We start from the raw sequence: 72089 nt of genomic DNA on the forward strand, positions 1-72089 counted from the left end.
ATCTGTGCACCGGCGGGGTGGGCTACAGCAACCCCCCGGCACAGTTGCATGTGAAAATGATTAAATTTTTTAATCATAATTATCATTCGATAATCATCATATTTGAAAGATGGAAAAAATGCCACGCACACGGGAGAGAACCCAAGACACCAACATGCTATCCCCTACTGAATTCAGCAGAAAATTGGCAAAAATCAATAGCATGCCCACGAGAAACCCATAGCATTTTTTACCATAAAATGCATTAAAAATGCGTTTTATGGTAAAAAATGCTTTTTTTACCATAAAATGCTTTTTTACCATAAAATGCTCAACAATGTCCTAAAAATTAGGAAAATTTTCCTAAATTTATTTGAAATGTAGGGGAACCCTTTTTTAGAAAAACACCCCACATATCATGTGTGGTATTTTTGTTTAAAAAATTTGTAAATGCTTATTTTAACCATAAAAATAAAGAAAAAATAGCATTTTCACTCACGAAATTTCCCCACAACGTCAATACGTCATCCAAGTTGAGAAGAACCGCGTTCCAACCGCCATATTGACGTTCCAATGCATAGACCACCAAAACAAACCAAAAAATTACATTCTTTTTCTCAGTAAATGTTTAAATTTTACTTTAAAAATGCTAAAAATCTTGGAATAATGAGAGACAAATAAGAGGAGAAAAACATCAAAAATTAACTAGAGACTGCTCTAATACCACTGTTAAAACCCTAAATATCTCTCTAGCTAATAACCATGCATAAACATGCATGAACCAGGCATATACTCATCCACCCAACCACCCCTGAGCCCAAGGGTGCACACATAAATAAAATGAAGTATCACATATCTTACCTTAGTGTTCCATACCACCAAGAGATATGACTTCACTCCAGCAGCACTTGGCTTGGCAAGAGAGTAGACACAATGCTCTACACAAGAGAACATCCCTTGAGAATGGCCCATACCCCTATTATATAGGAAAGCCCTCAAGTGACTCTTGACTCTCCATTTCCATGTGTGACCCTTGGTTGCCTGACCCTAACCTCAACCCAAGGTTAGACCTAACCCTTGCCCCACTAGAGCATGTTCCCATGCTCCCATGTTCACATGCCTAGGGTGGGTTAGCCTCCTAGTATATGCACATATAATGTGCACATAACACAAGTCTACATAGGCCATCTCCTAACCATCTAGCCACACTTGGCCACTATCTAGTTGTCAGTTGTCAATCTGATGTGCAAGACAGTTACCACTGGTTAGAAGTAATTCTGTCAATGCTTAAGTCCAATGGGTTGAGAACTCTCAAGTCGTCAGTCCAATGGGTTGAGAACTCTCAAGTCGTCAGCCTAGATAGAGAATGTACACAGAACTACAAAAGCTCACTCACTCGAAAAGTACACAATAAATGATGCTCAAGCACTCTGTATTACTGTTAAACTTGAGACCAGTCATCCCAATACACCAACCTGTCAAAAACCTGTTGGACATGATCCATGTTTCCAACTTCCACCAACATTGAGATGAGATGGTTCCCTAGTGATGTATGAGTTTCAAGCCCTTCCCAACCTTCCAATAAGGACTTGGCATACATCTTGCCCGAGCTGCTGCATGTTTTTGCTCACCACACTGTTGCCTAATTCACCTTATGTCCATGTTATGCTACACTACCAACAATCTGTAGCAGTTGGTTCTACTTATGTTGGTGTTCTTGGCAAGCAGACAGCTTATATCTAGGTAAAATCTGAATTGTCTGGATCACATGTGGTGACAAAGTATTCCTTATTGACTTTTGAGAGTCCTCCTCTATGTTCCACATCATAGGAGTCGGCATTGGTGATGCCTTCAACAAGAAGATTGAATGATTTGGTTATGTTTTATGGCATGACTGGAATGGCCTTACGCCCTTCCATGTTTACTATGTTGTTTAATGACAACTATGTTAACTACACCTCAGCTTCGATGTTTTCTTTACAGGCACGTCTAGTTCTTTGCTACTATGAAGCTATACAGTTCGACCTTCTGCAGCCACTTATGCTGAATCATAGGGTCCAACATGGCATTGCAAGGATCAAACTCCACCTACTTTCTGCTACTAGATATGGTGGATACTGGTTGTTGAAGTTTGCAAGAAGGGGAAAATACAAGTGATGGTGAGACAACGGGAAAAGGCAGGCAAGTAAGTTGCAAATTGATTCAAGTAGAGTGAGGGTAGTGGGGGTTGGCTGTGGTAGGGTTTCTTGATTAGGGCTGCATTTTTGAGGCATTTTTCCCTTCCCATGATGGTTTCCCCAAAAGCAAGGTAGCCACCCAAGAATGTCATGATTCCCACGTGTATGTGCCGTATTTTGAACGTCGTATTTACTGCTCTTTGCTCCATGTTCGCATTACTTTGCTTTTCATCATACATTCTCTCTCCGTTTGATGTCACCTATTGGAGTGTTGTGCACGTGTGTTCATCTGGTTGTTGCACTATATAGATGGGGATCGACACATTCATTCATTGGCCCGATGTGTCTACCTTTGTGTCCTCCTGACTGGTTGGTTGGTCACCTTGATCACTTCTTTCTCTGTAGAGTCTGAGTCTTAATCCGATTATAGGCTTGGGTAGTGTTTCACCACTTAGTGTTTTCAGTCTAAATGTGCCTGAGCTTAATTGTTCTTCTATTTGAGATCTCATCTAGCGTATTTTGAGCTTACAAGGTGTGGTCCAAGCTTTGAATTGAACAATAGTTCTTTGTCATCCTCCTAAAAGATCTTGTTCTTGTTGTTTCTATCCACCCATTTCTTTCTTCTTTTCTGAGTGATGTCTACCACCCATGCACTGTGTAGCCTGCATTCTTCCATCTACATGAGGTGCTATATCCACTGGTTGACTGATTCCTCTAGGCTGAGCCTTTTGGTTAGGGCTATTCTGAGGCTTGGAACAACATACTCCATTGGAACTACTGCCTCTAAGCCATAAACCAAAGAGAATGGGGTGAATCCACCCCAGTGCTTACCTTGTATGCTATGTGGAATGCCCATCATAGTGTAGAGTGTAGCTTTTCATCCCTGTCTATTCTATTTTGATTGATTGTCTTTATGAGGATCTACTTCTTTAGTACACCTGATTTGTAGATTTTGCTTGATGATTTGCCTGTGGATAGTAAACAGTTGATTTTTGTGCAGTATCATGTGCTGCTTGGTCAGTTTTTGAATCACTTCATTGATACAGTATCATCCTTGGTCACTTACCAGGTCCACTAGACATCCAAACCTCGTCATAATGTTCTCGTACAAGAATTTGGCTAATGTTGCTTGTCCTTGAGGGCCTTTGCCTCCACTAAGTGCAGTAGTCAGTTGTATTTGTTACCAATCCTCCTTGTTGAAGGTTTGAATGGTTCCACAAAATCCATTCCCCACTTATGAAAGGGTTCAAGCCGTAGGAGTGGCTTGATGAGGCATCCCATCAGCTAATGGTGGCTATCCACTGATCCGTTGACACACATCACATTGCCTAACATGATCCCATGCATCTTTAAGTACCGTGGGCCGCCACAAGCTATCCACTGATCCGCTGACACACATCACATTGCCTAACATGCATCTTTAAGTACCGTGGGCCGCCACAAGCTTGCTTGCAAGACTTTTTTGCTTGTTATTTCTCCAGAGTCGTGCCCACCTAACACTCTTTGATGTGCTTATGTCAGCACAATTGTTTGTTCATGGTCTAGTACACATCTGTGAACAACCTAGTCAATGCCTTTTTTGTACAAAGCTCCTACAATCTCAAGGTAATGCCTTCTTCGGAGAGCCAATTTCTTTTGTTGGTCTCTGCTCGTGTTAGCGGCACAGGTAATTTCCCTTCTGTGATGAACTGCAGCATGTCGAAGTACCAATTTCTTTGCATGGGTGCAAACTGAACAACAAATAGGTTTGCATCTGGAAACTGATCAGCCACCCCCGTAGGCTGCTCTCCTATGTCTATTCTACTGAGGAAGTCTGCTATACTGCATTTTGATTACTGGGAGTGTGCACGATGGTAAACTAAAACTCTTGCAATAGAAGCATCCACCTTGCTAACTTCCCGATCAGATCTAGCTTATTCACCAAATAGAGTAGTAGGGCTTAATGATACATGAAACATAAAGTGATTTCCCTGTAGATAATGGTGGAATTTATTGACTGAGTAAATCAATCCCAAGGCTTTCCTTTCAGTGGTGCTGTATTTTCTCTCAGCATTCGACTAGCATAATAAATGGGCATGTACCACCCTTCTTTTGTATGCTGCATCAACACACTTCTAATTGTTGTGTCCAATGCATCCACGAATACATAGAAAACCTTGTCTCATTTTGATGGTTGGATTATCGGTGCACTAGAGAGCATTTTCTTCAGACTTTGGAAGGCTCTTTTGTGCTCTTCTAACCACAGGAATTATGCCCCCTTCTTTGTGAGGCTGTACAGTGGCTATGCCACATCAGCAAGGTACCTGAGGAATTAGTTGTGCCATTTGATTTGGCCCAAGAATCTACTGAGATCCTTTAGGTTTTATGGTGGATTCATCTTGCTTATCATCCTAACCTTGGCTGGATTGACAACAATTCCACCTTTGGATACTATGTGTCCAAGGAGTGTTCCACCATAGCAAACGTGCACTTCATTGGGTTCAGCTTCAGCTTAGTTTTCCTGCATCTCTCCAAGCATAGGCATAGCTAGTGTAGATGCTCCACACACTTCCCAAAGACACTAAAGTCATCTACAAACGCACGCACAAATTCAATTAATAATCATAGAAAATTTCTTGTACCATGCGTTGGAATTGCGGGTGCATTTCAATGTTTGAAGGTCATGACGTTTGACGCGAATTCTCCCCACTCCATGATGAATGCAATCTTCTCCATGTCTTTAGGTGCCATTCTAGCCTAGTTATATCTATTGAATCCATCCAGGAAAGAAAACATTTCATGGCCTACAGCATGGTAGCTGCATTTAGCTTCCTGTAATCCACACATACTTTGAGTTTGACATTCTTTTTGGGCACGATCACAATGGGGCTCAGCCAGGTTGCTTTTTCTATTGGTTGGATGAATCCTACTACCAATAGTTTGTCGATTTCCTCCTTGACTTACTTGGCGTAGTTGGGATTGATCTCGTATCATTGTTGCCTGATCGGAAATGCATCTTCCTTCAAGTTTATTTTATGTTGGTAGAAGCTTGGGTCAATGCCGAGCATATTTGTGTAGCTCCAAGAAAAGAAATCTTTATACTGGGTCGACAATTCTTAGAGTTTGTTTTGCATTGCTTCTTCGAGTTTTGTGCTAATTTTTACCATCTATGGGTGCTCCTCTATCCCCAGATTAATTACTTCTGAGTACTTGGACACAATCTTTTCTATGTCTAGCTGGAACAAGGATATGAGATGTGGGTTTTCTCTGAGGATTCTTTCCTCCTCATCTTCTTCAATTCCTTCCATGTTTATTCCTTTTGCATACAATGGCTTATCAGAGGGATTCACTTCCCTCTTGGGATTTGTGGAGATTTTTACCTTCTTTTTTCCTTTCTGATTGTGATTTGCTCCCCTGTGCCAATCGTGTTTGATCTTGCCTTGCCAGAGCCACGATCTTCCCAGTAACACTGGGTATGATCCCTCATTTTTCATTTGGAGAACAAGAAATATGATAGTGAAATCATATCCAACGATCTAAATGTGTTCCCCTTGGACTAATCCTAGGGGCTCTACACTTATCTGCCATCTTCACAGCAAAAGAAGCATGGCCATATTTTGTGAGGCCGAGTTCTTTCACTGTGGATTCTGACTGTATGTTTACTCCTCCTGAGACTCCATCCAATATTTCTCCTTGGATATTCTTCCCTTTTAATATTAATGTTATTTGGGGTACATCATTGTCCATTACTATGATTCTTGTTATTTTGGTTGACTTGCATTCGGCTTCTGACTCACTGCTAAAGGAATCAAATAAGCTGATGTGCTCTTCCTTGGGACCTAGCAGATTGCTCCGCAATTTCCTCTTGTAGTTGGGCACTAAGGATAGAATTTGGTCAAGGGATGTTTTCAGTTTTAAACCTTTCATATCCTCCCATATATCATATTATCTTGCCTTTTCCTGTGGCCTACTCTTTTGTTGAGAAACGTCTAGAGGGTGCTGACCATACGGTGCTCGGGCTCTGTGTCGTCGAAGATACCCACAAGTGCGTCGTGGAAGATATTGGAACAAGGAGTAAGAATTGTTTTCTGAAACCAGGCATGGATCTGGTTGATTGGCCTTGCTGGTCCTCAACTGATGAGTCCATGACTTTTTATATGGATCTGTTGGTTGATCTTGCTGATCTTCAATAGAGATTCCATTTTGATTTTTATAAGTGAATATATTACTGGGTACTATGAGCTAGGAAATATCGAAAAGGCCCCTGAGTGGTCAGGTGGTGAGCGTTCTGGTTGCGAATGATGCCATAGGTACACCGATGAAGGAATGATTGAAAATTAAGATTCAATCGGATATTTTGGAGGATTATGATCCGTGACACTATGGTTTCATTAAATGATTGTTTTAAAGATGGCTGAATTTGTGAAAAAGGCAATTTCATATTGGGTGTGTAAGTGGCATGACTGGCATTAAATTTGCATGAATATCCGGCTAGGGGGCCTAGGAACTCTTTTCCCTGGTACCCGGGACAAAACCTAACCAAATTCTAAATTGGATCCCATCACTACAGTGGTTGGGTGGTTGGCTAACCCATGGGACTGGATGGGGTAGGCTAGACTTATGGATCTGTAAAATGAGACTCAATTGTGTTATAATACGATAGATGAAGTAAAACTCGGATAGTAATTGTTCTATGGATGAGAATCAACGGCTGTGCCTCTCGATGTGGAAAAAAACGTTGATCTCTATGATCCAAGTGTAAGTTTCTTCCTTGATTTGACCAAGTGGCTTACAGGCTCGATCAGATCAGTTTGGTCAGTAACGACCTTGACTACGTTAGAGTAAAATATCCTAGAGGAATTGCTCGTGCTTTTCGGGTGAGGGAAGATTTTTCGGGTTTGGTTTTGGAAGAACCAAGGAATTAGTCTCCTGTCCGGATATCCGTGGTGGGCGAGGCCCCATGTGAAAGGACCCTGCACCACGCTAGGAGTGCTACTTCCACTGCTAGCACCCCCGAATCTGTTGCGCGGAGGGGATAGGGATCTTTCAGCTGGTATCAGAGCGAATTGACAAAAGTGGACCAACTGAGAAACCAAAAATGTCAAAAATTTATGAAGTAACATTAAAAGGTTGTGTGATAAAATTCATACAAATTGTTATTCAGACTAAAACTCATAAGTTAGTAATTGGGTCTTCAGATGAAAGTATCGCAATTGGATGGAATCCTTGACTTGCTTGAGGCCTAAATATGATGGTATTTACCTTTTAGTTCCAAGGACCATGACTACCCGTATATACCGAGGGTATAACGGTAGCTCTTTATTGGTAGTATATACGAGTAAATCTAAGACCTTGAAATTATAAGCAAAAATGCTATCCACATGATGAATTCGAATGTGGTTGATATGATTTTAAAATTCTGGTTGAGAATTGATGAGTTGATTTGGATTCTGATTGAAAAAAGATAATTCCTGAATTTTGGTAAAAAAAGTGTTAAGCTGAGCAAAAACCACAATGAGAATGAATAGGACAAGTCCTTGTGATAATATTCATAACTGGAATGATGATAATGACTTCAGCAAATCACTATGAGATTAGTGGTTGTGCTGTCAGATTGCTACTGTTAACACTTGACCCGGTGGATCAAGTTAATTAGATGACAAATTGAGGACTTGCTTGACTTAAATTCCCGTGGAGGAATGTTTAGAAAGAAATTTTTTGGTCTAATGAACCATTATTGTGTTAAAGATATGAACGATATGTTCTCAATAAATTGTTATCTGATGATGAGTTCTATATAAGGGATCTTTATCCCAGGATTTTGTTGGGTTGACCAGAATATAAGGAACCCAAGAATCAATTAGATCGTAAGGGAAAGAGTTGTCCTCTAGTTTGCGAGATGAGGACATCTCGCATTTTTTTAAGTGGGGTAGGATGTAATATTTATCCCTCCAGCTTTTTGAGGTGTGCAGGTGTAAGAACCTCCCCTTCTGATCTTATAATTATTCCCCTCTCTGAAAGATTTCTCCCTCCAGCTTTTTGAGGTGTGCAGGTGTAAGAACCTCCCGTTCTGATCTTATAATTATTCCCCTCTCTGAAATAAAATAAAGATTTTGTTTTACCCCGTTTGACTTAGAGAGAGAAAATGTCTAGAGGGAGGTAGTCCAAAAATGAGATATTTTTGAATATAAAAATCCTCCTAGTGTCTAAAATGATTTTCCCTGAAATAGAAATTCAAAAAGAACTTTCCAATGTGAAATTGGAATTAATTGGAAATAGGTATAAAGGACCTTAGCCTAAGGGTCTAGATTTTCAGAAATTTTTGGATTATGGTCCAATTAAGGTTCCTATGGGGGCCAATAGGATCAATCCAAGTGTGGGAAGGAGATAAATCCAATTTGTAAAAGAAAAATATCCAAAAATGAGTAAATGCCCACATAAGATGAAGAGTTGACTGAGTACAAGGTTTATTAGTAAAAAACTATGAGTATTACTAAAACAATGAGATATTTTGGGTATAATGATTCATTTTTGACACATGTGTAAGAGGCACCTAATTCACATGTGTGGTGGAGTTTTAAACTCAAAAATATTGTGATATTTTTATCTCTCCTCTCTCTTGGATCAAACCAAATCAAAAGGAAACCAAACTAGGTCCAAATCTTGTCCAAATTCAACCAATCTCAACCTGGAAAATTCCAAAAATTAGTTGGACTTGGTTAGAGCCTCCCTCTCCTATAAATAGATCCTTATCCCTTTGTAAAAAAATATGAGGACTATACTATGCTAGTATTATGCTGATATAATGATAATTTTTACTATCCTCTAAAAATCCTCTCCAAATTGAAGAAATTGGAGCTTCCCTCTCTTTTCAATCTTCCTTGGTGACTCCATCATCATACCAAACCAGTTGATTGGTTGGGGGCCTCTACTGTGATCAAAGAATCAAGCAAATTGGAAGGTAAAGAGTGGATTATGATCTTTTTTCATAATTTCTAAATGTTTCTCTCTTCTCAACCCCTTTCAAGCTTGAGAAGCTTAATTTGACTGGCTTTTGAATACTATTGAAGTTCTTTGATGTATTGTAATAAAGAAACACATAAATTTCCATTTATGCTTAATTTTAATGGTTTTCAAGCATTTCTCTCTCTCCCCCAAAGAAAGGTCATTCCTATGACCTATTCTCAATCCAAATGAAGCTTCTTATGAAACATTTCTCTAATCCAAAAGTAATTTCTATGCTTGTCTAATTGGAGGCCAAAATAATAGCTTTTTAATGCTTTTATGCTATTTATTTCATAGAAATATTATGAATCAATCCATAATTGGATAATGATCCAATTAGTGGCCATTCTAATCATATCAATAGTATTAAACTTTATTCTTTTAAATTATTTGAGAATTATCAGTAATAGAAGTGGAGCTATGGGAAAAATTTACACATAAATCATTTTTATTCATAATATGAAAAGAGGATTTCCTACCATATTCTAGGAATTATCATCCTAGATTAATTGAATGATTCTCATTGTAATCATGGAAAAATTGATTTTTATGCTTATGCATAATTAGTGAATTAGAAAAAAGAGAAATTTCTAGTAACTTATTTTGATGTTAAAAGAGTAATCCCCATGACAATGGAAATCCATGTATTCCAATGAATTAAGAGAAAAAATTGGAATACTAATATTATGTATATTTTATGTAAAAATTAAAGAAAGATTTAAGTTAAATTTATCTATTTCCATAGATAAATTTATATGATGAAAGAGGAATTCCCACCATATTGGAATTCAAATAATTAAATAAGGAAAGTGTAATTCCTAGTGTAAAGGAATTAATGAAGATTTTTATTTACTTTTCAAGAGAAAATTTGGTTAAATTTATCTTTTTGCATAGATATGTTTAAATGATAGAAGAGAAATTCCTATTACATTTGGAATTCCATTAATTGGATGGAAAAAGAGAGATTCCTATAATATTGGAATTATGGGATAATTCATTTAAATTCAAAGATAATTTTTAAAATTTTTTTATTTATCTATGAGAAATAATTAAATGTTAAAAGAGAAATTCCTATTGCATTTGGAATTCCATTAATTGGATTGGAAAAGAGAGATTCTTATCATATTGGAATTATGGGATAATTCATTTAAATTCAAAGATGAATTTTTAGAAAAATTTATTTATCTATGAGAAATAACTAAATGTTAAAAGAGGAATTCCTATTGCATTTGGAATTCCATTAATTGGATGGGAAAAGTGAGATTCTTATCATATTGGAATTATGGGATAATTCATTTAAATTCAAAGATGAATTTTTAGATAAATTTATTTATCTATGAGAAATAATTAATTGTTAAAAGAGGAATTCCTAGTACATTTGGAATTCCATTAATTGGATGGGAAAAGAGAGATTCCTATCATATTGAAATTATGGGATAATTCATTTAAATTCAAAGATGAATTTTTAGATAAATTTATTTATCTATGAGAAACATTTAAATGTCAAAAGAGAAATTCTTATGACATTTGGAATTCCATCATTTAGATGGGCAAAGAGAAATTTCTAGCATATTGAAATAATGGATATTTTAATGAGTTTATTTTAAGAGAAATATTTGATGGGAAAAGAGGAATTCCCATGGTAATTGAGATCTAAGAAATTAAATGGAAAGAAGAGGAAATTTTAGTATAATTCGATTCCTGATTATTTACCAAAAGTGGAATTGAGAAGGAATATGGAAATAGTTGTCAAAAAAAGAATCTTTAATTAGGCTAAGCAATTGGTAAAGATTTAGAAAAAGTCATGTTATCGGTATCAATCTAGAAAAAGCTATTAAATGTGTTTATTAGATGTGATAAGATGTGTATGAGATTTGATAAGATGTGTATGGGATGTGATAAGATGTGTATGGGATGCGATAGGATGTGTATGAATGTGATAAGATGAAAATAGGATATAATGTAATGGAAATAAATATAAATGTGAATAACGAGATGAGAATGAGATGAGAGGATATGTGAAAGGGTGAGATGGAAAGTACGCGGATGTGATGCGGATGTATATGCATGTGTATGTGGATGTATAAATGTGGATGTGTTTGTAAAAGAATGGATGTGAAGGTGTATGTGGATGTATGGATGTGGATGTGAATGTATGGATGTGGATATGAATGTGGATGTATGGATGTGGATGTACGAATGTGAATGTGGATGTGAATGTATGGATGTGGATATGAATGTGGATGTATGGATGTGGATGTGGATGTATGGATGTAGATGTGGATGTGGATGTATGAATGTAGATGTGAATGTGGATGTATGGATGTGGATGTGAATGTATGGATGTGGATGTACGAATGTGGATGTATGGATGTGGATGTGGATGTATGGATGTGGATATGGATGTGGATGTATAGATGTGGATGACTATGTGGAAGTACGAATGTGGATGTGTATGTGGAATAATGAATGAGGATGTGTGGGTGAAAGGATGTGATAGCGATAAGAACAAATGGTTGAGATGTAATGTGATGTGAATCGGGATGTGAATGAATGAGATGTGATGTGAATCGGGATGTGAATGTATGGATGTGGATATGAATGTGGATGTATGGATGTGGATATGGATGTGGATGTGGATGTATGGATGTAGATGTGGATGTGGATGTATGAATGTAGATGTGGATGTGGATGTATGGATGTGGATGTGAATGTATGGATGTGGATGTACGAATGTGGATGTATGGATGTGGATGTGGATGTGGATGTATGGATGTATGGATGTGGATATGGATGTGGATGTATAGATGTGGATGACTATGTGGAAGTACGAATGTGGATGTGTATGTGGAATAATGAATGAGGATGTGTGGGTGAAAGGATGTGATAGCGATAAGAACGAATGGTTGAGATGTAATGTGATGTGAATCGGGATGTGAATGAATGAGATGTGATGTGAATCGGGATGTGAATGAATGAGATGTGATGTCATGTGAATCAGAATGTGAATGAATGAGATGTGATGTCATGTGAATCAGAATAAGAATGAATGATATGAGATGTGAATGAATGAGATGTGATGTCATGTGAATCAGAATGTGAATGAATGATATGAGATGTGATGCCATGCGAATCAAAATGTGAATGAATGATATGGGATGTGAATGGATGATATGTGATGTGAACGAATATGATGTGATGAGATGGAAAATGATGTGACTGGATGAGAATGGATATACATATGAATTGGATGTGGAATAAGTAATTTGGATTGATGTGGGACAATGTGGAAAGACGAGAGTTCATTATAGAAACTGTATTTATGACCTATTTTTAAATGACTGTTTTACGTCAAGAATGCTGGGGAAGCATTTTGACCGTCTTGTGAATGAGGTCGTGGAGATCTATCTGATAAAGTTGCAACAGCTGACGGAGAGTCAACGGAGGACGTCTCGCATAGCAAGGTCGGCCGGGGTCTTGACCAGCCTCGGTTTGATTTAAATGGTGAGCTTCCGGTATGGTGGATGAGGAACCAAGGAAGCGGCCTATGAGTGAAGCGCTAGGTGACCTGCGAAGGATCCTAGAGGGTGCTGACCATACGGTGCTTGGGCTCTGGGTCATCGAAGATACCCACACGTGCGTCGTGGAAGATATTGGAACAAGGAGTAAGAATTGTTTTCTAAAACCAGGCATGGATCTGGTTGATTGACCTTGCTGGTCTTCAACTGATGAGTCCATAACTTTTTATATGGATTTGTTGGTTGATCTTGCTGATCTTCAACGGAGATTCCATTTTGATTTTTATAAGTGAATATATTGCCGGGTACTATGAGCTAGGGACTATCGAAAAGGCCCCTGAGTGGTCAGGTGGTGAGCGTTCTGGTTGCCAATGATGCCATAGGTACACCGATGAAGGAATGATTGGAAATTAAGATTCAACTGAATATTTTGGAGGATTATGATCCGTGACACTATGGTTTCATTAAATGATTGCTTTAAAGATATCTGAATCTGTGAAAAAGGCAATTTCATATTGGGTGTGTAAGTGGCATGACTGGCATTAAATTTGCATGAATATCTGGCTAAGGGGCCTGTGAACTCTTTTCCCTAGTACTCAAGACAAAACCTAACCAAATTCTAAATTGGATCCCATCACTACAGTGGTTGGGCGGTAACCCATGGGACTGGATGGGGTTAGGCTGGATTGATGGATCCGTAAAATGAGACTCAATTGTGTTATAATACGATAGATGAAGTAAATCCCAGATAGTAATTGTTCTATGGATGAGAATCAACGGCTGTGCCTCTCGATGGAAAAAAAAGCGTTGATCTCTATGATCCAAGTGCAAGTTTCTTCCTTGATCTGACCAAGTGGCTTACAGGCTCGGTCGGATCAGTTTGGTCAGTAATGACCTTGACTACCTTAGAGTAAAAATATCCTAGAGGAATCGCCCATGCTCTTCGGGTGAGGGAAGATTTTTCAGGTTCGTTTTGGAAGAACCGAGAAATTAGTCTCCTGTCCGGATATCCGTGGTGGTGGGCGAGGCCCTGAGTGAAAGGACCCTTCACCATGCTAGGAGTGCTACTTCCTCTACTAGCTCCCCCGAATTCGTTGCGCGGAGGGGGTAGGGATCTTTCAGCTGGTATCAGAGCGAATTGACAAAAGTGGACCAACTGAGAAGCCAAAAATGTTAAAAATTTATGAAGTAATAGTAAAAGGTTGGAATTGTGTGATAAAATTCATACAAATTGTTATTCAAACTGAAATTCATAAGTTAGTAATTGGGTCTTCAGATGGAAGTACCTCAATTGCATGGAATCCTTGACTTGCTTGAGGCCTAGATATGATGGTATTTACCTTATATTTCCAAGGACTGTGACTACCCGTATATACCGAGGGTATAACGACAGCTCTTTACTGGCACTATATATGAGTAAATCTAAGACCTTGAAATTATAAGAAAAAATGCTATCTAGATGATAAATCCGAATGTGGTTGATATGATTTTAAAATTCTGGTTGAGAATTGATGAGTTGATTTGCATTCTGATTGGAAAAATACGATTCTTGAATTTTGGTTAAAAAGTGTTAAGCTGAGCAAAAACCACAATGAGGATGAGTAGGACAAGTCTCTGTGATAATATTCGTATAACTGGAATGATGATAATGTCTTCACCAAATCACTATGAGATTAGTGGATTGTGCTGTCAGATTGCTACTGTTAACACTTGACCTGGTGGATCAAGTTAATTGGATGACAAATTGAGGACTTGCTTGACTTAAATTCCCGTGGAGGAATGTTCAAAAAGAAATTTTTCGGTCTAATGAACCATTATTGTGTTAAAGATATGAACAATATGTTCTGAATGAATTGTTATCTGATGTGATGAGTTCTATATAAGGGATCTTTATAAGGATATAAGGATCTTTATAGGAATTTTGTTAAGTTGACCAGAATATAAGGAATGCCAGCATCAATTGGATCTTAAGGGAAAGAGTTGTCCTCTAGTTTGCGAGATGAGGACATCTCGCGTTTTTTTAAGTGGGGTAGGATGTAAGATTCCTCCCTCCAGGTTTTTGAGATGTGCAGGTGTAAGAACCTCCCCTTTTGATCTTATAATTATTCCCCTCTCTGAAATAAAAGAAAGATTCTATTTTACCCTATTTGACCTAGAGAGAGAAAATGTCTAGAGAGAGGTAGTCCAAAAATGAGATATTTTTGGATATAAAAATCCTCCTAGTGTCTAAAATGATTTCCCCTGGAACAGAAGTTCAAAAAGAACTTCCCAATGTGCAATTAGAATTAATTGGAAATAGGTATAAAGGACCTTAGCCTGAGGGTCTAGATTTTCAAAAATTTTTGGACTATGGTCCAATTAAGGTTCCTATGGGCCAATAGGATCAATCCAACTATGGGGAGGAGATAAATCCAATTTGTAAAAGAAAAATACCCAAAAATGAGTAAATGCCCACATAAGATGAAGAGTTGACTGAGTACAAGGTTTATTAGTAAAAAACTATGAGTATTACTAAAACAATGAGATATTTTGAGTATAATGATTCATTTTTGACACATGTGTAAGGAAAAGGGGTCCCCAAGGAGGCGCCTAATTCACGTGTGGTGGATTTTTAAACTCAAAAATATTGTGATATTTTTATCTCTTTTCTCTCTTGGATCAAACCAAATCAAAAGGGAACCAAACTACGTCCAAATCTTGTCCAAATTCAACCAATCTGAACCTCAAAAATTTCAAAAATTAGTTGGACTTGGTTAGAGCCTCCCTCTCCTAAAAAAGGATCCTTATCCCTTTGTAAAAAAATATGAGGACTATACTATGCCACTATTATATGCTGAAATAATGATAATTTTTACTATCCTCTAAAAATCCTCTTCAATCTTCCTTGGTGACTCCATCAACATACCAAACCAATTGATTGGTTGGGGGCCTCTATTGTGATCAAAGAATCAAGCAATTTGGAAGGTAAAGAGTGGATTATGATCTTTTTCTATATTTTTTAAATGTTTCTCTCTTCTCAACCCCTCTCAAGCTTGAGAAGCTTAATTTGAATGGCTTTTGAATACTATTGAAGTTCTTTCATGTATTGTAATAAAGAAACACATAAATTTTCATTTATGCTTAATTTTAATGGTTTTTAAGAATTTCTCTCTCTCCCCCAAAGAAAGGTCATTCCTATGACCTATTCTCAATCCAAATGAAGCTTCTTATGAAGCATTTCTCTAATCCAAAAGTAATTTCTATGCTTGTCTAATTGAAGGTCAAAATAATAGCTTTTTAATGCTTTTATGCTATTTATTTCATAGAAATATTATGAATCAATCCATAATTGGATAATGGTCTAATTAGTGGTCATTCTAATCATATCAATAGTATTAAACTTTATTCTTTTAAATTATTTTAGAATTATCAGTAATAGCAGCGGAGCTATGGAAAAATTAAAAGAGTAATCCCCATGACAATGGAAATCCATGTATTCCAATGAATTAAGAGAAAAAATTGAAATACTAATATTATGTATATTTTATGTAAAAATTAAAGAAAGATTTTAGTTAAATTTATCTTTTTGCATAGATAAATTTATATGATGAAAGAGGAATTCCCACCATATTGGAATTCAAATAATTAAATAAGGAAAGTGTAATTCCTAGTGTAAAGGATTTAATGAAAATTTTTATTTAATTTTTAAAAGAAAATTTAGTTAAATTTATCTTTTTGCATAGATAAGTTTAAATGATAAAAGAGGAATTCCTATTACATTTGGAATTCCATTAATTGGATGGGAAAAGAGAGATTCCATTAATTGGATGGGAAAAGAGAGATTCCTATCATATTGGAATTATGGGATAATTCATCTAAATTCAAAGATGAATTTTTAGATAAATTTATTTATCTATGAGAAATAATTAAAAGTTAAAAGAGGAATTCCTATTGCATTTGGAGTTCCATTAATTGGATGGGAAAAGAGAGATTCTTATCATATTGGAATTATGGGATAATTCATTTAAATTCAAAGATAAATTTAAAAAAAAAATTTATTTATCTATGAGAAATAATTAAATGTTAAAAGAGGAATTCCTATTGCATTTGGAATTCCATTAATTGGATGGGAAAAGAGAGATTTCTATCATATTGAAATTATGGGATAATTCATTAAAATTCAAAGATGAATTTTTAGATAAATTTATTTATCTATGAGAAATAATTAAATGTTAAAAGAGGAATTTCTATTACATTTGGAATTCCATTAATTGGATGGGAAAAGAGAGATTCCTATCATATTGAAATTTTGGGATAATTCATTTAAATTCAAAGATGAATTTTTAGATAAATTTATTTATCTATGAGAAACATTTAAATGTCAAAAGAGGAATTCTTATGACATTTGGAATTCCATCATTTAGATGGGCAAAGAGAAATTTCTAGCATATTGAAATAATGGATATTTTAATTAATTTATTTTAAGAGAAATATTTGATGAAAAAAGAGAAATTTCCATGGTAATTGAGATCCAAGAAATTAAATGGGAAGAAGAGGAAATTTTAGTATAATTCAATTTTACCAAAAGTGAAAATATGGGTAGAATTGATTTCTGCAAATCCCATGAATTCTTTTATTCATAAGAAGAATATTGAATAAAATTCGATTGAGGAATTGAGAAGGAATATGGAAATAGTTGTCAGAAAAAGAATCTTTAATTAGGCCAAGCAATTGGAAAAAATTTAGAAAAAGTCATATTATTGGTATCAATCTAGAAAAAGCTATTAAATGTGATGAAGTGTGTATGAGATGTGATAAGATGTGATAAGAAGTGTATGGGATGTGATAAGACGTGTATGGGATGCGATAGGATGTGTATGGGATGTGATAAGATGTGATAGGATGTGTATGAATGTGATAAGATGAAAATAGGATGTGATAAGATGTGATGTAATGGAAATAAATATGAATGTGAATAACGAGATGAGAATGAGATAAGAGGATATGTGAAAGGGTGAGATGGGAAGTACGCGGAAGTGAATGCAGATGTATATGCATGTGTATGTGGATGTATAAATGTGGATGTGTTTGTAAAAGAATGGATGTGAAGGTTTATGTGGATGTATGGATGTGGATATGGATGTGTATGTGAATGTATGGATGTGGATGTATGGATGTGGATGTATGAATGCGAATGTAGATGTGAATGTACGGATGTGGATGTGGATGTATGGATGTAGATGTGGATGTGGATGTATGGATGTGGATGTGAATGTAGATGTATGGATGTGGATGTGAATGTATGGATGTGGATGTACGAATGTGGATGTATGGATGTGGATGTGGATGTATAGATGTGGATGACTATGTGGAAGTACGAATGTGGATGTGTATGTGGAATAATGAATGAGGATGTGTATGTGAAAGGATGTGATGTCGATATAAGAACGAATGGATGAGATGTAATGTGATGTGAATTGGGATTTGAATGAATGAGATGTGATGTCATGTGAATCAGAATGTGAATGAATGATATGAGATGTGATGTCATGCGAATCAAAATGTGAATGAATGATATGGGATGTGAATGGATGATATGTGATGTGAACGCATCTGATGTGATGAGATAGAAAATGATGTGACTGGATGAGATGGAAAATGATGTGACTGGATGAGAATGGAAATACATATGAATTTGATGTGGAATAAGTAATGTGGAAAGACGAGAGTTCATTATAGAAACTGTATTTATGACTTGTTTTTAAATGACTGTTTTACCTCAAGAATGCTAGGGAATTATTTTGACCGTCTTGTGAATGAGGTCGTGGAGATCTATCTGATAAAATCGGAGAGTCAACGGAGGACGTCTTGCATAGCAAGGTCAGTCGAGGTCTTGACCAGCCTTGGTTCGATTTAAATGGTGAGCTTCCGGTATAATGGATGAGGGACCAAGAAAGCGGCCTATGAGTGCAGCGCTAGTGACCTGCGAAGGATCCTAGAGGGTGATGACCATACGGTGCTCGGGCTCTGTGTCGCCGAGATACCCACATGTGTGTCGTGAAAGATATTGAAACAAGGAGTAAGAATTGTTTTCTGAAACCAGGCATGGATTTGGTTGATGGACCTTGTTGGTCCTCAACTGATGAGTCCATGACTTTTTATATGGATCTGTTGGTTGATCTTGCTAATCTTCAATTTAGATTCTATTTTGATTTTTATAAGTGAATATATTATCGGGTACTATTAGCTAGGAACTATCGAAAAGGCCTCTGAGTGGTCAGGTGGTGAGCGTTCTCGAATGATGAGGCCCCTGAGTGGTCAAGTGGTGAGCGTTCTGGTTGCGAATGATGCCATAGGTACACTGATGAAGGAATGATTGGAAATTAAGTTTCAACCGGATATTTTGGAGGATTATGATCCGTGACACTATGGTTTCATTAAATGATTGTTTTTTAAAGATGGCTGAATCTGTGAAAAAGGCAATTTCATATTGGGTGTGTAAGTGGCATGACAGGCGTTAAATTTGCATGAATATCTAGCTAGGGGGCCTGGGAACTCTTTTCCCTGGTACTCGAGACAAAACCTAACCAAATTCTAAATTGGATCCCATCACTACAGTGGTTGGGCAGTTGGCTAACCCATGGGACTGAGGCTGGACTGATGGATCTGTAAAATGAGACTCAATTGTGTTATAATACAATAGATGAAGTAAATCCCGGATAGTAATTGTTCTATGGATGAGAATCAACGGCTATGCCTCTCGATGAGGAAAAAAGCGTTGATCTCTATGATCCAAGTGCAAGTTTCTTCCTTGATCTGACCAAGTGGCTTACAGGCTCGGTCGGATCAGTTTGGTCCGTAATGACCTTGACTACGTTAGAGTAAAAATATCCTAGAGGAATCGCCCGTGCTTTCCGGGTGAGGGAAGATTTTTCGGGTTTGGTTTTGGAAGAACCGAGGAATTAGTCTCCTGTCCGGATATCCGTGGTGGGGAGTGAAAGGACCCTACATCGCGCTAGGAGGGCTGCTTCCGCTGCTGCTAGCACCCCCGAATCCGCAGAGGGGGTAGGGATCTTTCAGCTGGTGTCAGAGCGAATTGACAAAAGTGGACCAACTGAGAAGCCAAAAATGTCAAAAATTTATGAAGTAATAGTAAAAGGTTGGAATTGTGTGATAAAATTCATGCAAATTGTTATTCAGACTGAAATTCATAAGTTAGTAATTGGGTCTTCAGATGGAAGTACCGCAATTGCATGGAATCCCTGACTTGCTTGAGGCCTAAATATGATGGTATTTACCTTATAGTTCCAAGGACCGTGACTACCCATATATACCGAGGGTATAACGGCAGCTCTTTTGTGGCAGTATATACGAGTAAATCTAAGACCTTGAAATTATAAGCAAAAATGCTATCCAGATGATGAATTTGAATGTGGTTGATATGATTTTAAAATTTTGGTTGAGAATTGATGAGTTGATTTGGATTCTGATTGGAAAAAGATGATTCCTAAATTTTGGTAAAAAAGTGTTAAGCTGAGCAAAAACCACAACGAGGATGAATAGGACAAGTCCCTATGATAATATTCGTAACTGGAATGATGATAATGACTTCAGCAAATCACTATGAGATTAGTGGATTGTGCTGTCAGATTGCTACTGTTAACACTTGACCCAGTGGATCAAGTTAATTGGATGACAAATTGAGGACTTGCTTGACTTGAATTCCCATGGACGAATGTTCAGAAAGAAATTTTTCGGTCTAATGAACCATTATTTTGTTAAAGATATGAACGATGTGTTCTGAATGAATTGTTATATGATGATGAGTTCTATATAAGGGATCTTTATCCCGGATTCTGTTGGGTTGACCAGAATATAAGGAACCCCAGAATCAATTGGATCTTAAGGGAAAGAGTTGTGTGGGGCCTCTACTGTGATCAAAGAATCAAGCAATTTGGAAGGTAAAGAGTGGATTATGATCTTTTTCCATAATTTCTAAATGTTTCTCTCTTCTCAACCCCTCTCAAGCTTGAGAAGCTTAATTTGAATGGCTTTTGAATACTATTGAAGTTCTTTCATGTATTGTAATAAAGAAACACATAAATTTCCATTTATGCTTAATTTTAATGGTTTTTAAGCATTTCTCTCTCTCCCCCAAAGAAAGGTCATTCCTATGACCTATTCTCAATCCAAATGAAGCTTCTTATGAAGCATTTCTCTAATCCAAAAGTAATTTCTATGCTTGTCTAATTGGAGGCCAAAATGATGGCTTTTTAATGCTTTTATGCTATTTATTTCATAGAAATATTATGAATCAATCCATAATTGGATAATGATCCAATTAGTGGTCATTCTAATCATATCAATAGTATCACACTTTATTCTTTTAAATTATTTGAGAATTATCAGTAATAGCAGCGGAGCTATGGAAAAATTTACACATAAATCATTTTTATTCATAATATGAAAAGAGGACTTCCTACCATATTCTAGGAATTATCATCCTTCTAGTAACTTATTTTTATGTTAAAAGAGTAATCCCCATGACAATGGAAATCCATGTATTCCAATGAATTAAGAGAAAAAGATGAAATACTAATATTATGTATATTTTTTATAAAAATTAAAGAAAGATTTAAGTTAAATTTATCTTTTTGCATAGATAAATTTATATGATGAAAGAGGAATTCCCACCATATTGGAATTCAAATAATTAAATAAGGAAAGTGTAATTCCTAGTGTAAAGAAATTAATGAAGATTTTTATTTAATTTTCAAGAGAAAATTTAGTTAAATTTATCTTTTTGCATAGATAAGTTTAAATGATAAAAGAGGAATTCCTATTACATTTGGAATTCCATTAATCTGATGGAAAAAGAGATATTCCTATCATATTGGAATTATGGGATAATTCATTTAAATTCAAAGATGAATTTTTAGATAAATTTATTTATCTATGAGAAATAATTAAATGTTAAAAGAGGAATTCCTATTGCATTTGGAATTCCATTAATTGGATGGGAAAAGAGAGATTCTTATCATATTGGAATTATGGGATAATTCATTTAAATTCAAAGTTGAATTTTTAGATAAATTTATTTATCTATGAGAAATAATTAAATGTTAAAAGAGGAATTCCTATTGCATTTGGAATTCCATTAATTGGATAGGAAAAGAGAGATTCTTATCATATTGGAATTATGGGAACTCAAAGATGAATTTTTAGATAAATTTATTTATCTATGAGAAATAATTAAATGTTAAAAGAGGAATTCCTATTACATTTGGAATTCCATTAATTGGATGGGAAAAGAGAGATTCCTATCATATTGAAATTATGGGATAATTCATTTAAATTCAAAGATGAATTTTTAGATAAATTTATTTATCTATGAGAAACATTTAAATGTCGAAAGAGGAATTCTTATGACATTTGGAATTACATCATTTAGATGGGCAAAGAGAAATTTCTAGCATATTGAAATAATGGATATTTTAATAAATTTATTTGAAGAGAAATATTTGATGGGAAAAGAGGAATTCCCATGGTAATTGAGATCTAAGAAATTAAATGGAAAGAAGAGGAAATTTTAGTATAATTCAATTTCTGATTATTTACCAAAAGCGAAAATATGGGTAGAATTGATTTCTACAAATCTCATGAATTATTTTATTCATAAAAAGAATATTGAATAAAATTCAATTGAGGAATTAAGAAGGAATATGGAAATAGTTGTCAGAAAAAGAATCTTTAATTAGGCCAAGCAATTGGCAAAAATTTAGAAAAAGTTCTTACGTGAAAGATATTGGAACAAGGAGTAAGAATTATTTTCTGAAACCAGGCATGGATCTGGTTGATTGACCTTACTGGTCCTCAACTGATGAGTCCATGACTTTTTATATAGATCTGTTGGTTGATCTTGCTGATCTTCAACGGAGATTCCATTTTGATTTTTATAAGTGAATATATTGCCGGGTACTATGAGCTAGGAACTATCGAAAAGGCCCTTGAGTGGTCAGGTGGTGAGCGTTTTGGTTGCCAATGATACCATAGGTACACCGATGAAGGAATGATTGGAAATTAAGATTCAATCAGATATTTTGGAGGATTATGATCCGTCACACTATGGTTTCATTAAATGATTGTTTTAAAGATGGTTGAATCTGTGAAAAAGGCATTTTCATATTGGGTGTGTAAGTGGCATGACTGGCGTTGAATTTGCATGAATATCCGTCTAGGGAGCCTCGAAAACCCATGGGACTGGATGGGGTTAGGCTGGACTGATGGATCCGTAAAATGAGACTCAACTGTGTTATAATACGATAGATGAAGTAAATCCCGGATAGTAATTGTTCTATGGATGAGAATCAATGGTTGTGCCTCTCGATGGGGAAAAAAGCATTGATCTCTATGATCCAAGTGCAAGTTTCTTGCTTGATCTGACCAAGTGGTTTACAAGCTTGGTCGGATCAGTTTGGTCAGTAATGACCTTGACTACGTTAGAGTAAAAATATCCTGGAGGAATCGCCCGTGCTTTCTGGGTGAGGGAAGATTTTTTGGGTTTGGTTTTGGAAGAACCGAGGAATTAGTCTCCTCTCCGGATATCCGTGGGCGAGGCCCCGAGTGAAAGGACCCTGCACGGCGCTAGGAGTGCTACTTCGGCTGCTAGCACCCCCGAATCCATTGTGTGGAGGGGGTAGGGATCTTTCAGCTAGTATCAGAGCGAATTGACAAAAGTGGACCAGCTCAGAAGCCAAAAATATCAAAAATTTATGAAGTAACAGTAAAAGGTTGGAATTGTGTGATAAAACTCATACCAATTGTTATTTAGAGACTGAAATTCATAAGTTAGTAATTGGGTCTTCAGATGGAAGTACCGCAATTGCATGGAATTCCTGACTTGCTTGAGGCCTAGATATGATGGTATTTACCTTATAGTTTCAAGGACCGTGACTACCTGTATATACCAAGGGTATAACGGCAGCTCTTTACTGGCAGTATATACGAGTAAATCTAAGACCTTGAAATTATAAGAAGCAAAAATGCTATCCAGATGATGAATTCGAATGTGGTTGATATGATTTTAAAATTCTCGTTGAGAATTGATGAGTTGATTTGGATTCTGGTTGGAAAAAGATGATTCCTGAATTTTGGTTAAAAAGTATTAAGCTGAGCAAAAACCACAATGAGGATGAATAGGACAAGTCCCTGTGATAATATTTGTAACTGGAATGATGATAATGACTTCAGCAAATCACTATGAGATTAGTGGATTGTGCTGTCAGATTGCTACTGTTAACACTTGACCCGGTGGATCAAGTTAATTGGATGACAAATTGAGGACTTGCTTGACTTAAATTCCTGTAAAGGAATGCTCAGAAAGAAATTTTTCGGTCTAATGAACCATTATTGTGTTAAAGATATGAACGATACCTTGTGAATGTGTTTCCTAAAAATCTCACTTATACAAGATTGGAATTAAGCTATGTTTTCTTATATAGGCTCTGGGGACCAACTAGAACTTTTCCAAGTAGTTAGGTTTCCGAGACATAACTTTCTCTTTCTAGACTATTTTCTCTCTCTAGCCGTACTGTGGTAAACAAAATATATCCTTGTTCCTGATAATTCCAAAAATTCTTAAGAAATATAGGTAACATATGTGATACATCACACGACCTCAAAAATGACATGCATTGACTAAATGTATAGCTCGAACTTATACATAGGTTCTTGGTACTAGCTTCTCTATAGAATTTTCACCCGTAACTCATGATCTGATATGCAATCTATTTTCTCTTATAGTCCCTGATAAAAAACAGAAGCAGGAGAGAGCACACACAAGAGAAGCAAACCCTAATCCATATCCATCAATCATAAAGAAGGAGAGAAGCCATAGTCATCATCTCTCTCACACACATAAAGAGGAACACAACATAGTGTTATGTCCACACTATAAAGTAAACCTAATGTAATGTCCACACCACACATGACCAGCTGGACGCGGTCATAAACACACCACACGATATCTATCTACCATACTGTCACTCTGTCAGCACCCATGTGCTATCCTCCAGTTGTATACGAGCTTGACATTTCAACACTCCCCCTCAAGCTCGACATGTCCATCTCTAGGACTCCCAATCTAGTACGGAAATACTCGAACTTATCCTTACCAAGTGCTTTGGTAAAGATATCTGCAACCTGCTCATCTGTCTGCACATATGTCAAATCAACATGTCCATCTAGCACTTGCTCTCTGATGAAATGATAGTGGACCTCAATATGTTTGGTCCTGGCATGATAAACTGGGTTGCTAGCAAGCTGAATACTACTCATGTTGTCACAATGAATGACAACTCTCATATCACTCTGTAACCTGACATCATCTAGCAACTTCTTCAACCACATAGCCTCACATGCAGCTAGGGCTGCTCCACGATACTCTGCCTCTGTGGTAGATAAAGCAACTGTAGGTTGCTTTTTATTGCTCCAACTCACAGCTCCACTACCAAGGCTGAAAACATAGCCACTGGTAGACCTCCTGTCATATGCACTACCGGCCCAATCTGCATCTGTATATCCATAGACATGCATGTCTTTTCCTGCCTCATAGAAAAGACCATAATGCACGGTAGTTTTGACGTATCTCAGAATACGTCTCACAGCATCCAAGTGAGGTTTACGAGGACTTTGCATAAACTGACTCACCAAACCAACTGCATAACTGAGATCTGGCCTCGTAATGGTCATGTAGATAAGGCTACCAACCATTTTCCTGTACATGGTGATATCATCAAGCTCATCACCCAAATCAGCCCTAAGCTTCATGTTTTGCTCTAATGGTGTCAACATTGGTTTGCATGCTGTCATACCATACTTTGCCAGCATGTCAAGTGCATATTGCCTTTGCACCAGCCATATACCTTTGCTTGTTCTTATCACCTCAATGCCAAGAAAGAACCTTAAATCACCAAGGTCTTTCATATCAAACTCTTTGCATAAAGAGGCCTTAACCTCATCAATGCCTTTCCCACAATCACCTGTGATAATCAAATCATCAACATAAATGACTATCATCACGATACCATCATGTGTCTTCTTCACATAAAGTGAAGAGTCTGCATTTCCAACCACAAATCCAATACTAACAAGATATCTGCTGATCTTGTCACTCCAAGCACGAGGTGCTTGCTTCAAACCATAGATTGCTTTCTTTAACCTGCAAACAAAAGTCGGATATTTTGGATGTACATATCCTTCTGGCTGTTCCATGTACACCTCTTCTTGTAGTTCACCATTCAAGAAAGCATTTTTTACATCCATTTGATGTAAAGCCCAACCTTTTTGTGCTGCTAGTGCAATGACAGACCTTACTGTAGCCATCTTAGCCACTGGGCTGAAAGTTTCATCATAATCAAGACCATAAGTTTGTGCATATCCTTTAGCGACCAGCCTTGCCTTATGTCTCTCTAGGCTACCATCTGACTTGCACTTTACCTTATACACCCATTTGCAACCAATTGCATTCTTTCCTTGAGGTAACTCAGCCAATTCCCATGTATCATTTTTGTCCAAAGCATCCATCTCTTCATCCATGGCTTTCTCCCATACATGCTCTCTAATAGCCTCTGTATAGCATGTAGGTTCCACATGCTTTACCATAGATGTCATGTATGCATAGTGCATAGCAAAATCTCTATATGTCAATCTTTCAACTGGATATCTGACTCTCTGGGATCTCCGCAATGCATGCGGGTCACTCTGTACACCTGTAACTCTAGCATGTGGTGGCACATATCTGTCCTGCCTAGCACCAGGTGTGCGTAAAACAGGTATGCCGAGCTCCTCATCCAGACTCTCAGAACTAGATGACTCATAACCTGTGATTCCAATTCCTTCGACTTTCTTCTTGCCTTTATCCATAGCACTACTCCCAGTGCTCACACTCTCATGCCTCAAACGTCCTGACCATGGACGTATACTGCTACTCTCAGCTTCTGCCTGCTGGCCCAGACATAGTAGTAGAACTAGAACTTGCTTGTGATGGCAAGTTCACAGGCACATTAGCCTCAAGTGAGTCAATGACTCCCTCATCTTTTGCTTTGTACCAACTAGCAAGCTCATCAAACACTACATCTCGTGAGATGACTACTTGTCTAGTTTGAGGGTTATAACATTTGTAGGCCTTTCGATCCTGTGCATATCCAACAAATACACATTTCTCTGCCTTAGGATCCAACTTCCGTCTTCTTTCATCAGGCACATGGACATAAGCTACGCATCCACCAAAGACTTTGAGATGTCCAATGTTTGGCCTGTAACCTGTAAGCCACATCTCTGGCGTGCTTCCATGAATGGCTACTGTAGGTGTTTTGTTCAGGATATACACTGCAGTAGCACATGCTTCTGCCCAATAGTAATCTGGCATGCTTTTTTCATTGAGCATTGCCCTTGCCACTTCACATATGACTCGATTCTTTCTCTCAGCCACACCATTCTGCTGAGGTGTATACCTGCATGTCAACTGTCTTCTTATCCCATGCTTCCGCAAGAAATGCTCAAAAGCTTTTGAGGTGTATTCACCACCTCCATCTGTTCTCAAACATTTAATCCAACAGCCATATTGCTTTTCTACAAGAGCTTTGAAATCCACGAACTTTTCCAGCACTTCACTCTTCTCTTTCAAAAAGTATATCCATGTCATCCTGCTGAAGTCATCTATAAATGTCACATAGTATAGACTTCCTTTGATAGATGGATTTTGTGCAGGGCCCCATACATCACTGTGTACTATCTCAAGTGGCCTGTTACTCATATTTCCTTCTCTAGGAAACCTTAACCTTGCCTGCTTTCCAAACTGACAGGCTTCACAAACATGCATATGTCCATCATATTTGAATCGAGGCAATCCACTGACAATGCCTCTTGTTTGCATGTTCTTTAATCTCTGTATATTGACATGTCCAATCCTCTTGTGCCACATGTCAATGTCCTGCACAATCCCATTGCTCTTTGAAAACATGGCTGAGCTCAGTTCTGGTATGCCTGCATCCAATTTGAACAACCTTCCTTCCTTCTTGCCCTTGGCAATCAATCTACAGCCATGCTTAAAGTCTTCCACAAAACAGCCATTCTCATTGAATCTTACTTGTAGTCCCTGCTCAACCATTTGGCCTACTGATGCCAAATTCTTTGTGATGGATGGTATATATAACACTTCTGACATATTCTTCACATTTCCATCATGCATCCTCAAAGGCACACTGCCAACATGTGTTATAAGATGCTGAGTATCATCTCCTGTGACTACATAACCATTTGTATCCAATGGTTGCATCTTCTCAAACCACTCACCATGACATGTCATGTGGTTTGAGGCACCTGAATCCATATACCATGACTCATCTCTTGCATTCTGAGAGTCCATTGTCCCCATAATGTGCTTCATTGCAAAAAGATGATTTGAACTCCCATCATTGTTACTGGTAGATGTATAATTTTCATGTTGTGGTCTTCCATTCCTCACATCATTCTGCTTTTTGTAACAGTCTTTTGCCATATGTCCAAGTTTGCCACAATAGTGGCATTTAATCCCATTCAAATTTTGTTGAGGATGCCATCGTCCTCTACCATGAGCACCTGTTCCAAATCTCCCCCTCCACGAGCACCTGTTCCAAATCTCCCCCTATGGGATTGAAATCCACGACCTCCACGTGATCCAAATGATGACTGTGAATTCTGAAAATTCTGATTTGATTGTGGTTGAGTAGACCTATCATTCCAACCACGTCCTCCACGGCCTCGAGGGGTAAATCTCCCCCTGCCTCGAAAGCCTCTAGATGAGTAAAAAGCCTGATTCCTTGCATGCTCATCATTTCTTGACGAGGATGCACCACCTGTAACACTCATACCACCAAGGCCAAGCTTCAATTCTTCCACAATGAGCAATGGCACAAGCTCATTAAAGTCTGGCATTCCTCCCAACCTTACTGAGATGGAAGTGTCAAAAGATTTGTATTCTTTGCCTAAACCACGCAATGTGAGAGCAACCAAATCATCATCATCCATTGGGGCATGGATTGATGACAAGGAATCTGCATAACCCTTGATTTCCTGAACATACTCATGTATACTCCTATTCCTTCGTGTTACACTGTGAATCTGTTGCTTTAGTTGTATCTTCCTTGCACCAGTGTCTGTCTCATACATTCGGCACAATATACCCCATGCTTCTTTCGGTGTATCTGCATCTTGGATGTGAATAAGCAAGGCATCTGTTACACATATTGAAAAATAATGCAACACTTTCGAAGACCGCTCTACCCATTGCTTGTGAGCCAGCAACTGAGCATTATTTGGTTGAGGAGGTAGGAATGGCTCCGGATCTTCATCCGCGGATCTTCATCCGATACAAGGCTCCACAATCCTTTGCCTTTCAAAAAACTCTTCATTCGAAACTTCCACACTTGGAAGTTGGTTCTGTCAAGCTTCTCTCCAACAATTTGTACTGGACCATCTCCCATTTTGAATACCTGTGATGTACCCTGATGTAACACTCTTCCCGATGCTTTCCAAAGCTCCAAATGATTATGAACCAAGCTCAATATGTGCTATACATATGCATTCACACCAAAAATGACTTCATGTTGCATAAGAACTTCATTTGTATCATCAAAATTGAAAAAGGGTAAAGTTGAATTTTCTGGTTTTTTTCTCGCCAGTAATTTCTCGCCAGTAACCAGTCAAAGATTATGCTCTAAATCCTTCAAATCTTGTCCAAATGCAATGATTCAACTTGCATTGGCTTCCCAACACATTTCTCCAACATATCCTAGAAGGGTTTGATCAAATTCTTCAAGGTGAATGAGAACCACCAATTTTTGTAGCTCCCTGGTTTGCCTTTTTTTGCATTTGTCAGGTACCACCTCTCACTAAAAATGCTCTATCTCCTTCAAATCTTATCCAAATTCAAAACTTTTTGAATCAAAAGTTTAGAAACTCATAGGACTCTACTTGTACCAAAGGAATTAGGCCAATTTGATATAGACAAGGATTAATGCCTTGATTAATAATGCTCTGTTTCTGGACAGACTTTCTGTAAACCTGCAAACCTCTGCTAATTGAGTTCAATGAGCTCCAAATACATCAAATGAGCTGCCCCAAATGTTATCTTGCTCTCAATCACACTTTTGCTAAGTACTCCAAGCTTTAAAGCATCCAATTTGGTGTCCAAATGAGGGAATTAGACCATAATCATTGCAAACTATCCAAGGAGCTGCTCCAGAATGCGCCGCCTGCTCCTGGGGGCTGTAGAAGAAGGGCAAATGCTCATTGACATCATCAGAACCTTAGCAATGACCTAAACTAACATTTGCTTGAAGGGTTTGGCTCAATTCTTCCTCTAGCTTCCGCAAATCGATCCTCCACACAGGGGGTATGTTTTCTGTTTTGCAGGAGTTCACAAAACCAGAATTTTTCCTTCACACATCACTTGTAATGCATCAATTTTTTGCATGAATGATTTGCTCCTGAGTTGCCAGTACATGTGCCCTTCCAAATACATGAGACCTTCACTTCTTTGCTTGCATTTCCCAAAATACATGTGCCAAAGTACATTCATTCACAAGCTTTCCATGAAAGCTTCAAAACAGAAATTTTCTGCTTTCTTTTGCACCTTTAATCTTCTCTTACACTTGCTCTTGATACCTGCAATCCGCAGAGGGGGTCTTGCTACACTTACCAATGGTCCTTAGCTGTGGAGCACACATCTGATGCCGATGTGTGCTCCACAGCTTCTCCTTTGCTCCAAGCTCCAATGGCTTCCTTCACAGCTTTTTCTTCTTCTTCCCTCTTCTCTCACTCACTCTCACAACACAGCTAATGAGCTCTAGGCTCTGATACCATGATAAAAAACAGAAGCAGGAGAGAGCACACACAAGAGAAGCAAACCCTAATCCATATCCATCAATCATAAAGGAGAGAAGCCATAGTCATCATCTCTCTCACACACACAAAGAGGAACACAACATAGTGTTATGTCCACACTACAAAGTAAACCTAATGTAATGTCCACACCACACATGACCAGCTGGACGCGGTCATAAACACACCACACGATATCTATCTACCATACTGTCACTCTGTCAGCACCCATGTGCTATCCTCCAGCTGTATACGAGCTTGACATTTCAACAGTCCCCTAGGATGAAAAGAGAAATTTCTTTGTAATTAAATTATTAAAACCAAATTTATCTCATCATTGAATTTTCTCTCTCTAGATTTATATTGAATAAATAAATATAGATTTACATAAGGAGAGGGATCTTACGTGCTTGGTTATAAAGGGTAACAGAAATGGTAGGATGTTTACTTTGGATGTTAACGTGCCTAAGGTGAAGGAATGTTAACATGCCTAAGGTGAAGGCATGCTAGCATGCTTGAGGTAAAGATAGCCATGTTTGTGCATGGGATAGGTTTTATCTCCCAGATATTAACACATGGCACAAGCACAATGGTCATGTGAACATACAGCAGGGCGGAAGTCTATGTAGGCCTAAAATATTATTGCACTTTTGTCAAAGTTTAAGGTTAATAGTATGCACAAAGTATGTGAAGCATTCTAACTTGGTAATCCTACCAAGCATGATTTCTTGCATGAGAAGCATGTCAATGAAAGGCCATTGGTAGATGTTATACATTTTGATATATGGAGACCAACCAAGATTGTAATAATTGTAGGTGTAGGTACTATATTACATTGATTGTGATGATCACACTAGGAAAGTGTGGGTTTACTTCTTGAAAATGAAAAGCGAGGTGTTTGCTCACTTTCAGAGATTTAAAGCCTTGGTTGAGAAGGAAAAAGGTATATAGGTCAAATGCCTAATATCACATGGTGGGGAAGCATATTTCTCCAATGACTTTAGTGATTTCTTGAGAAATAAGGGAATCAAGAGGCACACATGTAGGTACACTCCACAACAAAATAGTGTTGTAGAAAGGACAATTATGCACATTGTAGATGTTTCTTATGCCTTGATGTCTAAAAAGAGTATTCTAGATTATTATACGATGAAGCAAAGGTAATTGTTGATGTTTACATTATGAACAAGACCCCCACTACAGGTTTTCATGCATGACCCCTAAACATTAAGCTTATAAGCATAAAACCATATGTGTCTCACTTGAAAGTGTTTGGACGTATTACATATGTGCACATTCTTGATGAAATGAGAACCAAGGTGGATCCAAAGATAGAGAAATGCATATTTATTGGTTATGCTTTGGAGCATAAATATTATAGATGCTATAACCCTACCACTCATGAGATGCGAGTAAGTAGAGATGTTATCTTTGATGAGATTAGTAGCTAGTATGCACTAATAAAGGAAAATGAAGATACACATGTAAGAAGTAATGATATTGTCCCACATATAGAGGATTAATCGAGTTCTTAGTGGACCTCAAGAGTCCTCTTACAGTGGATCCAATGTTAGTCCATGGTCAAGAAAGAAATAATGATATTCTCCCACATATAGAGTAGCAATCGGGTGCTTAGTGGACTTGGAGAGTCCTCTAGCAGTGGATCCAATGCTAGTACATGGTTAGGAAAGTTGAGGATAGATGTAAGAAATGTAGTTGCATCATCTTGTGGTACTACAAGTGCTGCTCTGTCACAAAGTGAAGGAAAAGATAGATAAACCTTTTATGTCTTATCTATTAAAACAGATCACTCTTATGTGGATGGTGTCTCTAGTGGCCCCGACCAGAGCCTTGATGAGGAGCTTGGAATTTTTTTAGTAGACTTTGAACACTAAGCTTTTCATAGATACAATTGATCTTTTGGAGGAGCCCACTATGTACAAGCACATAGTGGGTAGCTTGATGTACATGACCATTACTAGGCCAGATTTGAGCTATGATATTGGACTTGTGAGTTAGCTTATACAGAGCCCTAAGAAGCCACACTTAGATGTGTCTAGATGGATTCCATGATACATAAAGTCCATTATTCATTTTGGACTTTTTTATGAGGCTGGCAGAGAGATACAACTACATCTACCAATAGCATTATGTTTTCTTTTGGGAGAGTGCTATTGTAAGTTGGAGCAATAAGACAGTTGACAATTACTTATTGAGTATAGAGGTAGAGTACAGGGATGTTGTTAGCTTGTGAGGTGGTTGTACAGGGATGCTATCAGCCTGATAGCGATATGGGTAAGTCACTGGATAGGACCGTAGTCATTTATAGTGATAACATGAATGGCATAGAACTGTCTAGTTGGTAACTTCTAATTTTAGTGCTTAATTTGCCTATTTTTTGAGCAAACTTGGGTAGTTTTGTTATTTTTAATAAATTTTTAGAATAAAAAATAGAGAAAATTAGCTATTTTTAGTTTTAAAAAATTTAGATTATTTTTCATTTTTTCTAATGTTTTCCATTTTGGTCATTTATCCTTATTTTTAGGGTATACTGCTTATTTTAAGCCATTTGATGTATTTTTTTAACCATATTTGCTCAAAAATTAATAAAATAACAGGAAGTAAATTTTTAGGCTAAAATGACTATTTGTTGGGTGCCTGACCATGAAGAGGTGTAAAAGGGTGGTTTTGGACAAGAAGATGGCACCTTCTTCATGTTGGGAGAGGAGCTCATTAGAGAGATTATGCAAAGATTAGTGCTTCATTAAGATGTTGAATGTCTTAGCAGTTATGAGTTAATCCTTTCCTTACCATTCTCTTGCCCTAATTCTCTCTAATTAGTGCACAATCAGTATTTCATATGGGGACCTTGAATGGAGAAGGAGGAGCAAAGGATGATTCACAAGGCTTGACAACACATTTCTAATTCTAAAATTGTAAAAAATCAAGTTTCTTTTGTGAAGGTTAGTGCTCATTATATGCTTAGTTAGATAGTAGTAATTATTGAATATTAAGAGTATAAGTGAATTCTAAATTCTGTGAGTGAAATATACATTATAATCTGGAATGTCCCAAATGCCTGGAACAAGTGTACAAGGACAAGCCATGATGGGTTCTAACCTATTTGGTTATGTTTCATATAATCTTTGTGCTTCAAATGGGTACTTTGCATGTACCATTGAGTGAAGCCAAGGTCACTAAAATAGTGGCAAACTCATTAAGGAAATTTAAAGAAGAAATTCTTGATGTAGAGCACCCGTAGAGAAAGGGGTATATGCTGTAGCACCGCAAAATGAATTGATTGTTAAGGAAAAAACATGCAAAAACTATTCTCTAGAAAGTCCAATCATTGGACTATGAACTTTAATCATTGGCCATCATTAAGTCCACCAATCACTCAGGATTGAAAAGTCAAATCATGGGTAGTTTCTCGTATGTTGTGCAGAGCTATAAATGGTAAGAGAATCAACTAAATGGGAAGTTATGTTAGTTACTTACCAAATCTGATTTAGGATATTGAGGGGATGTGCATGTTGAATGCACAAAAATATAGGAAATCTATGAGATTGCTAACAGTGGTGCAGTCAGACTGCTAATAGTCATGTAGGTGCTGACACACAAAAAGTGCAATCGTTGGACATTCCAATCATCACATCAAGTGCTCATAGCTTCTAATCTCTTCTTTAAAAAGTGCAATTGCTTCTTCAGAAAGTCTAATCACATAAATTGCTAAATCTTATAAAATTATTTGTACAAACTAGTCATCAGTACGGTTGATTGTGTGAAAGCAATTGTGTATGACCTCTCTCACTGCTTGACTAATTGCCAAAAAGCCTAGTCGTCAATTGTTAACGGGACAATCTAGCCCATCACACCAGTCTTCTAAGGTACAATCATCAAATGGTGAAGTTCAATTGTTTATACCAATTTGATCATTAGAAGGTATAATCATCAAGAGTTTAATCACCTAATCAAATTAGTCCAATTGTCTGGATTGGAGATTCTAGGAGGAAAATTTCCAAAAATTCTAGAGTGTGACTTGACCTAAATTCTTAACCTATGTGAGACCCAAGGACCTCTATAAGACCAGTTCATCATTTTTTTTAAAAAAAGGGGACATAATGCTTATACATTTACATTAACGTAGAATCATAGCTACTCACAAATGTGACAATTGAACACGAAACATTATCATGCGCATACACTGGGGAGTGGAACAGGACCAAGAGTCAATATTCTAGCTCAAAAACAGACCAAGAACCCTTCACAATGGAGGAACCTAGACCCAGAGGGTGTGGATTAAGCCCAATAGAGCTTCCAACTATAGGGGCTCAGATCGCTTATAGGAGAGTTATCAAAAGGAGCTGAAAGGCCCCAATTCCTAAGACTAATGGGGGAGAGAAAGGACATAGTAAGAGGGAATAACATAGTAAGGGAAAAAATGGGGACAAGATCTCAATGTAGTGAAGCTCAAGGTGATGCTACACACAAAACTGCTAATGTTCTCATATGGGTGGTTGTGCAATAAGGGTCCTCACTTTGGATCATATTCAAAGTTCTTTTGTAGCAAAAAACAATCATTTTTTCACTAAAATTGGTTAATCTCACCCAGTTTGTAAAGGAATTTGACATTGAGCTCTTCTAATGGAACATCACACTATTAGTCATGCACTTAAAGCCAATCGAAAATAAAAAATTTTAAACACTAAATTTTCTTTGTCAAAATATAGTGTATATGGCATGTCCCAAACTTAGACAGGTAGATAGTACGATCATAAAATGTTAATAACTTCCTTGTTTTAACTCCCATTTCATCCCTACTTTGCACACATGGAAGTCATGTAATGGAGATCTTAACTTGATTTATTGAGTAATTGTTTGTATGTAATTTCTATTTTAAATTAATTAATATATGTTTTAAAAATATATAAAAAGAGTAGTTTCTTTATACATCACATATTTATATAAAACATTATGTATTTTTACTTGATTGAATGACCAAGGATAGAGAATTATGAGGACAATGTGTCCGTATGGTCAAATTTCATTCTTAACGGTTAGAGTTTTCGAGATCTCCATTGGAAACTTACTTCACAGTCTGAGAGCAGCTGAATATAATTAGAAAATTAATTATAAAATCTATTTTTATTTGATTGAATGACCAAGGGTAGAGAATTATGAGGACAATGTGTCCGTATGGTCAAATTTCATTCTTAACGGTTAGAGTTTTGAGATCTCCATTGGAAACTTACTTCACAGTCTGAGAGCAGCTGAATATAATTAGAAAATAAATTATAAAATCTATTTTTATTTGATTATGCAATAATTTTATGTTAAAAAGTAATTCTAATCATGATGAATCTATGAAAAACATTTTGGTTTAATTTGAGTGTAAGAAAGCTCTATTTTCATCCATTTGTTGTGAAAATAGCTTTACTTGAGTAGTTTCTTCCCTTCCAAGCCTAAACCCAAGCCTAACTAGGCTTGGTAAAGTAGGTTAGGTAATGTACCTATCCTAGGTGGAGACCCTAAGGTGGCCATGCACGTGGTCATGTGTTTGACATATTACCTACACATGGCATGCATTCCACCTCAATGTACCATCTCAATGTGTCACCTCACTATGTCACCTCATTATTTGATGGCATATCATGTCACCTCACTATGTCACACCATTATTAATGACATGGCATGCCACCTCATTAGATACCATGTCACATGTATGAACACATCATCAAGGAGGGAGAGCTACCACCTCACTCAAATTACCACATCATTAGTCTATGTCATTAAAACATCCACCATGGATATATCATATCATCATGAGTTGGTGCCCCTTGTCACAGATGTGCTGGCACTCATGCAAAATACAATTTAGACACACCACTCACGCACCTAATATGAAATTTCCTTTTACAGTTTCAGCTATCTTTACAGATTCAGGTATCTTTAAAGAAGACTTGAAATGAAACCATAGTGTTTCGAATCACAATCCTCCAAAATATCTAGTCCATTGTTTTACAATCAAAATATCATTCGGACTCTCCGTTGAAGACCAGTTAGTCAACCAACGAGATCCAAATTCAAGTTCTAATTCACATAGATAATTCCTTGTCATTCCATCCATATCTTCCTCGACATACGCATGGGTGTCCTAGCAACAACTGCGAGCCCGTGCATCGCCTAGTTAGAACCCTCTAGGATCCTCCTTAGGTGTCCTAGCACTTCACTCAGGGACCGCTTCATCGACCCTCACCCATCGTACCGGAAGAGCACCATTTTAACCATACCGAGGCTGGTCAAGACCTTGGCAGGTTTTTCCATGCAAACAATATCCTTTGATGACTCCCTGCCAGCTGTTGTTGTTGCAACAATGAAACTCTCCTTAGTTTAAACCATACGCCAAACGCTTCCTCCAGTATTCTGGCGTAAGATAGTCCTTCTCAGAAAAATAGAGTTTCTATGCAAGTAAGAATTTCCCGTTGAGTTTGATTCCACAAAACCCTTTTTCTAAAAATCTAGATTTTCTTAATGAGAATAACGAATCTTGATCAGGGTAATCCACCCATTAATTTCAATGAATTTCTAACTTATTTCTCGACGGTTTCGATCTTAGGGAAAACTTCTCTAAATCAATCGGAATACATTCTTAGTACTGAAGAGATGGGAATGGTCACAAGGTTTTACTTAGTTTTTGATTCGAGAGATGGGCGAGCATCTTATTGGCCTACCTTTCTCACGTGGTTGTGGTCCCAACTATAAATTATATGGATTTGATCCTAGCTTTGATTCCTAAAGAATTTTCTTCTATTTATCTGATAATTTAACGGTGATTTAAAATCGAAAAGGTTAAAATCTAAAATTATGAAATTTTATTCTTTCCTGGTCATAATAGAATTATAAATAGCTCTATCCGAGAATAATGGATTCTTTTAAGATAACTCTCCTTCCAATAATCCATTTGTGAATATGCATCATCATTTTATTGATTTATTTGTAAAAAAATATCTTAAAATATTCTTTTCTCCATTTTGATCCTCAGCATTAGTATGCGTAGTTTTCTACATGAAATTATGGTGAAACCTTATCTTTTCACACAGAAATTAATTTATGCATTTTCTAATTAAAGAACGATGAAAATTCCTCTTTTAAATAAATAAAAATATCCATATTTGAAATATGCCAAAAATTACTCTTTTAATATTTAAAATATTTATATCTAGAATATCGTGGGAATTCCTCTTTTTGCATCTTAATTTTTATGCATGTAAAAATAAATATAACAAAAATTTCTCTTTTCATTATTTAAATAATTATGCATAGAAACTATAAAAGTATTTTCTATAAATATGACAAAAATCATTCTTCTAGCATTAAAATATCTATGCATAGAATATGATGGGAATTCCTCTTTTTGCTTTATTAAATTTATGCATAAAAATAAGATTCATCTTTTTTCTGGAAACTTTTGCCATAGCTTCGCTGTAACAAGCTTAAAGAATTTCATCATTTTTAACTAGATTAAAATCATAAAAATACTTAATCTTTTTCTCTAGCTTGTCAAGCCTAGAGTTTTGTTTAAGATAATGAGTTTATCATTAAGAAACATCCTTCTAACAAGGTTCTAACCATAAATATGATTAATCTTTCCAAAAAGAGAGATTTACTAATAAAAACACTATAATTAAGCATAAAGATTAGTATTAAAACATTTAAGCATTATGAATCATTAAGAAAACTTGATTTCAAGAAAAAACCATTTAATTGAAAGCTTCCCAAGCATTAGAGGGGTTGGGAAGAAGAAAGTCATTGTTGAGAAAGATAGAAATACCATTGAATTAAGGCTTACCTTTGATTTTAGCTTGATTCTTTTGGAGAGAAGTGAAGCCCACAAAGCAAGGTTTGGCCACCAAGTTGGGGAGGGTAATCCCCAGAAAGGATGGAGAATTGTGAGCTCCAAATCTCCCAAGAGTAGATGCAAAATAGAGGGATAATAGAATTACACTAAAATGAAGAGATGAAAATACAAAGGAATGAGGGTCTATTTATAGGTGAGGGAGGCCACTAACCAAGTCGAACTGAGTTCTAGAGTCTTCCAGCTTCAGTTTGATCCAGTTTGGACAAGATTTGGACCAGTTTGGCTCCCTTTTTTATCCAACTTGCATGAGGAGAGATAAAAATATCTCATTTTTTTAAATTAAGGATGCCAAGTAATGATGAGAAAAAGGTGCCTACTTCATGGGGCCTCTCCCTCCTTACTGAGGTGTCAAAATTGATTTTTTTAGTAATAAACCTTAATTTTTAACTAATAAATCCTGTACTCAGTCAGCTCTTCATCTTATGTGAGAATTTACTCATTTTTGGGGTATTTTCTTTTATTCTTTGCATTTTTGTCATCCCAACACTTAGATTAATCCTATTGTCTCTTTAGAACCTTATTTGGACCTTAATCAAAAATTTCTGAAAATGTTGACCCTTAGGCTAAGGCCTTTAATATGCGTATTCAATTAATTTCTAATGCACATTGGAAAATTCTTTTTGAACTTCTGTTTCAGGGGAATTCATCTTAGATATTAGGAGAAACTTTGTATCTAGAAATATCTCAATTTTGAATTACCTCTCTCTAGAATATTTTCTCTCTCTCAAGGGAAAACAATATTTTCTTGCATTCTGAAATAGGGGATGATTACAAGGGATTGAGGTGAGCACTTATACATCATTTAGGGCTAAGGAGGAATCTTACTCCTCTCCCACTTGAAAAACACAAGATGTCCTCATCTCGCAAAGTGGGGGTAGTCCTTTACCAGCTCTTCTTCTTTCTCCTAAGGGGCATCCTCTAAAGGGTAGAACTTCCACTCGACCAACTGAGGACTCTGCTCCTGAGAACGTTCTCCCAAACATCGAGGATTTCTTCAAGTTGGAGTATAATCTCGCCTTGAGTCAGAGAAATCAACTGTTCATTCATCAAGCATGTGACTCGGTCTGGGTACATACTTTTTAAGTAAACTGACATGGAATACATTATGTACCTTGAGATGGGGAGGCAGAAGAAGTTCTAAAGCTAGATCTCCTATTTTCTTAGTAATGGTGTACGGCGGCCCATAGTATCTTGGAGACAGCATTTTGTACTTCCAAAGATAAAGAACTTCTCTTGGGTCGTACACAAATGAAAACCATATCTGCTTCTTCAAAAACTCTCTCCGATATCTTCTTGTCAGCATACTGCTTTTGTCTATCCTGGCCAGCCTTAATATCTTTGTGGATTGCTTGCATTTGCTGCTCCATATCATCAAGCATCTCTCTGGACATCACAACCCTGATCAATGGGTCAGACCAAGTTAATGGTGTGAGGCAATCTTGTCCGACAGAGCTTTGAATGGGCTCATCCTGATACTTCGATGATAAGAGGCATTGTAAGCAAACTCCACTAGATGTAAGTAGCTTAGCAACTTTTTGGGCTCTCTGCTAGCATGATCGAAAAACATCTTCAATTACTTGGTTTACTCTTTCAGTCTTATCATATGTCTCTGGATGATAAGCTGTACTGAGATCTAAGGAAGTTCCTACTGCTTCGAAGAATGCAATCCAGAACCTTGATGTGAACTTAGAATCTCTGTTGCTCACTATTCTTCTCGGTAAGCCATGCAACTTGAAAATCTCCTTGAGGAAGACTCTGGCAACATCCACTGCAGAGTAGGTTTCTTTTATTGGAATCAGATGGGAAACCTTGGTTAATCTGTCAACTACCACAAAAATGGAGTTATAACCTGATGCACTGATGGTAATGCAGTAGCAAAATCCATACTGATACATTCTCACTTCATCTATGGAATGTCTAAGGGATGCAGCTTACCTGGCATTTTAACCCTTTTTTCCTTGACTCTTTGACATGTTAAGCACTGACATACATGATTGAGTACATCCCTTTTGAGTCCTGGCTAGAAGAAGCTCTTTTAGACATGTAGGTCTTTATGAACCCTGGATGTCCAGCTATCGGGCTATCATGGGCTTCCCTCAGAATTTTTCCCTTTGTTTCCTCATCATTAGGAATGTATAGCCGATTGTTGTAATACATGCATCCTTCGTCCATTTTGTGCCCAAGAACTTGACTCATTTCCTGAGGAGTCTTGCTTTCTTGTATCAGTAGGGTAGCAATGGGGGCAAAGAATCTGTCTTGCATGATTTTCTCTCTTACTTTACTGATCAATGGATTTGACACCAATGTAATTGCAAGCAAGGAGGCTTTCCTACTGAGCGCATCGACTACCACATTTTCTTTCCCTATGCTGGTACTTTATCTCAAAGTCAAATTCCTGCAAGGTCTGCATCCACCTTCTTTGACGCATGTTGAGATCCCTTTGGTTGAAGATCCACTTCAAACTTTGATGATCTGTCCTCATGAAGGTGAATCTCTGTCCCAAGAGATAATGTCTCCATAACTTCAGAGCATAAACCACTGAGAGTAACTCCAAGTCATGGACAATATAATTTCTCTCATGCATTCTGAGCTTTTTGGATTCATAGGCTACTACATGACCTTCCTGCATAAGAGCACCTCCTAGGGTAAAACCGAGGTAAAACCACTGGCATCTGTAACTACCTCAAAGGGTTTAGAAAAATCTAGAAATTTAAGGACAGGGTTGGTTACTAAACCTCTTTTCAGCTTATCAAAAGCACTCTGACACATAGCAGTCCACTGAAATAGGGTACTCTTCTTGAGAAGGTTAGTCAAAGGGGATGCTATCTGAGCATACCTGGGTATAAAGATTCTATACATCCGGTTAGTCCCAAGAATCCTCTGACTTCTTTCATTGTTTTGGACTCTGACCACAATCCACAGCTGCTTGGATTTTAGTGGGGTCATGAGAAATCCCATCTTTAGATACTATGAATCCCAAGTAGTCTACATGGTCAGCAAAGAAAGTACACTTAATCTTCTTTGCAAAGAGTTGGTGCTTCCTTAGGATCTCTTGGACCTTACACACATGATCTTCATGATTTGCTGCATTCTTAGAGTATACCACGATGTCATCAAAGAAGAAAAGAACAAATTCATCCAAGTATTCTTTGAGAATGTCCTGCATGAGGCGATTCAACGTCGCTGGGGCATTAGTTAATCCGAACAGCATGACTGTGAATTCATAATGCCCATAGCGAGTATTGAAGGCTATCTTGTTCCTTGATTCTGATCTGGTAATACTCGGATTTGAGATCTATCTCTGCAAACATTTGGGTTCCACTTAACCAATCCAGAAGTTCATCAATCTTAGGAATAGGATACTTATTTTTAATTGTTAACTGATTTAATCCTCTATAATCAATAAAGAGTCTTAACGTTCCATCTTTCTTTTTCTGAAAGAGAATGGGTGCACCCCAAGGTGAAACATTGGGTCTTACGAATCCTTGCTCTAGCAGTTGCCTTAACTGCTCCATAAGTTCTATGGCTTCAGAAACTTGCATTTTGTATGCACGCTGGGCTACTAGGGCTGAGCTCCGGGGGTTAGCTCTATCTCATGATCTACTTCACGAGTCGGAGGCATCTCAGTCAGCTCTTCTAGGAATACATCAGCATACTCACTTAGCCATTCTGGTTCCGTAGTCTTGCATTTTCTGTCTACCAGGGTTAGCTCTATCTCATGATCTACTTCACGAGTCGGAGGCATCTCAGTCAGCTCTTCTAGGAATAAATCAACGTACTCACTTAGCCATTCTGGTTCCGTAGTCTTTCATTTTAACGACATAGACAGTTTGCCTTTTTCTGAGTCCCTTCAGCAATTTAGAAGCTTTTACTAATTGTAATCCGAAAATTCTAGTTCCTTGGACTCGATTCCCGTGCAGGTCGAGGAAAGAAATGGTTCCATTGTGATAGTGAATGTCAGCCTAATTCTTATGGAGCCAATCCATTGTAAGGATTCCATCGTAGATTCCCAACGCTAAGACTTTGAATTGGTAGTCTGTTATGTTTCCATCTAGATTAAATTGAATACGGTCTGTCTCAAAGTGTGTGAAAAGAATCTTTCCACTGGCCAATTCCACTTGCATAGGTTTCCCTGATTTTTGATTTAGGACTAACTTATGCAGACATCTTGGGGAAATAAAAGAATGTTTACTACCTCCTGAATCAATCAAAACCTTGAAATGCTTACCCTTGTACTCTGCTAGAGTCTAGAGGACTGAGAACTAATGATTCTGCCTTTGATGCTCAATGGTGGCATAAATCTGTCCTCTTTCTTCCTCCACTTCCTCAGCTATTGTGGTGGTTCTAGGTGCTGCAATCTGAGGTGGAACTCTCTCTCTTTGGTTTCCCCAATTCTGGGAAGGATTTATGAGACTACTTTGCATTGAGGCTGCAGGTTGAGCTGGCACTCTTCTGGGGTTGCCCTAATTTTGGTGAGGGGAACCCTGATTGGATTGATACTACAAAGGAGTCGGTCTCTGAAATCTAGGACCTTGGCTTCCTTGGCCCATTGACAGAGAAGGAGTTAGGCAATCCTTGAGATCTGGTGCCCAAAACCTTGACAACTGAAACACATGTTTCTACTTCGAAGCTCTTCCTTCTGCATTCTAGAAAGAGCCGGAGTTCCTAAAAAAGAGCTTCGAGGAAAAGGCCTTCCTTCCATTCTGAAGCTTCCCGTCTCCTGGTTTTGATTAGGACCTTGGTGTCTTTTTGGAGGTGGAAGGTTGGAAGTACTTCCCGGTGTTTGGAACCTTTTGAAGGACGAGGGAGCTGGCTTTGGTGGGACCTTAATAACAAAGGCCTTGGAGAAGTCCTTTGCCATCCGTACGGCTTCAGCCATGGAAATTAGCTTGGCATTCTTTACTAGGGTGTCCAAAGGTTTGTTCATTCCTCGAATGAACCTGGCCCCACGAGTTGCTCTTCGTCTAGCAGCGTGGCAAGTACTTGAGGAGAAGAGTGAACGCCTGGTGATACTCTTCAATAGTATTGCTCCCTTGGGTTAACTCTAAGAATTCATTCATCTTAGTTTCTAAGAAATCGGGAGAACAAAATCTCTTCCTTAGGTATATCTTGAGATCGTTCCATGTCTGGGTGTTCCGATCCAGATGATTTGTCTCATAGTGGTTTCTCCATGCTACTCTGGTTGTTTCTACTATCTTCACCCTTGTAAGAGCCACTTTACTTTTCTCATTGTATCTAGTGATATCGAAGTATTCTTCCATTGCTTCGATCCACTTTTCCACAGCCTCGCCCAAGTTTTCCCCTTCACCCTTGAAGGGACGTGGCTGAGATCTGTGAAGGGCTTTGTAAACATCCGGGGTCAAGCTCTTCCTCATCCGTGAGAGGCTCTGGCTGTCTGCCACGGTTCGTGCGTCTCATGTTTTTGCCAAAACGATACATCATTAAATTTCTGTTTGATTTTATCATCGAGATCCTAAGACTTAAGAAGTTCGGAAATAATTACTTTACATAAGATAATCGATCTTATTAAAGATCTACGACATACGTACGAGGAAACAAATCGTATTTATTTAAACTCGATATTTGATAGTCAAATCACTTAGATAACTGGAAATTTTTCACAAAACATTCTTTATTTACATAAGGTTTGCAATATATACATAGAGCAACATGGCTCCAAAAAATCAAAACCTCCGTGGTATAAGCGTGAGACGGCGATACTGGGCTACTGGCATGCCACGATACAATTGTTCCCTTATCGCTAAAGGTGCTACAATCTTACTAATCGGGATAAAACATCTGAGAAGTCTATAAATATAACAAGAAAGCCTAAAATCTCGAGGTGTGGGGGGTGACACAGGATAACACCGCGAACCACCTTTAGCCTCAACAGGACCATGGCTAAACAGATATTCTTCCTCATCATTAGGCACGCTGGTTGCAAGAGGCATGTACATATTGCCCTGCGTGCCACTTATGCTGCCGTCTCTGGGTCCAAAAAATATAATTCCTCGAAATGATTTGCGAGTCTTGCTCTGCTCATTCGAGTTGTAAGCAGAGGAGAGGATATTCTCAAAAGCGAAAGCAATCATATCCTAGATTGAGTAAGATCGGGAATACCAGATAAACACGGAACGTCCATCTATAAAATCAAATTCATCGACTAAAAGTCTTTATTAATGAAGCTTAAGAAATGAGAATACAACATGAAAATGCATCTTTCTAAGTTTTTTTATTATAAATTTTTGATAAAATTTGTTTGTCCTTCTTAAGCTTTCAAAACAAAGCTTTGATACCAGCTGTGAGACCCCTGCCTCCTCCGCGCGGCCTCCTCCAGGGGCGCTAGCAGCGAAAGCAACACCCTCTCACGTGTAGGGTAGGGATTCCCACACTTGTAGTAGCAACCTCTCACGTGTAGGGCAGGGATTCCCACGCGGGGCCTTGCCCACAAATGTCCGGACAAGAGACTAATCCGGCAGTTCCTCCGAAACCGAGATCGAAAAAACTTCCCTCGCTTGGAAGGCATGGTGGGCGATTCCACCAAGAAAATCATCTAAGGAAAGATTTATCTAACGGGTCAAGGCCTTAACTATCCTTTCTAGTCCGACCAAACCTGTAGGTCACATGGCCAGATCAAGTAAGAGACTTGCACTTGGTTCATAGAAATCATCGCTTTTTTTTCCTTAAGGCACAGTCGCTGATTCTTTCCCACAAAACAACAATCTTCTTGGGACTTATTATAACCAACGCAATTTGAACATATCTAACTGTATCGTAGGGAATCCACCGATCTAGCCTACTAACCCCAACGCCCCATGGGTTAGCTAACTGCCCACCAACCTTTGTATTGGTGGGATCCCTTTATATAAAAATTTGGTTGAGTTTTGTCCCGGGTACCAAGGAAAAGAGTTCCCAGGCCCCCTAGCCCCAGCACTCATGCAAAATACAATTTAGACACACCACTTATGCATCTAATATGAAATTGCCTTTTATAGATTCAGCTATCTTTAAAGTAGACTTGAAATGAAACCATAGTATTTCGAATCATAATCCTCCAAAATATCCAGTCCATTGTTTTACAATAAAAATATGCATCTAATATGAAATTGCCTTTTATAGATTCAGTTATCTTTAAAGTAGACTTGAAATGAAACCATAGTATTTCGAATCATAATCCTCCAAAATATCCAGTCCATTGTTTTACAATAAAAATATCATCCGGACTCTCCGCTGAAGATCAACTAGTCAACCAACGAGATCCAAATTCAAGTTCTAATTCACATAGATAATTCCTTGTCAGCCCATCCATATCTTCCTTGACATACGCATCTGTGTCTTAGCAACCGCGAGCCCATGCATCACCTAGTAAGAACCCTCTAGGATCCTCCTTAGGTGTCCTAGCACTTCACTTAGGGACCACTTCGTCGGCCCTCGCCCATCGTACCGGAAGCATCGTACCGGAAGCGCACCATTTTAACCATACCGAGGCTGGTCAAGACCTTGGTAGGCTTTGCCACGCGAGCAACATCCTTTGATGACTTCCTGCCAGCTGTTGTTGCAACAACGAAACTCTCTTTAGTTTAAACCATAGGCCAAACGCTTCCTCCAGCATTCTGGCGTAAGGCAGTCCTTTTCAGAAAAACAGAGTTTCTATGCAAGTATGAATTTTCCGTTGAGTTTGATTCCACAAGACCCTTTTTCTAAAAATCCAGATTTTCTTAATGAGAATCATGAATCTCGATCAAGGTAATCCACCCATTAATTTCAATGAATTTCTAACTTATTTCTCGACAGTTTAGTCTTAGGGAAAACTTCTCTAAATCACCTGGAATCCATTCTTAGGGTGGTTGCAGGATCAGGGTGCCCAGTTTTGTCCACTCAGGCACCCTGTAAATAGTAAAAAAACAGGCATTTATTTACATTTAGTGGCCAATCTCTCCTAGCTAACGAGGGAATTTCCTTTCAAGTTCTTTTGTTGGAACGTCACATGCAAAGTTGGGAATATAGTTGCATAATCTAATTAAGCATTAGATAGTTAAAAGTCCTCATTTCCTTAGGTACAAGCTCAATATATACACCATGTCCCAAATTTGGGCTGGTTCAATAAAATGCTAATATCTTTCACATATAAACTCATATGATATTTCCACTTTGCATCTTAGATCTTCACATAATATAGAACTTAACTTGATTTTTTGAGAAATTTTTAAGCTATTTGTCTTTTTTCTTTAAATATTTTAATGTCTTTAAAGTGTTATAATATATGCCACTTTTTGCACCCACAATAACTACCACTTAAAAATGCATAATCTTGTAGATCAAAAGAGTGGTAGATAGTGAAACATTGGTAGAATGTGGTGGTTAGTCAAAATTGCAAATCCAATGGTTCGATTTTTAATGATCTCTTTTCTAAAATTCTTCCAGGCTATCAGAAGTCTGCAAATACTAATAATCTAATTAGTAAAATTATATTTTTGATGTAAATCATCTAAAACCTATAGGGACTAGTGTACTTATATTGGTGCATCTATGGAAAAAAAATTAGATCACTCTAAGTATGAAAAGATCATTTTTTAATTGTTTTGTCATATTTTTAGTTAATTTTGATAAATTGGACTAATTTATATTAATTTAAGTTATATTGGGGATAAATTTGAGTGTATGTGTATTTTCTATTAGTTTCTTGATCTCGTTTGAAGTACCTTTCCCCCCCAAATTTGTTGTCCAAGAATTGTCCCAGTCCAGCATAAACTGGACAAAACTGGACACCCTGATCTTGCAACAACCCCTTAGTACTGAAGAGATGGGAATGGTCACAAGGTTTTACTTAGTTTCTGATTCGAGAGATGGGCAAGCATCTTACTGGCCTACCTTTCTCACATGGTTGTGGTCCACCAACCATAAATTTTTCGGATTTGATCCTATCTTTGATTCCTAAGGATTTTTCTGCTATTTATCTGATAATTTACCGATGATTTTTAATTGAAAAGGTTAAAATCCAAAATTATGAAATTTTATTCTTTCTCGGTCATAATAGAATTATAAATAGCTCTATTCGAGAATCACAGATTTTTATAAAGATAACTCTCCTTCCAACAATAATCCATTTGTAAATATGCATACATCATTTTATTGATTTATTCGTATAGAAATATCTTAAAATATTCTTTTCTCCATTTTGATCCTCAGCATTAATATACCATAATTTTCTACATGAAATTATGGTGAAACCTTCTCTTTTAGAACCGAAATTAATTTATGCATTTTTTAATTAAAGAACAATAAAAATTCCTCTTTTAAATAAATAAAAATACCCATATTTGAAATATGCCAAAAATTCCTCTTTTAATATTTAAAATATTTGTATCTAGAATATCGTGGGAATTCCTCTTTTTGCATCTAAATTTTTATGCATGTAAAAATAAATATAACAAAATTTCTCTTTTCATTATTTAAACAATTATGCATAAATACTTTAAAAGTATTTTCTATAAATATGACAAAAATAATTCTTCTAGCATTAAAATATCTATGCCTAGAATATGATGGGAATTCCTCTTTTTGCTTTATTAAATTTATGCATAAAAATAAGATTCATCTTTTTTCTAGAGAAGTTTGCCATAGCTTCACTGCAATTACTGAGAATGTTTAATTTTCTAACTTAAATGAATACACATAATTGAAATGTGATAGGGACTCCTCTTTTAAACTAAAATTTTATTATGCATACTTATAGCATAATTATCAATATAATTATGATTAATCCTCTTGATTTAAAACATCCATTCATCATTTCTATAGGAGAATTCTTATAAAATGTTAGGATAACACTCTTTCAACTTTAAAATGAGTTTATAGGATTTTTCTAAATCATAAACAAGCTTAAAGAATTTAATCATCATTTTTAACTAGATTAAAATCATAAAAATACCTATTCTTTTTCTCTAGCTTTTGTCAAGCCTAGAGTTTTGTTTAAGATAATGAGTTTATCATTAAGAACCATCCTTCTAACAAGGATCTAACCATAAAGATGGTTAATCTTTCCAAAAAGAGAGATTTACTAATAAAAATATATAATTAAGTATAAAGATTAGTATTAAACCATTTAAGCATTATGAATCATTAAGAAAACTTGATTTCAAGAAAAAACCATTTAATTGAAAGCTTCCCAAGCATTAGAGGGGTTGGGAAAAAGAAAGTCATTGAGAAAGATAGAAAAGCCATTGAATTAAGGTTTACCTTTGATTTTGACTTGATTCTTTTGGAGAGAAGTGAAGCCCACAAAGAAAAGTTTGGCCACCAAGTTGGGGAGGGTAATCTCCAAGAAAGGATGGAGAATTGTGAGCTCCAAAGTTCCCAAGAGTAGAGGCAAAATAGAGGGATAATAGAATTACACTAAAATGAAGATAATACTAGCATCATGTAATTACTCAAAGGTGAAAATACAAAGGAATGGGGCTCTATTTATAGGTGAGGGAGGCCACTAACCAAGTCCAACTGAGTTCTAGAGGCTTCCAGCTTCAGTTTGATCTAGTTTGGACAAGATTGGCTCCCTTTTTGATCCAACTTGCATGACGAAGAGGAGAGATAAAAATATCTCATTTTTTTAAATTAAGGATGCCAAGTAATGATGAGAAAAAGGTGCCTACTTCATAGGGCCTCTCCCTCCTTATCGAGGTGTTAAAATTTACTTATTTTAGTAAAATAAACCTTAATTTTTAACTAATAAACCCTATACTTAGTCAACTCTTCATCTTATGTGAGCATTTACTCATTTTTAGGGCATTTTCTTTTATTCTTTGCATTTTTGTTATCCCAACACTTGGATTAATCCTATTGGCCCTTTAGAACCTTATTTGGACCTTAATCAAAATTTTTTGAAAATGTGGACCCTTAGGCTAAGGCCTTTAATACACATATTCAATTAAGTTCTAATGCACATTGAAAAATTCTTTTTGAACTTCTATTTCAGGTAAATTCATCTTAGATATTAGGAGAAACTTTGTATCCATAAATATCTCAATTTTGAATTACCTCTCTCTAGAATATTTCCTCTCTCTAGGCCAAAACAAGGAAAAATAATACTTTCTTGCATTCTGAAATAGGGGATAATTACAAGGGATTGAGGTGAGAGATTATACATCTTTTAGGGCTGAGGAGGAATCTTACAATGAGCCCCATGCTAGGACTATGCAAGTAGTGCTGCCCGACCGATAGTCTCGATACAAGCAATAGCATTGCATCTACCTCTAGAAAAGAGCTAGGCATGCAAATCATGGATCAACGTCTTCTGACAAATGATTGGGAGTATGATGCGTCCATAGAGACTCATGGATTTTACCACATGTCAAGCGTATGGTGGTAGTTGGGAAAGGATTGTCCAATTCATATTCGGGGACACAATAGAGGAGGAATGATTGCATGGTATGTGCAATTGTATATATAGGATCATTGAAAATGAAAGGATCTAAAGACCCATGGCACAATCTAGGATGTCCAAAGAAAGAACTCCCACAATGAGAAAAATGATAACACCTCCTGTGAGCCCAGCAAATCGTACTTTTGTGGTATCACCCAAATATACCATGGACCAACCCACATCCTCTAACCCACAAGGCCATGCTATAGGGACTCAAGGATAGACTAGCATGAGCTTCACTTTCTTAGATCCTAGAGCTATGCCCGCCTAAGATAATTCTAGTACACTTTCTCCTCCAGTGGATGGCATCACATCAACTATGGAACCTATGACTGATGCATAATTTCCTTTGAGCCACATGCTAACAGTTACCATGGTAGCCAACGCCACTTCACACCTGGAGCCCCCTCTGTGCCTGGCATATCTAGTATTACCATTCCTAGAGGGGTCACATCTTATTCTAGTGCACCCATGAAACATCTCCTCCCTAGAGTGAGTGTGCTACCAACTCTTGTTTGTGAGACCAGCTACACCTAATGCCCACATGTCTTATGTAGCACATCTACCCCACCAGGGTCTAGATCGATGCATCCGCATGCAGTGCCACATATTGCACCTCCACTTGCTCCTATCATTGCTCCAGTTATGCCAACACCAGCTCTACCCACATACCTAATTGCTTTTACATAGGCTCTAGGAAGAGCGGTAGCGGAAAGCATAGCACCTATTGTGAGAGATGCTGGTTGACAGAGCCATGGGAAGACCACCCAAATAGCCAAGATAACCCACAAATTCACTGGTGCGATAGTGATCCTAGGAGACACCTGGAAGTATTTGATCAAGTGTGTGAGGTTCTAGGAGAATGAAATCAGGTTTCCAAGATCAATGCCTTTAATCTAACATTAGACGGTAAGGCCATGGATTGGTATAGAACTCTCAAGGTTGAGGAATGCTTGAAATTCACCGCCTTTAGGAGATTGTTCTTAAAGAAATTTGTGCGTGGAGTCTTATGGGGTGTAGCTTCACAGCTACACAAATCCATGAGGGAAGAAGAATAATCTATTAGAGATTTCACTAGCCATCTCAAGCATTTGAACTCTCGTTGCCTTCCACATGAACACTGTTTGAATAATCAATTGTTCATCCATGGGCTTATTAACCATGAAGCAATCTATAATGACTTGGTCATTAGAGGGATCATGGGATGAAATCATAACAAACTCCATCCAACCAAAAGATAATCTCATGGCCAAAGGAGCTAAAGCATCAAATTCTAAATATGTTGCCTCTAGAGTCACGAGACAGAGCACTTCTACAATTAAACTCCTTGCTCTAAAAGTAATAATTTAGCAGAGATGAATTTCATGGATTTCATGGATTTCATGAAAGCATCAAATTCTAAATCTATTTCCTTCGGAGTCACGAGACAGAGCACTTCTATACTTAAACTCCTTGCTCTAAAGGCGATACTTTAGCAGAGATGAATTTCACAGATTTCATGAAAGCACTCCTAGAGGGAATGAAGTTCACGAGAGCCCCCAAAAATGTACATATGTACCCAAGGCGAGAGCTTCAATGGTGCTCAATCTATCGACAAGAACATTAAACCAATCCTAAGGGCACAGTGTAATGGTAATTGTACCTTTTATGGGAGGTTATGGTCATGAGGCTTCACAATGCCACACGCGTTTGCAAACCCTTGCTAATGCCTCTAGGCCTCAACAGTTGGCTTTACCGCCCCATCTTAGCCACAAGCCATAATGCTTGGAGCTACATCTCAACCCAATGTGGATCAAATGACACAAAAACCCATTTCAAGGGGGATTTACCCAAGGCGAGAGCTTCAATGGTGCTCAATCTATCGACAAGAACATTAAACCAATCCTAAGGGCACAGTGTAATGGTAATTGTACCTTTCATGGGAGGTTATGGTCATGAGGCTTCACAATGCCACACGCGTTTGCAAACCCTTGCTAAGGCCTCTAGGCCTCAACAGTTGGCTTTACTGCCCCATCTTAGCCACAAGCCATAATGCTTGGAGCTACATCTCAACCCAATGTGGATCAAATGACACAAAAACCCATTTCAAGGGGGATTTACAATGCACAAAATGTGTCGTTACCTCCACCAGTTTTTGGGACCTCAACCACCTCCCCCCCCCGCCGAGGATCACACTTCTTAATCAAGTAAGCTTCAAGAAGCCTATTGATTACCAAGAATATAAGGTTAATGTCAAACCAAACCCCCACCTCTTTGAGGAACCCATGGAGCTTCATCCACGGACTTTCATCCTGACTATTATGTAGTGGATGATAGAGGGGGAGTCAAGCTAGTTTACCAACTTGCAGGGGTCAAGACATTAATGCCACAACTAGAAGAATGCCTCTTCAATGCTACCATTGTCAAGGTTCCCATCAAGTTTCAGAATGCCCTCTCAAGTTTCCCCATCTCAACCAAGCAGTGCCCTCAAACATGCCACTGGCTACTTGTAACTATTGTGGCATAGATCATTGGATTAAGGACTGCCCTAACAAGATTGTGTGGTGACAAGTCCACAAATAGGACCCATCATCACACCCCTAAACATGATTGGGGTAAGTGATCAAAGGAAAATTAAAGGAAAATACAAAGAATGGGGTTAATAATGGAAAATTAAAGGAAAATACAAAGAAAAATATTGGGATGCCTCAAGAGCTAGTTGTAAGATTCCTACTCAGCCCCAAAAAGATATGTAAGTGCTCCTCTCAGTCCCCTGTAATCATCCCCTATTTCAAAATGCAAGAAAACATTATTTTCCTTTGTTTTTGGTCTAGAGAGGGAAAATATTCTAGAGAGAGGCAATACAATTTTGAGATATTTTTGGATATAAAGTTATCCCTTTTATTTAAGATGAATTCCCCTGAAACAGTAGTTCAAAAAGAGTTTTCTAATATGCGTTAGAAATTAATTGAATATGTCCATTAAACACCTTAGCCTAAGGGTCAACATTTTCAAAAAATTATGGATTAAGGTCCAAAGAGTATTCTAAAGGGCCAACAGGGTTAATCCAAGTGTTGGAATAAGAAAATTCCAAGAATAAAAGAAAATCCCCCAAAAATGAGTAAATTCTCACATAAGATGAAGAGTTGACTAGAATAGTTACTTAATAGTAAAACAATGAGGATTTATTAGTAAACAAATTGGAATTTAGACACCTCAGGAGCTCATGAAGGATGTGTCTAGAATCTCATCATTACCCCCAATTTTTAATTCAAAAAATGAGATATTTCATCTCTCCTCCTTCAAACTAGATCAGAAAAATGGGCCTAACTGGTGCAAAACTTGTCCAAATTGGATCAAACTGAAGCTGGAAGCCTCTAGATCCCAATTGGACTTGGTTGGTGGCCTCCCTCTCTTATAAATAGAACCCCATTCCTTTGTATTTTCATCTTAGTGTATTTACATGCTAATGTAATTTTTAATTTAGTGTAATTCTATTATCCCTCTACCTTGCCTCTCCATTGTGAAGCTTTGGAGCTTCACTAATCCTCTTCTTTTCTTGGATATTACCCTCTTCTACTTGGTGGCCAAGCTTCTTCTTTAGGGCTTCACTTCTCTCTAAAGAATCAAGCCAAAAACTAAGGGTAAACCTAAAGCAATGGTGTTTTACTCTCTTCTTGAGTGGTAATCTTCTTCCCAACCTCTCTAATGCTTGGGAAGATTTTTAATCCATGGTTTCTTCCTTAAACCATGCTTTTATTGATTTATGTTGTTTAAATGCATTAATGTTAATCTCTTATGCTTAAAAGTAATGTTTTTGAATTGTAAATCTCTCTTTTTGAAAGAATGATCACCTATATGGCTAAATCCTTCTTGGAAGGATAGATCTTAGTCCTAATCTCATTTTCTTACCCAAAACTCTAAGCCTAACAAGCTAGAGATGGAGATTAAGCATTTTTATGATTTTTAATCTAATTAAAATGAGGATTAATTCATTTAATCTTGTTTTATTTTAAGAAAATTCATATTTATTCATTTTAAGTTGAAAGAGAGTTTATGCTAACATTCTTGTAATTATTTTCATATGGGAAGTGATAATTGGATATTTTTAAAAAAATAAACAAGAGGCTTAAATGTATTTATGCTTAGGTTTATGCATAAGAACTTTTATATTAAAAGAGAAAGTCTCACCATATTTTTATGTAATTATGATTATGCATAAATTTGATAATGCAAAAAAAAAGAAGTTTCATCATATTCTATGCATAACATTTTAATGCTAAAAGAAGGATTTTTGTTACAATTTTTCATAGCATGCATAAAAATCTAGATGCAAAAAGAGGATTTTTCACGATATTCTATGCATAAATATTTTAAATATCAAAAGAGAAATTTTTATCATATTTTAAAATAGGTATATTCATGGTATGTATATACATGGGTATTTTTATTTATCAAAAGAGAAATTCTCATCCTATCTTTAAAAAGGGATCTACATAATTAGATTTGGTATCAAAAAGAGAAAGTTTCATCATATTTCTATGTAGATAATCATGGTATGTTGATGCCTAGGTTCAAATGGAGAAAAGAATAATTAAGAATATTTTTATGTGAATATTTTAATAAAATTATGTATGCATATTTATTAAAGGATCATTGGAAAGAGAAATATCCTTGTTAAATTCCATTATTCACGAATAGAAATATTTATAGTTCTATTATGTCCAAGGAAGAATGACTTTTCATAATTTTGGATATTTACCCTTACGATTAGAAATCACAGTTATTTTCTCATATAAATGGAGAATTATCTTTAGGAAAATAAATTCAAGTTATTCGCTGCTAGACCATGACCATGCGAGAAAGGTGGGTCAGCAAGATGCCTGCCCATCTCTGGAATCAGAAATTAAGCCAAGTCTTGTGACCATTCCCATTTCTTAAGTACGAAGAATGGATAACTGGTGGTGGCTGATTTAGAGAAGTTTTCCCTAAGACCCATTATTGTCTAGAAATAAGTTAGAAATTCGTTGTAATTGATGGATGGATCATCGAGATATGAGATTCGTGATTTTCATCGAGAAAGTCTCGGTTTTGAAAAAAAGGGTCTTGTGAAACCAAACTCAATGGGAAACTCTTACTTGCATGGAAACTCTGTTTTGTAAAGGACTGTATTATGCCAGAATGGTAGAGGAAGCATTTGGCTTATTGTTAATCTAAGGAGAGTTTACGTTGCAATAGCTGGCAGGGAGTCATGGAAGAATGTCTCTCATTTGGCAAAGCCTGCCAAGGTCTTCACCAGCCTCGGTGTACGGTTAAAAATGGTGCGCTTCCAATACGATGGGCGAGGGCCGACGAAGCAGTCCCTCAGTGAAGTGTTAGGACACCTAAGGAGGATGACCAAGTGACGTATGGGCTCATGGTTGCTAGGACACCCATGCGTATGTCGAGGAAGATCTTCATGGATTGGCGAGAAATTAGTTAAGTGAACTGGAAACTATGAAATTGGATCTCATTGGTTGACTAGATGGTCTTCAACGAAGAGTCCGGATGACACTTGTTGTAAAAACAATAGAACTGGAATATTGAGGATTATGATGGAAGCATTGTGGTTTTATTGTAGTTTTGTCTTGAAAATAGTTAAGTCTAAGAAAAAGGCAAATTTCATATTGGGTAAAGTCCTAGAGATCCTAAGGAAGCACCAACTCTTTGCAAAGAAGAGCAAGTGCACTTTCTCTGCTGACCATATCAAATACTTAGGATTTATAGTATCCAAGAATGGCGTTTCTCCTAACCCCACTAAAATCCAAGCAGTCGTAGATTGGCCAGAGCCCAAAATAGTGAAAGAAGTCAGAGGATTATTGGGATTAACCGGGTGGTATAGAATCTTTATACCCAGGTATGCTCAGATAGCATCCCCTTTGACTAACCTTCTCAAGAAGAGTACCCTATTTCATTGGACCGCTATGTGTCAGAGTGCTTTTGATAAGCTAAAGACAGCTTTAGTAACCAACCTTGTGTAATTGCCAGATTTTTCCATACCCTTTTGAAGTAGTGGCAGATGCTCATGGTTTTGCTCTAGGAGGTGCACTTATACAAGAAGGTCAGCAGTAGCCTATGAATCCAAAAAATTCAGAACGCATGAGAGAAATTATGCCATCCATGACTTGGAGTTGCTAACAATAGTTTATTCTCTAAAGTTGTGGAGACATTATCTCTTGGGATAGAGACTCACCTTGATGATAGATCATCAAAGTCTGAACTGGATCTTCACCCACCAAAAGGATCTCAACATGCGTGAAAGAAGGTGTGGATGCAGACCCTGCAGGAATTTGATTTTGAGATTAAGTATCGACCAGGGAAAGAAAATGTGGTTAGCAGATGCACTCAGCAGGAAAGCCTCCTTTCTTGCAATAACATTGGTGTTAAATCTGTTAGATCAGTGAAGCAAGAGATAAGATCATGCAGCAGGACAGATTGTTTGCCCCTATTGCTACCCTACTGATGTAGGAAAGCAAGACTCCTCAAGAAATGAGTCGAGTTCTCGGGTACAAATTAGATGAAGGATGCATGTATTACAATAATCGGCTATGCATTCCCAATGATGAGGGAACAAATGGAAAAATTTTGAGAGAAGCCCATGATAGCCCGATAGCTGGACATCTAGGGTTCATAAAGACCTACATGTCTGTAAAGAAGTGATTCTTCTAGCTAGGACTCAAAAGGGATGTACTTAATCATGTGCGCCAGTGTCTAATATAGCAGAATAGGTTAAGATGCCAGGAAAGCTGCATACCTTAGACATTCCATAGATGAAGTGGGAATGTGTATGTATGGATTTTGTTACTGTCTCAATACTTGGGTGATAAGAGATGTTATAAGAAAACTCAACTAGATGTAAGTAGCTTAGCCACTTCTTGGGTTATTTGGCACAGCATGACCGAAGAATATCTTCAATTACATGGTTTCACTCTTTCAGTTTGGCCATCTCTCTCGGGATGATAAGTTGTACTGAGATCTAAAGAAGTTCCCACTACTTCGAAGAATGCAATCCAAAACCTTGACGTGAATTTAGGATCTCTGTCACTCACTATTCTTTTAGGTAAGCCATGCAGCTTGAAAATCTCCTTGAGGAAAACTATGGCAACATCCACTGCAGTGTAGGTTTCTTTTACTGGAACTAGATGGGCAACCTTGGTTAATTCTTCAACTACGATAAAAATGGGCAACCTTGGTTAATTCTTCAACTACGATAAAAATGGAGTTGTAACCTGATTGCGCTGATGGTAATCTGAGCCCATTCAAAGCTCTATATACAGAGACAAGATTGCCTCACACCATTAACTTGGTCTGACCCATTGATCAGGGTCGAGATGTCCACACAGATTCTTGATGATATGGAGCAGCAAATGCAGGCTATCCGCAAAGATATTAAGTCTACAATGGATAGACAAAAGCAGTATGCTGATAAGAAGAGAACGGAGAGTGTTTGTTGAAGAATCAGATATGGTCTTCATTTGTGTACGACCCAAGAGAAGTTCTTTATCTCTAGGGAAGTACAAAAAGCTATCTCCAAGATACTATGGGCCGCATGCTATTACTAAGAAAGTAGGAGATCTAGCTTATGAACTTCTTCTACCTCCCCGTCTCAAGGTACATAATGTGTTCCATGTCAGTTTATTTAAAAAGTATGTACCCAGTCCGAGTCATGTAATGGATGATGGAATAGTTGACTTCTCAGACTCAACGCCAGATGGAACTCCAACCCCAAGAAATCCTAGATGTTCGAGAGAAGGCTCTCAGGAAACAGAGTCCTTAGAGAGTTTTTGGTCAAGTGGAAGTTCTACCCAACTTGGGAGAAAGAAGAGGAACTGGTAGAGGACTACCCCCACTTTGCGAGATGAGGGCATCTCACGTTTTTCAAGTGGGAGAGGATGTAAGGCCCTCCTCAGCCCCAAAAAGATATATAAGTTCTCCACTCAATCCCCTGTGATCATCCCCTATTTCAGAATGCAAGAAAACATTGTTTTCCTTTGTTTTTGGTCTAGAGAGAGCAAATATTCTAGAGAGAGGTAATACAGTTTTGAGATATTTTTGGATATAAAGATATCCCTTTTATTTAAGATGAATTCTTCTAAAACAGAAGTTCAAAAAGAGCTTTCTAATATGCATTAGAAATTAATTGAATATGTGCATTAGACACAGCCTAAGGGTCCACATTTGTAAAAAATTATCGATTAAGGTCCAAAGAGTGTTCTAAAGGACCAATAGGGTTAATCCAATTTTTGGAATAAGAAAAATGCAAGAATAAAAGAAAATCCCCCAAAAATGAGTAAATTCTCAAATAATATGAAGAGTTGACTAGTATAGGTACTTAATAGTTAAAAAATAAGGATTTATTAAAAATAGAATTTTGACACCTGAGGAGCTCATGAAGGATGTGCATAGAATCTCATTATTAGCCCCAATGTTTAATTTAAAAATTGAGATATTTCATCTCTCCTCTTTCAAACTAGATCAAAAAAGTAGGCCTAACTGGTGCAAAACTTGTGCAAATTGGATCAAACTGAAGCTGGAAGACTCTAGATCCCAATTGGACTTTGTTGGTGGCCTCCCTCTCCTATAAATAGAACCCCATTCCTTTGTATTTTCATCTTAGAGTATATACATTCTAATGTAATTTTTAATTTAGTGTAAATGTAACTTTCAATTTAGTGTAATTCTATTATACCTCTACCTTGCCTCTCCATTGTGAAGCTTTGGAGCTTCACTAATCCTCTTCTTTTCTTGGATATTACCCTCTTCTACTTGGTGGCCAAGCTTCTTCTTTAGGGCTTCACTTCTCTCTAAAGAATCAAGCCAAAAACCAAGGGTAAGCCTAAAACAATGTTGTTTTACTCTCTTCTTGAATGGTAATCTTCTTCCCAACCTCTCTAATGCTTGGAAAGCTTTTTGATCCATGGTTTCTTCTAAAAACCATGCTTTTATTGATTTATGTTGTTAGAATGTATTAATGTTAGTCTCTTATGCTTAAAAGTAATGTTTTTGAATTGTAAATCGATCTTTTTGAAAGAATGCTCACCTATATGGCTAAATCCTTCTTGGAAGGATAGATCTTAGTCCTAATCTCATTTTCTTACCCAAAACTCTAAGCCTAACAAGCTAGAGATGGAGATTAAGCATTTTTATGATTTTGTATCTAATTAAAATGAGGATTAATTCATTTAATCTTGTTTTATGTTAAGAAAATTCATATTTATTCATTTTAAATTGAAAGAGAGTTTATGCTAACATTCTTGTAATTATTTTCATATGGGAAGTGATAATTGGATATTTTTAAAAAAATAAACAAGAGGCTTAAATGTATTTATGCTTAGGTTTATGCATAAGAACTTTTATATTAAAAGAGAAAGTCTCACCATATTTTTATGTAATTATGATTATGCATAAATTTGATAATGCAAAAAGAGGAATTTTCATCATATTCTATGCATAACATTTTATTGCTAAAAGAAGGATTTTTGTTACATTTTTTCATAGTATGTGCATGCATAAAAATCTAGATGCAAAAAGAGGATTTTTTTTCGATATTCTATACACAAACATTTTAAATATTAAAAGAGGAATTTTTGTCATATTTTAAAATAGGTATATTCATGGTATGTATATACATGGGTATTTTTATTTATCAAAAGAGGAATTCTCATCGTATCTTTAAAAAAGAATCTGCAAAATTAGATTTGGTATTAAAAAAAAAGTTTCATCATATTTCTATGTAGTAATCATGGTATGTTGATGCCTTGGTTTAAATGGAGAGAAAAGAATAATTAAGAATATTTTTATGTGAATATTTTAATAAAATGATGTATGCATATTCATTAAAGGATCATTGGAAAGAGAAATATCCTTGTTAAATTCCATTATTCACGAATAAAAATATTTATAGTTCTATTATGTCCAAGGAAGAATGACTTTTTATAATTTTGGATATTTACCCTTACGATTAGAAATCACAGTTATTTTATCACATAAATGGAGAATTATCTTTAGGAAAATAAATTCAAGTTATTCGGTGCTAGACCATGACCACGCGAGAAAGGTGGGTCAGTAAGATGCCTGCCCATCTCTGGAATCAGAAATTAAGCCAAGTCTTGTGACCATTCCCATTTCTTAAGTACGAAGAATGGATAACTGGCTGATTTAGAGAAGTTTTCCCTAAGACCCAAAATTGTCTAGAAATAAGTTAGAAATTCGTTGTAATTGATGGATGGATCATCGAGATATGAGATTCGTGATTTTCATCGAGAGTCTCGGTTTTGAAAAAAAGGGTCTTGTGAAACCAAACTCAATGGGAAACTCTTACTTGCATGGAAACTCTGTTTTGTAAAGGACTGTATTATGCCAGAATGGTAGAGGAAGCATCTGGCTTATTGTTAATCTAAAGAGAGTTTACGTTGTAATAGCTGGCAGGGATTCATCGAAGGACGTCTCTCGTTTGTCAAAGCCTGCCAAGGTCTTGACCAGCCTCAGTGTACGATTAAAAATGGTGCACTTCTAGTACGATGCGCGAGGGTCGACGAAGCGGTCCCTTAGTGAAGTGTTAAGACACCTAAGGAGGATTCTAGAGGGTTCTGACCAAGTGATGCATGGGCTCATGACGGTTGCTAGGACACCCATGCGTATGTCGAGGAAGATCTTCATGGATTGGCAAGAAACTAGTAAAGTGAACTGGAAACTATGAAATTGGATCTCATTGGTTGACTAGGTGGTCTTCAAGGAAGAGTCTGGATGACACTTGTTGTAAAAACAATGGAACTAGAATATTGAGGATTATGATGGAAACACTGTGGTTTTATTGCAGTTCTATCTTGAAAATAGTTAAGTCTGAGAAAAAGGCAAATTTCATATTGGGTAAAGTCTTGGAGATCCTAAGGAAGCACCAACTCTTTGCAAAGAAGAGCAAGTGCACTTTCTTTGTTGACCATATCGAATACTTGGGATTTATAGTATCTAAGGATGGTATTTCTCCTAACCCCACTAAAATCCAAGCAGTCATAGATTGGCTAGAGCCCAAAACAGTGAAAGAAGTTAGAGGATTATTGGGATTAATCGGGTGGTATAGAATCTTTATACCCAGGTATGCTCAGATAGCGTCCCCTTTGACTAACCTTCTCAAGAAGAGTACCCTATTTCATTGGACCGCTATGTGTCAGAGTGCTTTTAATAAGCTAAAGATAGCTTTAGTAACCAACCTTGTCGTTAAATTGCCAGATTTTTCCATGCCCTTTTGAAGTAATGACAGATCCCCGTGGTTTTGCTCTAGGAGGTGCACTTATGCAGGAAGGTCAGCAATAGCCTCTGAATCCAAAAAACTCAGAATGCATGAGAGAAATTATGCCATCCATGACTTGGAGTTACTCTCAGTAGTTTATTCTCTAAAGTTGTGGAGACATTATCTCTGGGGATAGAGACTCACCTTGATGATAGATCATCAAAGTCTGAACTGGATCTTCACCCAAAATGATCTCAACATGCGTGAAAGAAGGTGTGGATGTAGACCCTGTAGGAATTTGATTTTGAGATTAAGTACCGTCCACGGAAAGAAAATGTGGTTAGCAGATGCACTCAGTAGGAAAGCCTCCATTCTTGCAATAACATTGGTGTTAAATTTGTTGATCAGTGAAGCAAGAGAGAAGATCATGTAGCAGGACAGATTGTTTGCCCCTATGCTACCCTAGTGATACAGGAAAGCAAGACTCCTCAGGAAATGAGTCGAGTTCTTGGGTATAAATTTGACGAAGGATGCATGTATTACAATAATCGGCTATGCATTCCCAATGATGATGGAACAAAGGGAAAACTTTTGAGAGAAGCCCATGATAGCCCGATAGCTAGATATCCAGAGGGTTCATAAAGACATACATGTCTGTAAAGAAGTGATTCTTCTGGCCAGGACTCAAAAGGGATGTACTTAATCATGTGCGCCAGTGTCTAAATACCAAAAAGTCAAGGCAAAAAGGGTTAAGATGCTAGGAAAGCTGCATCACTTAGACATTCCGCAGATGAAGTGGGAATGTGTCAATATGGATTTTGTTACTGGATTACCATCAGTGCAATTAGGTTACAACTCCATTTTTGTGGTAGCTGAAAGATTAACCAAGGTTGCCCATCTGATTCCAGTAAAAGAAACCTACACTGCAGTGGATGTTGCTAGAGTCTTCCTCAAGGAGATTTTTAGGCTACATGGCTTACCCAAAAGAATAGTGAGCAACAGAGATCCTAAATTCACATCAAGGTTCTGGAATGCATTCTTCAAAGTAGTGGGAACTTCTTTAGATCTCAGTACAGCTTATCATCCCAAGACAGATGGCCAGAAGACTGAAAGAGTGAACCAAGTAAGTGAAGATATTCTTTGGTCATCCTGTGTCAAATAACCCAAGAAGTGGCTAAGCTACTTACATCTAGTTGAATTTGCTTATAACGCCTCTTATCACCGAAGTATCAAGATGAGTCCATTCAAAGCTCTCTATACGGACAAGATTACCTCACACCATTAACTTGGTCTGACCCATTGATCCAGGGTCGAGATGTCCAAATAGATGCTTGATGATATGAAGCAGCAACTGCAAGCTATCCGCCGCAAAGATATTAAGGCTACCCATGATAGACAAAAGCAGTATGCTGATAAGAAGAGAACAAAGAGAGTGTTTGAAGAATCCGATATGGTCTTCATTTGTGTACGACCCAAGAGAAGTTCTTTATCTCTAGGAAAGTACAAAAAGCTATCTCCAAGATACTGTGGGCCGTACGCCGTTATTAAGAAAGCAGGAGATCTAGCTTATAAACTTCTTCTACCTCTCCATCTCAAGGTACAAAAAGTATGTACCCAGCCTGAGTCATGTGCTGGATGATGGAACAGTTGACTTCTCAGACTCAACCCCAGAGATGGAACTCCAACCCAAAGAAATCCTAGATGTTCGAGAGAAGGCTCTTAGGAACAGAGTCCTTAGAGAGTTTTTGGTCAAGTGGAAATCTACCCTTTAGAGGATACCACTTGGGAGAAAGAAGAAGATGTGGTAGAGGACTACCCCCACTTTGTGAGATGAGGACATCTCCCATTTTTCAAGTGGGAGAGAATGTAAGGTTCCTTCTTAGCTCCAAAAAGATGTATAAGTTCTCCTCTCAGTCCCATGTAATCATCCCCTATTTCAAAATGCAAGAAAACATTGTTTTCCTTTGTTTTTGGTCTAGAGAGAGCAAATATTCTAGAGAGAGGTAATACAGTTTTGAGATATTTTTGGATATAAAGTTATCCCTTTTATTTAAGATGTATTCCCCTAAAATAGAAGTTCAAAAAGAGCTTTCAAATATGCATTAGAAATTAATTGAATATGTGCATTACACACCTTAGCCTAAGGGTCCACATTTTTGGAAAATTATGGATTAAGATCCAAAGAGTGTTCTAAAGGGCCAATAGGGTTAATCCAATTGTTGAAATAAGAAAAATGCAAGAATAAAAGAAAATCTCCCAAAAATGAGTGAATTCTCACATAATATGAAGAGTTGACTAGTACATGTACTTAATAGTTAAAAAATGATGATTTATTAGTAAACAAATTGAAATTTTGACACCTCAGGAGCTCATGAAGGATGCACTTAGAATCTCATCATTACCCCCAATTTTTAATTCAAAAAATGAGATATTTCATCTCTCCTCTTTCAAACTAGATCAAAAAAGCGGACCTAGCTGGTGCAAAACTTGTTCAAATTAGATCAAACTGAAGCTGGAAGCCTCTAGATCCCAGTTGGACTTGGTTGGTGGCCTCCCTCTCCTATAAATAGAACCCCATTCCTTTGTATTTTCATCTTAGAGAGTATTTACATGCTAATGTAATTTTTAATTTACTGTAATTCTATTATCCCTGTACCTTGCCTCTCCATTGTGAAGCTTTGGAGCTTCACTAATCTCTTCTTTCCTTGTATATTACCCTCTTCTACTCGGTGGCCAAGCTTCTTCTTTAGGGCTTCACTTCTCTCTAAAGAATCAAGCCAAAAACGAAGGGTTAGCCTAAAACAATGGTGTTTTACTCTCTTCTTGAATGGTAATCTTCTTCCCAACCTTTCTAATGCTTGGGAAGCTTTTTAATCCATGGTTTCTTCTTAAAACCATGCTTTTATTAATTTGTGTTGTTTAAATGCATTAATGTTAATCTCTTATGCTTAAAAGTTATGTTTTTGAATTGTAAATCTCTCTTTTTGAAAGAATGCTCACCTATATGGCTAAATCCTTCTTGGAAGGATAGATCTTAGTCCTAATCTCATTTTCTTACCCAAAACTCTAGGCCTAACAAGCTAGAGATGGAGATTAAGCATTTTTTATGATTTTGTATCTAATTAAAATGAGGATTAATTTATTTAATCTTGTTTTATGTTGAGAAAATTCATATTTATTCATTTTAAGTTGAAAGAGAGTTTATGCTTACATTCTTGTAATTATTTTCATATGGGAAGTGATAATTGAATATTTTTTAAAAAATAAACAAGAAGCTTAAATGTAATTATGCTTAGGTTTATGCATAAGAATTTTTATATTAAAAGAGGAAGTCTCACCATATTTTTATGTAATTATGATTATGCATAAATTTGATAATGCAAAAAGAGGAATTTTCATCATATTCTATGCATAAACATTTTAATGCTAAAAGAAGATTTTTGTTCCATTTTTTCATAGTATGTGCATGCATAAAAATCTAGATGCAAAAAAAAGAATTTTCATGATATTCTATGTAGAAACATTTTAAATATTAAAAGAAGAAATTTTGTTATATTTTAAAATATGTATATTCATGGTATGTATATAGATGGATATTTTTATTTATCAAAAGAGGAATTTTCATTGTATCTGAACTGGAATATTGAGCATTATGATGGAAACATTTTGATTTTATTGCAGTTCTGTCTTGAAAATAGTTAAATCTGAGAAAAAGGTAAATTTCATATTGGGTGCGTAAGGTGGTGTGTCTAATTGATATTTTTGCATGAGTGCCAGCTAGATGGCCTGGGAACTCTTTTCCCTGGTACCCGGGACAAACACAACCAAATTTTATAAAGAGGGATCCCACCAATTCAGTGGTTGGGCAGTTTGCTAACCCATGTGCCGGTTGGGGTTAGGCTGGATCGGTGGATTCCTACAGTAAATTTCAGTTATGTTCAAGTTACGATAGTTAAAGTAAGTCACAGGGAGATTCTTGTTCTATGGGAAAGAATCAACGGTGGTTGTGCCCCACTTGAGGGGAAAAAGGCGATGATCTCTATGAACCAAGTGCAAGTCCCTCCTTGATTTTGGCCATGTGACCTATGGGTTTGGTCGGAATAGAAAGGATAGTTAAGGCTCTTGACCTCGTTAGATAAATTCCCATTAGAAGATTTTTCCTAGAGGAATCACCCGTGCTTTTTGGGCGAGAAAAGTTTTTTCGATATCGTCTCGAAAGAACTGTCGGACTAGTCCCTTGCCTGGACATCCGTGGGCAAGGCCCGCGAGTGGGAAGCTCTGCCTTGCACAAGAGGTGGCTACTTCCGCTACTAGCACTCCTGAGTTTGATGCACAGAGGAGGCAGGGGTCTCACACCAGTCTTCATTAGAGACCTAGATGAGGACTCGGACTCCTTAGATACGAGAGTTAATTTTGAACAGGGTAGGGAGATACCCTCCAAAACCAAGAGCACGGGGAAGGAGACCCCACGAGAACATGCGATTCTTGAAACTAGATCACACATGACAAAACTTGGCTCTTTTCTTGGCCCTCCGAGGGAAATTGAGAAACTCCAAGAATATGGTGATTTAGTTTACGAAATCATAATAGGATCTTGAAACAAAACCCAAGCGAGAGTCTTAGATACTATACCCAAGCAAGTACCTTAATGCCTACTGAGATTCGTAAACCTCTAGATGTGCCGAGTGATATCATGGAAGAGACTGGGGCCTCCACTTCTCATAGTTTTATCCCTGATTGGTTCAAGGGACAACTACCATATGAAAACCCTGATCCCATCTCGAAAATGGATTTTCCATTCTCACTGACACCTACTTATGGAAAGGAGGTTAGGAATGCACCTCTAAATATTCCCAAATGGTTAGACTTTATGGCCTCACAAACCAATACAACTATAATAGCCCGATTGAGTGGAGATCTTGAATTGTTTGAAGCGATGACAAATCTCCTTAATGGGAAAATCAATGTCGGATTACCACCATTTGCTGACATGCATAAGGCAAGTCCCCAATATACAATGGAGACACCTTGAGTTGTACCTGAATTGATAGTCCCAAGTGGAAGAAGAAAATGATTAAAATTCCACTTAATAAGTTGGGACAATATTTCGAAGGCGATGAATCTAATGCACTACTACCAATTATGGCCAAGGGCATCATAGTAATGGGAGCCCTAGATGGTGGTGCAGGAGTGAGCATAATCACCAAGAAATGCTGGGAGAAGATGGCCAAGCCACGTCTAGAAGTCTTGCTGATAGAATTGCCAAACCTATTGGGATGCTACGAAATTTAAAGCTCAAGCTTCACAAACATCGGGTTAAAATACCTTCATTGTTATGGACTTTTCCAAACAACAAGAATCATATGAAATGATCTTAGGATGCTTGTTCATGAGAGAAGAAAAGATGGTACATGATTGGTCTAAAAACCATGTCTACCTCCAATTTGATGATTCCATCATCAGGGTTGATCTTGTGACTAGCTGCATACATCCCATGGGTAGTGGGGGCCTTTTTGAAAACCGTCCAGACACTCAGTCCCATTTCAATATTGCTATACTTGTAGAGAAGAAAAAACAGAGCCAATTGAAAGTGACACCAACTCCTCAGACAACACAAGAAAGAACAGAGCCCATGACATCCAAGGAATCTACATAGAGTAGCTCTCAATCTGATTTGGATTCCCAATTTGAAGAAAGGGATGAAGTTCATCAAGATTCCAAGGAGCATCTCTGAAGATGGCAGAGACGTAAATGCTATGCAGTGAATCATTATAAAATGTTGCAAGAAAGAACCACTACTGCCCAATGGCTCTAGTACATGGGTACAGTTGACTTACATTGAAAGTTTATAAAACGATTGGGGAGAAGAGTTACAAAAGGTCTAGTATTGTAGACCACTCCCAATTGATATAGATAAGGTGGAAGTCTCTAATGAACCAAAACCAAGTCATTCCAAAGGAAACAAAATTGTGAACTCACACTGAAGGTACGAGAGCCTAAGGCTGATGAAGGAAAGCAAAATTGTGAACACTGAAGGCACAAGACCTAAAGCAACTGATGAAGGCAAGCAAAACAAGCCTGATTTGTGCCCAGCACCTGAGCCTTACAATTCATAAACCATAGGGGAATGCAAGGTCATGTTTGATAATGCCAAACGTAACCCCATAAGTGAAAGTGAAGGAGTCTATGACGAGCCTACAGAGGTCAAGGAAGTAGACTTGGCTGAACTAGGGGAAGATCCTAAGCCTGTCTACATAGCCAAAGACTTAAATAAGGCCAAGGAGGCTGAACTTGTAGCTCTCCTCAAGCAATACATGGATTGCTTTGCATGGACATACCATGATATGAATGAAATTCTTGCAAAAGTGGTTCAACACACCATCCCCATGGTACCCAAAGTTAAACCAGTCCAACAACGACCCTATCCAATGAATCCCAAATATGCAAGCATTGTCAAGGAAGATATCACTAAACTCATTGAGTGTGGATTTATCTATGAGATTGAACACTCAAAATGGGTCTCACCCATCATAGTTGTGCCCAAGAAGAATGGAAAACTTAGCGTGTGTGTTCATCTGGGGGATTTTTTTGGCGAGCAAATTTGGGAGAGCATAAACCCAAATATGGCGAGTAGGTTTTTAATAATGGAGGGCTCTCGGTCTATCACTCTATCTCTCTCTCTTTCAACCTCTCTTTATCTGTCTCTCTGTCTCTTTCTCTTTTTCTCTGTCTCTTTCTCTTTCTCTCTCTTTTCTCTCTCTCTCTTTCTCTCTCTATTTTTGTCTTTCTTATCTACCTCTCTTAATAGAAAAATAAAAATTTTCCAATAAAATTATACATCCCAATAAAATGATTCAAGCTTAAATAAAATTACTCCGTGGAAATTGTTCCAATAAAATGATACCCCTGAACATTTTTGCACATTCCATACATTTCTGAAGTTAAATTAGGAACATGATTTGTCCACTAAACCAATTCAGGGGGTAGGTTCGTTCTTTTCATAGACATTCTCATGTACACAAAGTACAAGTGCTTGCATGCTAAGTAGGGTTTTTGCTTGTTGACCCTTCCCAAAAAATCTGGACATGAGCATAATGGACATCATAACTTCCCACATGAGAACCTTTTCCAAACGTCTCAATGGTGAAAGCCTCATGTTTGGAGGATCGAAACACCTTTACTTGTGTAACTTGTGCATTTATATATAGTGCTTTCTTGATCCTTTTTACAGCTTCTTTTGAAATGCATGTTCTGTATGTTGTGTGACGACCATCTCGTGACATATCATTTTTGAATGTGTTTGTCTCGCCTCTAGGAACTTCTGGTTGGCTTGAGCTCAATGGAGTTTGTTTCTCCCTTCCCAATGTCTTACTCTGTAAGTTAAAGCCTGTAAAGCACCAATGTGTCTACCTCCTCAACTGTCAGATTTGTGCCTTCAACCCACTAGCCATATAGAAGGCACATTGTGTGGGGGAGGGTCAATGTTCTTGTCCACAGTCCATGTATGCATGATGTCATTATTGCAAAACCACATCATTTGACTAGTCTTCCCAGTAGCATGGGACCTTGTTGAAAAAAATGATGGTGCAGGTACTCCTTTTGCACATCCTACAATCATGTGACCACACTTACTACTACCTATATAACTAAACATTTACTCTGCTTCCCTTTGGAGTTCTCCTAATTGCCCAAAATGTCTTGTGTATGGGTGCTTCCATTATGAGTTTGTCACTCAATTCATTTCTTGTGTCCATATCTTCATCCATGAATTGTATTTTCTGTGACGTCCAATAAACTTCATATCTCTCATGTGTACGTTGTACTCAGGTTTATGACGCATCATCATCCACATCAGTTACATTACATTGTCGTCTCTTGTGTCGGGCTGATTCCCGATCACCCGCCAAAGGAGTTGGGGCCTTGTACATGGGTGTACCTAAAGTGGTACTCTTTGCTATCCTCAGAACTTGTGATGGACTTGGAGTATGCGCATTTGCCCTCTCAATTAGCTTTTCAAGACTTGGACCTGCTTTGATATGCTTGCCTATCGTGTATGAATTTTTCTTTGCACTCTATAATAAAGCATTAGCCATGTATGATACACATGCATTATAGAGTGTTATTTTTTGTTTGAAACCCTCCTCAGCTAACCAGCTTCCATGTTTAGACTGTGACAATTTTTTTCATGGTGTACATGACTGATCACTACTCTTCTCTACCTACGCAATAATTAAAGACATATTCAAAACATCATTAAGGACACTTTTTTTAAGACAATGGTTCTTTTACATACTGAAATCATTACATTTCCCCAATGTGCAATGTGCACTTCCCACACTAGCTCAACCAAAGGTCCATGGCAGATATATTTGAATCTTTTACATTTCCACTATGCCACCATTATCGAATAAGTTGCCCTTGAGCTAGTGTAACCTTTTTTGTTGACTCTGTTTGCCACTTCTTGCACATGCTCTTATGCACACCTTGGAACGCCTTTATAACATACTTTGTGGTATGTATATTTAGGCTTTGTGCCCAATGAAATAAACATGAGGGTTCCCGGCCTTTCATTTCTTGTCCTTCATTGTAGACTTCTCTAATGGCATTGCAATTTGCTTGGGCTTCATCTACCACCATGAAACCAAAGAAGTTTGCCTTTTCAAATCCATGTGTCATCATGACATTATTTATGCACTCCCAAAACAATACTTGGGAGGTCTTGTCCACCTCTTTCATCTTGCAAGTTGTAATATTTAGAAGCTCCTGCAGGCTGCAACTATAGGTCAATATGCTAAAAGAGGTAATAACAAAGAGCTACATTTTTTCAAAGCCATTATTACTAGCGACAAGACATTGTTACTACATTGGATCATAAACGTGACAAGCCATTGTTACCCGATTCATGATGCGTCTAGTGTGGTAAAATTGGATCCAAGCTCTTCTTAGATCACCATTCCCTGAATGCCTCATTCTATTGATGAGTTTGATACCTAAGGCTGGTTCTTTAGTAGACATCTTGAAAACAAAACAATGTTCAGTTTCATTGCCTTGATGTGGAAATTGGCTTTCATGGAAGAAGTCATAATTGCAATCCCTCTTCAAGCGTAGCAAGTCATCATAGCCAAATGATGACTTGGGTGGTCCTTGGCGTGCATGAGCTACTGACCTTCAAAACCTACAAGAAAGAAAAAATTAATCACTTTGTACTTAACAAATGTTTCTCTAATTTAACTCACCACTTGTTCTCTACTAGTGGACCAAGCTCTTCTAGCACATTATTGAATTCCAAGCTCATGTCCTTGATCTCCTTCTTCGACTAATGAAGTTAACACCAACTCCTTGGCAACACACATCTGCACCTTCCTTAGACCATCACACCTGCATCAACTTTAATTTCTCTTTCAACCATTTTTTTAGTATTATCAAGCAATGCCTTTGATGTTCTGGCCTGGATACCATGTGAGTGAATTTCGGTGTGTATTAGAAGCCGTGTGTTAGTCTGTCATCACTAGGCATGACATAATACACATAACACGCACAAGATGCTTTGCAAGTAGCTGGCTTTTTACAATAGTGAAACAATTGAGATTTCCATCATTAATGGCTAGGACCCCAACTGCACAAGTTTTATTTATGCACCCTTTGAAACTAATGTCATTAGGGAAGCCATTATTCAAATACCAAGGGCATGTGGTGTGTAAACAATGCATTTCACCAATGCAATGGCTTATCTTACAAACCCGTAGAAAGTTGACATTCGATGTGGCTGCCTTTGTCCACATGTGACCATCGTACTTATGATCCATGCCATCCATTCCTGCTCTAGCACCCATGGTGGCAGGAAACTAAAATATTACATCCCCATCATAGAATCTAGGAAGCTCCTCTGAAATACCCATGGTATACATCTCACTTGCATTCTCAAAGTGTTCTCCTTCCTCATGTTCAACAAGAACTCTACAGTGCTTTTTGATTTCAAGGGTAAAAGTACTTCATGGTAGGGTAATTGGGTGTATAGACGCACTGCATTTAATATAGATGTATTCTATAGCAAACTCTCATTAGAATTGGTTGAAATTTTAATATTCACATAATTAGAGGTACTGTGACACAAAGTTGGGGTTTTGACTTCGGTCACTTCTTAGAATCAAAACACACTTCTTATGAAACCTCACAGCCTCCTCACCTCCCTTTCTCTCCCTAGGTTAAGATAAAGATATACACATCAAAGGTGAGATCATAATTCATGGAAGGAAAAATGAAAGGCTCAGGAGAAGCAAGAATTTTTGCCAATCTTGCAGCTAAAACAAGAGGGCAATTCTTTGTTGGAAGAAAATCTTCCGACTCAGGATTATATGAACGGAAACATACGGGGAATGTTGGTAAGGTTCATCCGTTCGAATTGGGCCATTTGGATGGAACATCTTAAAGTAAAAGAATATAGCAATGACTTACAAGAAGATAAGGTACATGGGATTTGCTTTTTGATAAGAGATTAAGAGGGATTAATCATTACTAAGAAGAAATAATGGCCAAAAGTCTATTAAAAACTGAGATACACAAAGAGTTGCAGTTTTAAATCCACAAAGATTGTGCAAACGATGATTATATAGGTGTGTAGAGCTTGAAGAGAGCTTCCACCTATGTAAAAACTTTCAAAAACGGACAATCGAGCAAAAAGTTATGAGCATTTTACTGTAAGACTATAAAACTGTCAAAATTCACCTAAAAGTTAGCAACTTTGAGAGAAATTCTGATCATAAATGAAGTAAAGGATTAAGAAATTATTTACATAAGTGAAAAGAGTATATAAAGAGCTTCCTAGACATATGATCAATTTTAAAAACCAATACCCAAGTGATGAGTGATTATCGGTTGAAATTTGAGTATTAGACCACAAAAACTGCACTTCCCTCTCTTTGCATGGAACCTCAATTTTCACATA

Source organism: Cibotium barometz, chromosome 42, assembly GCF_041138505.1.
Source record: "Cibotium barometz isolate CiBa-2024 chromosome 42, ASM4113850v1, whole genome shotgun sequence".
In the NCBI taxonomy this organism is placed as follows: domain Eukaryota; kingdom Viridiplantae; phylum Streptophyta; class Polypodiopsida; order Cyatheales; family Cibotiaceae; genus Cibotium; species Cibotium barometz.